At 40.7% G+C, this 72,089-nt stretch overlaps 2 protein-coding genes across 3 annotated transcripts; both read right to left on the bottom strand.

Annotated features, from left to right (window-relative positions):
* Window positions 1-1,844: 1,844 nt before the first annotated feature.
* On the bottom strand, window positions 1,845-4,930 carry LOC143862653 (putative WRKY transcription factor 29). Of its 2 annotated transcripts, XM_077373723.1 has the most exons (4): window positions 3,186-4,929; window positions 2,996-3,109; window positions 2,681-2,886; window positions 1,845-2,273 (listed from the first exon to the last, which is right to left on the bottom strand). In XM_077373723.1, exons 1-4 carry the CDS (start codon window positions 3,488-3,490, stop codon window positions 2,266-2,268), a joined length of 633 nt encoding a protein of 210 aa, XP_077229838.1. In that variant the 5' UTR covers window positions 3,491-4,929; the 3' UTR covers window positions 1,845-2,265. The 2 variants fall into 2 exon arrangements, with proteins under 2 accessions (XP_077229838.1, XP_077229837.1); XM_077373722.1 differs by lacking the exon at window positions 1,845-2,273 and having other exon boundaries at window positions 2,285-2,886; window positions 3,186-4,930.
* A 10,431-nt stretch (window positions 4,931-15,361) lies between these two features.
* LOC143860850 (Tic22-like family protein) lies at window positions 15,362-71,064 on the bottom strand. The gene is made up of 9 exons (XM_077371690.1): window positions 70,464-71,064; window positions 69,365-69,459; window positions 52,408-52,487; window positions 40,300-40,341; window positions 40,107-40,234; window positions 28,223-28,403; window positions 27,778-27,956; window positions 15,901-16,167; window positions 15,362-15,821 (listed from the first exon to the last, which is right to left on the bottom strand). The coding sequence occupies exons 1-9, from the start codon at window positions 70,889-70,891 to the stop codon at window positions 15,566-15,568; spliced, it is 1,656 nt and encodes a 551-aa protein (XP_077227805.1). The 5' UTR covers window positions 70,892-71,064; the 3' UTR covers window positions 15,362-15,565.
* Between the last annotated feature and the right edge of the window lie 1,025 nt (window positions 71,065-72,089).

Raw genomic sequence — 72,089 nt, 5'->3', positions numbered from 1 at the left:
TTAGAAGGCAGTCTTCTTAAACACATGACTGCGTTCAATGAGCTTGTGAATCAGCTCCGCATGGTTGAAGAAAAGATGAAGGAAGAACATAAAGCCCCATTACTTCTTACTTCACTTCTTGATTCGTATCGCAATCTGGTGACTACGTTATTATTCAGTGAGGATACAATGAAGATGGAATAAGTCACAACGATGCTCTTATCAAATGAGACTAAGAGGAGGCCTAATCAAGATGTTAGTCAAGAGCATGGATTGATTGTTCGTGGAAAGAATTAAAGAGGAATGTCATCTAAAAATAGATTAGGAAAAGGCAGGTCAAGATCCAGGTTCAGCTGAAAGAGCGCTCAATGTAACCGTTGCAAAGAATACAGACATATCAAGCTGGATTGTTTGAAGCAAGCTGACTATTCGAACAATGGTGCTACAAAATACGATGGTGGCCGTAATGGATGAATAAAGGGAAGAAATTGGAGACATTATCTCTGCCAAGGGTTGCAGGTATTCAGCTGCAAGAGGAGCCATGAAAATGACATATGGTTGTATGGTTCTGATGAAAGGAGAGAAGTGTGGTAGATTGTATCGTCTGGTTGGGAACACGGTGACTAGTGTTCCTAAGATTTCGATGGCTAGTTGGAAATAGGGTAGTGGCGTGCGCATGCATAGAGTCTCTTTCGCAGTTGGTACAGAAGGCATTTATGGATACTCTCTCCAAATTATTTTTGGCATGCGTTGACCCGTAAACATACCATTTCTGGACCTTTATATTTCTTTTGGGATTTGCTCGCGTCCATCACAAAAGACATTTCACGGATGGTCTGTTGCATGTGACAGCAGCCACCTCGTGAATGAAGACAAAATTTGCTACAAAGTGAGCCTGTGTGGCTGCTGTCACATGCACCAGACCACCCGGGAAATGTCTTTTGTGATGGACACTAGCAAATCTCGAGCCCTCGAGGACTTTCTTACATATAAAAAACCCCTTGAAAACTAAACTCTTACATTTGGCCCAAACATTTAGGGGCCGTTTGGATATGCGGATTTTAGAATCCAGGGTTTTAGTTTGAAAACAATGTAAAAAAAAGGGTTGATGATCAAGTTGCTGTATGTTGTTCTGACAGTGTTTCTTGGATTTTAAGTGAGAAATTCAGGTATTAAAACTCCTGCATCCTGAGATTTCTAAAACCTGGAAATATGGGAGGATCTGCTACTCTCTTGCTAACGAAAAGAAGGGCGAGAAGTAAAAAACAAGTTAAAAACAACGGCTGGTCCGCTTCTTCTCTTGTCTCTTAGCTACAATTTTGAAGAAATCCCGAATTCTACAATCCGGGTATCGAAACAGCCCATTAGTCTCCTGCATTAACATGGATCTAAAATGGAAAGTGATAGCACCAAATCGAAAAGGGGAGGAGACATCCTATCATGTGATTGAGTGAGACAAGGATTGTTTAGAAAGGAGGCACATACAAAGAGAAGTTGAGACTTGATACTCTCTCCAAATTATTATTATAATAGGGTGACGATAGTAAAATATTAAAAAAAAAGCCATTCAATCACTTGCAAGTAGTGACAAACAAAAAATGGGACAATTCAGATAACCACCTTTTTTTTTGTTATTTGTATTTTTAGTAGGGCTGCAACTCGGGTCGGGCGGGTCGGGTTTTGGAGAACCCAACCCTACGCGAGAAATTTCTCGGGTCGGGTCGGGTTTTTTTTCGGAAAACCCACGATTCCCAAACCCGGCCCTACCCATGATAAATCTCGGGTCGGGTTGGGTCGGGTCGGGTTTTTTCACGTTGACGCAATTTTTTAAGGAAAATTCTTGTTTGGCAAGGCAACTCAACTCATAGAAGTAAAAATTACACTCACATTACACTTGAATCAAACAATGCCGTAATCAAACAATGTTGTAATTACAATCAAACAATGCTGAATCAAACGCTTGAATCAACTCAACTCATAGAAGCAGAAATTACACTCACATACAATAACAGTGGGTGCGTGGGTTTTCACTTTTAACTTGTAACTAATAATAGAAAAAAATGTACATACTATAACTTATGTAACTCGGGTCGGGTCGGGTCGGGCCCCTTCAAACCCGGCTCGACCCGAAACCCATGAAACCTGAACCCGACCCAGGTTATTTTCGGGTCGGGTCGGGTCGATGTGGGTCGGGTAAAACCCGGCTCGAGTTGCAGCCCTAATTTTTAGGGAGCGAGGGGAGAGCTTGGATCTCCATATCTTCGTTGACCATCTTCGTCCCTTCGTCTAAACGCCTAACCAAATGCAAGGAATCAAATATCAACAAATGATAGCATAGAAGAAGCGGAATGATTTCAGCGCTACTATGTTTTTATAAAGATGCGCGATTTTTATTTAAAGGCTTGTAAGGGCTTTTTGAGAAGTGTAATATTCTTAAAGGGTAATGATAAATGCGGGGTGTCCCAAGTGATGAAAAGGGGTGCATTTATCATTTCCCTTCTTCTTTCTCTTGTGTTATTGGTTACGGACTTACCGCCGCCGCGGGGGGGGGAGGGGGGGCAAATGTAATAAGCCTAGTAGCTGTACGATTTTTACACAAGAAAAATTATTTCGGAGGAGAGATGCTCTGTCGCTCTCTCATAACAAGAGAAAAGCAGTGACGGGTATATTGAGGAATGGAACGGGAAAGTGCAAGTGATACCATCTGCTGCTTTTCCATCTTCCATCGCCTTCCCCACCAGCGTCGGTGGGCTTGGGGTGGTCGCGGCCAGGGAGTTCCGTTGTGTTGGGAGGGGATGGTTATGTTCGGAGCTGTACGTTATCATCAACATATTCGGATCTGACCGGTTCCGCTCCACTTGCTTCCTCGCCCCGCATCCTTTCCAGCTGCTGCATCTATAATACCCCCTGTTCCGTTCCGTGCACAACCAATAAACATTTTATTAATTTTTTTCATGGCGTAGTAAAAGAAAGAAGCACAATAAAAACCCAAATACCAATAGTCACTTCACCTTACCTTGGATAGGGCGAGCCCTTTATGGGTTTTTGACCGTATTTACGCCATGCCCACATGTCGGAAGAGAGGCCCTCAGCGGGCACCTCACACACAACCCTCTTCTGCTGTTTCTTCCTGTTGTAACATTAATTAATATTCTATAAGTCTATAGATTAATTCTACAACAGATAACAAGCAAGTAATATTATACCTTCTTTTGGATGGAGGGATTTGGGGAAGCTTCTGTTGCATTGAAAGGGAAGAAGAGGGTGGTGGCGAAACGGTTTTGTTGGAGAAGAAAGGCTTGCACATTTGAGAGAGTTCGTCCATAGGCGTTTGGGTTGAGATGGGATCAGAGAAGCGGGGAAGAAGAAGATGGTCATCATCCCCCTCCTCTTCCTGAAGAATAAAGCTAGAAAGGAAAGCAAAAGGATCATCTGTAGCTGCTGCTGCGGGGGACGGGCTGCCGGAGCACCTTCTCACCACCGCTTGCAGATGCCAGCTGTCGTCCTCCATAATCTAATCGGCAAGGGGGAGAGAGAGAGAGAAAGAGACAGGGGAAGAGCAAGAGTAAAAGAGGTAAGGCTCGGGTAAAAATGAAAAAAATAAAGAACGAAGGAAAAGCAGATTTTTCAGCAGAGGACTTTGGTGTTGGATGCCATATGCGACTGGGATCCAATCTTCAAAACCGCTTTTGCTTTTCGCTTTGACTTGTGGAAAAGTCAAAGGGAAAGAGATGCCTCCAAACTCTAGCAGTACTACTGACATACACACAGTCGTGTCGGTCACTAGAAAATAAATTAAAAAAGGAGCTACCACTAATCGCTAGCGTCGGGACCGGTGCTGACAGTGACAGGAGCGTCCGATGCAGAGAGGGGTCAAGACGCAAACGCAAGTCACGCAATCCTTTTTTTGTGGGTGCCGATATTTTCACCCCTCCGATATTTTCACCCCTCCTGTAGTACTTGCACACCCCCTTATAATTAGGGGTGTGCAAGTACTCCGCGGCCGGGGGTGTGAAAATATCATCTCCCTTTTGTTTGTTTGTTTTTTGTTTTTCTTCTGATTTTGCACGTGGGCTTTGTTTGACACGCGGCCCCACGCCATGGCTTAAAGTGCGTTGAGGACACACCTTGAGGTGGAATGGGTGACGATGCCCCTTGTGTCACCAACGATACACATAGCTTGAGTGAAACTAAGTGGAGGTCCGATCGACTGATGTTGAAGAACCAACGGATGAGTTGTGGTTAGGGGTGAAATGCCACGAACCCAGAGCTAGCTGGTTCTCCCTAAAATGCGTTGAGGCGCAGCACTTGACCGGACATCCAAGAGTAAAGCACGCACCCCTCCACAACCAATCCAACCACAAGCAAGGTTTTAAATTTTGGTTTTCGGAGTGATTTCGGTCCTCACTGAAACTGAAATTTTCGGCCGAAATCCACGAAATCAAACAAAATAATATTTTATTCTTGAGAAAATTTCGGATGGAATCCTTACAGTAATTTCGGCTGAAATTTCGGGAAAGTATTATTTAACGACATTTTTGGGTGAAACAGATCAAACTGATTATTATCGAAATGTTTCAACGACCCAACATGCATTTTTTCGCATTGGGCTATTTCATCAACTCATAGATAGATTAGCGAGTCCACCATATTTTTTCTTGACAGGAAGATAACAAGATGGCTACATGTGCTCTGGATTCATTATTTGTATTCTGATCCAGGAGCAATACCAAAGTGTTTCAAAGAAGGATTACTGTGGGAGCCAGTTTTTTCTCGTGTTTGGGCAGGACGACAGGGGATCACCACAATAAGATTTTATGTAGGAGGGGTGTTATTTGATCTGCGCTACTTGCGGACTCGGGACTGTAGTCCTTACTTCGCAAGTTTTATAGAAACTCAGAGTCGCCACCTAGGTTAGGGCCTAGGACCCGTGTCTATTCTTCCAAGGAAAAAAGTAATGACTTGAATTCCGTTGGAAGACTAGACACAGGTCCTAAGCTCTAACCTAGGTGGCGACTCTGAGTTTATCTAAAACTTGCGAAGTAAGGACTACGGTCTCGAGTCCTTAAGTAGTGTAGATCAAATAACACCCCCTACGTAAAACCCGATCGTGGTGATCCCTTGTCGTCTTGCGCAAACACGCGAAAAACCCGACTCCCACAGACTGGCGACTCTGCTGGGGATGATGCCTCATGGGGCTTTGCTGATTTTTTGAATGTCTGGTTTGGTCACAAACTCTGTTGTGGACGCAGGTACAAACTTCGCTGGGGACTTGGTTGCAAATTCCAATGGGGATTTGGTTGCAAAGTCCGCAGGGGATCTGAATAATTTAGGAGGGAAATGTCGACATCTTGTCGATGGATTGAAGTATTGATTTTAAAGGGGATGTAAACATCCGCTGAGAGATCGAAATTGATCTTGATTGACCCATGTTTGGATATGGCTTCCTATCAGGTGAACCATTAGGATTTTTGCATTCCCTGACTTCGCAAGGTGATTAATCGATCTGTTGGGCGAGAGACGTCCTGACGTAGAATTTTGACTCTACTAGTGAGGAGGATTGCTCTGTTAAGGGAGGCTTTGAGTGGCATAAGATTGCCTTTCGAAAGTTTCTAATAACGGGTAGACATCAGCATACTCAGCTCGGGAGAAATTGGGAAGTTCATGCGTCTCATATTGAAATTGGCGCGGCACGAGACTTGTTTACAAGGTGCTTAGGATTCCGCCGAGGATGATTTAGGATACTCTGGCTTGTCTCCAAGGGTTCCAGAGTCCCAAAGCAAAGGCTTGAGAGGTGGTTGATGCCTAGAGGAAGCCCTAAGTGTACTTTGCAAAGAAAGATGTGCGAATCCTTCATTTATTCGGGAGTACGTGAGACTTGATTTTGCCGAGAACACTCAACACACTTGAAAGGTCTGGGGACTGCCCAGAAAGCTGGTTTAATCTAAAGCTAAAAGATTAGCGGAATTCACGGATGAATTGTGAGTAAAATGGGCGAAAAGCGGTGAAAATGACCGAATTGGGGGGAATATTCCCCCAAATTCGTCTGGGACGAAAATGGGAGGGTTCTACGGGTTTAAATACCCGTACAACCTTCATTTTTCTCATTTTCTGACAAGTTGAGTTTGAGGTTTTTGAGTTCTCTCTGGGGTTTTTTAGTGTTCTTTGCGAGATTTCTGAGTTTTTTTTCAGTTTGCAGCAGATATGGTGCGCCGTCCTCATATTTGGGGGAGAGACGTAGGGCGGGAGTCCTCAGGGGACGAGGAGCGGGATCGCTCTCCATGGTACCAGGGTACGCTTTTGAGAGGTACGGTTGGACACGTCTCGCGGCGGAGAGGTACGCTCTTGAACTTAGCTTTTTATAATTCCTAGATTTAGGAATATATAGTGGGGACGGGTTTAGACAGATTAGTCTATACCGATTCTGAGGGGGTGGCTACTGGCTTCGTGTGTGCCCTTGCTGAGAGATGGTGGGAGACGACCCACACTATTCCCTTCCCGATTGGGAAAGTCATGATGACTCTTGCAGCCTTTTCTGCACTGACAGGACTCCGGATGGGAGGGATCCCCATTCAGCTGATTGATGTTATAGAGGTAGATGTCAGGGTGCTTCTAGGAGTGTCAGAGCACGATTCTATGGACCAGGATGATAAACCTTTACATGCTTATTTGCCGAGGCCTCAGATGAGCCGATTAGATCACTGGCCAGCCAGACCAGTAGTTCCAGGAGATGATTACTATCGCCAGTTGGCGAGGAGCTTCGTTATGGGCCTTCTGGGCCGCACCCTATTTAGCAACACAGGGAATCTTGTTCAGAGAGAGTTCTTGAGCATCATCTGCGACATTGACAGGCTCGCGGAGTACGACTGGGGAGGGGTGGCTTACGCTTATCTGATCCGTGAGATGGATGCTTTGTCACGAGACGGATCACAATCTCTGTGTGGTATCTGGTACATTTGGGTGGTGTGGTTTTATCCCTTCTCTCTTTAAGTTTGAAAATATTCTAGCTGTTTCTTTATGATTCGATTCATAGTTTCTGTTATGAACAGTTTAAGCAGCTGAAATATTTTCTGATGACTTTGAACAAGCATGGGCTTACGAGTGCTTCGGCCTTCTCGCTCCTGTACCGAGGGAGCCGGCAAGGGTTTTCTTTCCAGCGCAGAGCCGCTGGACAGTCGGCGAGACAGGGTCATGTCCTCTATACTCGACAGATTAGGTTCGTCGAGCGATAGATCGGATTCAGCTGGATATTGATCTCTCTTAGCAGAGCCTATTATCATAATTAAAAGGTTGTAGCTCTATATAACTAAATTGGCATTTTGTAAGAATTTGAAATCAACTAATTTGATTTTTTCTCCTTTCTTAGGGTTATCCTTAACCTGATATAGCTTTCAGGGGTATTTGCAAGCTGCGAACTTTTTCGCAAGTTGCGAACTCTCCGGACAAACGCAATCAAACAAGTGTTAGATTTACTTTCCAGTATATATATATATATATATATATATATATATATATATATATATATATATATATATACTTGCTGCGCCTTTTCTACCGGGATTGCTAAGAGCCAATGCTCAAAATTGCCGCAATATTATTTGAGCCAATGCTCGCAATTAAATTACACGAAAATGCCCCGAGAGTAGGGGTGTAAACGGATCGAATTCGGAGCGGATATGGCTATATCCGAATTCGATTACAGTATACACTATCCGAATTCGGATTCGGATTCGGATTCGGCGGATATTTAATATCTATTACCGAATTCGTATCCGTCGGATATTGTTCGAATTCGGATATTATCCGTATCTGTTTATCCGGTAAATTCGAACATTTTATTGCAGCACTTTATCTTTTTTCTCCTACTTACTCGAGTGAATTTTCCAAACCCTAAAACTAGACCTCTACATTCTCTTCACAAAATTAACTCTCAAACCCTAAAATATATGAGATCCTCTTCTTCCTTTTAAAACAAAGGCAGAGAGAGAGAGAGGGAGGCGATGGGGATGGATGATAGTGTTGGTAGTGGTCTTTGGGTTTTTCCTTTTTTTTGTATATGATGGAATGGGTTTGGGCTATTTTTGTTTTTATTTTTATTTTTCTAAAAAGAATATTCACTTTTCTTATAGAAACAAAAGATAGTGTGTCATTACTAACAATAAATATTAATGATATTATTAATAATAAATAAAAATGATTTACTTCTCGGATTTGGATGTTAAACGGATCGGATATACCATTTACCAGATTCGCATCCGCTAAGAGCCGGATATCTCATAAACGGATTCGGATAATATCTGCTTGAAACGGATTCGGATAATATTCGTTTTAAACGGATTCGGATGCGGACGGTAATCGAATTTCCGAATATCCATTTACACCCCTACCCGAGAGGCATCTAGGCTTCAATTTTCACACACACACCATGGGAGTTCATCGCCCACTTGCATACCTATTTACCATGCAGTAAGTAGCCCTTGAAATAGATTCGGCTGTATTTAGGATTTCATCACCCGAGTCTGTTGGTCACGCATCCATTTGAGGTGAAAGCACCACCTCTTTGCACGTTGCCCTTGTGGTGACGTTGAAACAATGTTGTACTAACCTTCCGTTGCGTTTGGGTACACTGAACAAGGAATTGCTTATGCACATTGGCAAGAGGGACTTTGAAGCCTTCATCCCTTGCATAGCCCAGCATAGTAGACACGCAGATATTACCATGTCTTGTCTAAGGACATGCTGAGCTTAGAGTTAAGCAAGCCTACCAGTTACTCTCGAGAGGGGTGAGCGTCATCTAAATAGGGATACACTAAACCCCCAGCCCACGGCGAGCATGTCGAGTGAGTCTAGAAAGGTGTCCCCGGGTTGCTCCAATTCTTGCTAGGGATGTCATTACCCTAGCCCGATGCGCACTCGATTGCAGTTTTCAATTGACCCAGAGGTTCTTCCTCACAGTCTGTGAGTGGGTACAAATTTTTCTGGGGACTTGGTTGCAAATTCCGAAGGGAATTTGGTTGCAAAGTCTGCAGGGGATCTGAATAATTTAGGAGGGAAAGGTCGACATCTTGTCGATGGATTGAAGTGTTGATTTGAAAGGGGATGTAAACATCCGCTGAGAGATCGAGATTGATCTTGATGGACCCATGTTTGGATATGGCTTCCTATCAGTTGAACCATTAGGATTTTGGCATTCTCTGACTTCACAAGGTGATTGATCAATCTGTTGGGAAAGAGATGTCCTAACGTAGAATTGTGACTCTACTGGTGAGAAGGATTGCTCTGTTAAGGCAGGCGTTGAGTGGCATAAGATTGCCTTTAGAAAGTTTCTAATAACGGGTAGACATCGGCATACTCAGCTGGGGAGAAATTGGGATGTTCATGCGTCTCAAATTTGAATTTGGCGCGGCACAAGACTTGTTTAAAAGGTGCTTAGGATTCCGCCAGGGATGATTTAGGATGCTCTGGCTTGTCTCCAAGAGTTCCAGAATCCCAAAGCAAAGGCTTAAGAGGTGGTTGATGCTTAGAGGAAGCCCTAAGTGGACTTTGCAAAGAAAGATGTGTGAATCCTTGATTTATTCGGGAGCACGAGAGACTTGATTCTGCCGAGAACACTCCGAATAAACACACTTGAAAGGTCTGGGGACTGCCCAGAGAGTTGGTTTAATCCAAAGCTGAAAGATTGGAAGAATTCGCGGACGAGTTGTGAGTAAAACGGGCAAAAAGCGGTGAAAATGACCGAATTGGAGGGAACATAAACAGAATACGCTAATCACTGCTCTGGCGGTGGTGGATCTCTCGGATCCTGCTCTGGACGATGCTGATGTAGATAGACAGGAGGTGTAGCAGCTGCTCCAGGCTATGAAACTGAAGAATCTCCTAGCTCTCTAAAACCCATATGAACATTGTCCAAGAGATGATGAAGTGAACTAGAAGTCATCGTCATCCCTATAACGAGTAACCCTCGAACCGAGTCAGGCTCACCTCGAGTAGCTGCGGTTGCTCTGTCACTAGGGCCAACGTCTGGCTCTGAAGGAGGAGGCGTATACATGCCCGCAGGACCTACTACAATCCTCACTCTCGTCGCCCGGGCAGTGCTCTGTCTCGCCAGCCTCTTAACCTGCCTGCGATCAGGCGAGGTAGTCTCAACAACCTCGGGGTCCTCTGGGACATAGTCCTCGTCAATCTCATCATCTCTATCGTCGGTACTGTCCCGACCCTCTACTACAGGCATCTCTTGCCTGTACACCTCCTCTGGCTCAGGGTCTCCCCGCCTCTGCCTCTTCCCCTGTACCCACAAGATGTATCAAAACATCAAGATATATCAAATCATAGGTACAAGAATTCAATTTCAGAAAAGAGCAAATACCTGTCTGGTCTGTGGACCCTCGCTCGCAGCCAATCTCTGTCTCAAAATCTCTATCTCATGCTGGAGCTCAGTAATGAGATGAGCGTCCTCTTGTCGAGCTGCCACCATCATCTCATTCTTTCCTATCTCTTCACTGGTAAGTGACAGTAGAAAGTTAGCTGATGCACCCTCGTCGGGTTGTGGTTGCTTAAGTCTCCATTGACAAAATTTTGCTGTCTCTTTACTTTGGCATTCAGGTGCCTTGCACCCTCTACCAAAGAGGGGCATCTGTAGACACCCAATTTTATCAAGAATGTATTAGTGATAGGTGACGCGAGGAAGAACCTTATGACGAGTTCCAGAGCACCAGTCGTGCTTCTCTCAATCTCTCTTTAGGGTACCTAACGATGTTTTCAACCACCAAAACCTTGTTTTAACACAGCACCCGTCCTTTTCGGCAAACCAAAAGCCTGTCTACATAGCACCCGTCTTTTACGGCATAAACCAGTAAGTCCGTTTGCACACGGCACTCCCAATCGGTAGGCTAACCTAGGGTTCGAAACTCTCTTTTTAGCACCCAAAGGACACCCTCTCTCTCAAAAGCGCCCGATGTCGGATTCATTGGAAAGTCTTCAACACAAGGAATCCAACGGACCTGACCGTGAGCGAATCGGAATCCAATCGGAAGAGATATGGACGACTGAATGCATTAGCAAGAGACGAAACCACCACCACCCAGAAGCCTGTTTAAACACAGCAAACATTTTTGTCGTCAAACCAGAAGCCTGTCCACTCAGCACCCGCCATTTACGACGTTCGTCGGTGAGCCCATCTGCACACGACATTCCCAATCGGTAGGTTAACTTTGGGTCTGAAACTCACTTTTAGCATCCAAAGGGCACCCGATTTCTGGTCTATTGGAAAGCACTGAACACAAGGAATCCAACGGACCTGACCGCGTGCAAATCGGAGTCCAATCAGAAGAGATATGGATGACCGAAAGTACCGATAAAAGACGAAAACATTACAAAACAAAACGGAGAAGAGACGAACTATCGCGGCAACTGGGGATGACATCACCCAGATATTTATGGGTGATGTCATCACCAAATTCGTCCCAGACGAATTTGGGTCGAGCCCAGATATTTTTTACCAGGTTTTTTTAACTGTTATCTCTCTCTCTCTCTCTCTCCCCTCAGGTGTATACACCTTCTTTCGGTGTATTTCTCCCTTTTTTCAAACCCCAAACCCCTGCAGAAAATCAGACAAAAGCCGTAGTTAGCTTGCTTTAAAAGAGAGAAAGTAGAGAAACACTAGATAGCTCATTTCGGACGTCGGCGCTCCGCCGAATTTCTGAAGGTTCAGAGCGTTTTTTTTTTTTTTACACCGTTGTTTTGCCGAATTTCGCAGAACTACGAGCTACTTTTCCATAGTAGCATCGTTGTTCTGCTGAAATCTCGGTAAATTCAGAGGCAAATCGGCTATATAGCGCTGTTGCGCCGCCGATTTCTCCATAGCCTCGGAGGCCCCTTTTTCAATATAAGCGCGGTAGCGCTGCCGAATTTCAGAGAACCCAACGCCCTATTCTTAATGGATGAAAATTCATAGCAAAAACTAGAACAACCATTTTTATGATCTTTAAATGGCTGAAAAAGGAAGAAAATGGCCTTGAAAACCATTAGAATCACCCCATTAAACCTTGCAAACCAGAAAAAGATTTCTAGAAACCCAATCACTAGAAAAAGATTAAAAACATTTAAAAAAACCGTAGCTTAGAACAAGATTTCAAGAAACCCTAGCTTAGAACAAGATTAAAAAGATAGAAACTCACAAGATTATGTTGAAATGTCTTTGAAACCCTTTGATTTGGAGATGTCTCTGAAACCCTCTGATTTGTGCTAGCCAAAGTAGGAAAAACCCAGAACTAGGTCTCACTGAGAGAGAGAGAGAGAGAGAGAGAGAGAGAGAGAGAGAGAGAGAGAGAGAGAGAGAGGTCTCTATTGAGTGAAAAAACCCAATGATTCTTTGTCGCACGAGAGAGAGATTCCGCGAGGTTGGGTTTTCTCAAAACCCTATTTTCGTTCGAGAGACAGCGAGGGAATAGGGGGTCGACATTTCTCTTTTCTTTACATCGTTGTGTTTTGTATTTGCAGGGCTTAGATTAAACCACTTTAGATCTAACGGTGTTTTAGAAGGGCAGTCTATAAAACCTTCTCTAGGGGGGCGACTAGGAAAACTTTTCTCATATATATATATATATATATATATATATATATATATATATATATATATATATATAGAGAGAGAGAGAGAGAGAGAGAAGGGTTGCTGCGCTCGAGCACAGAAACAGGGGGATGGGGCCATTGGGGGGGGATCCTAAGCATTCATTTGGAAAGCCCCATCATGGATGGGGGCCCTACCAAAAATCAGCTCCATTGGTCACCAATGGGTGCCCATTTGTGGAAAAAAAAATTGAACAGATATTGCTTGTCCACAAATCTGTCCATTTTTTGCCTCACAAATGGACACCCTACCCATGAAAGGGCCCATCAAATGAATGCTTTGGATCCTATTTCTGTGCTCGAGCTCAGCAAATGCTTGCTCATATATATATATATATATATATATATATATATAAAGAGAGAGAGAGAGAGAGAGAGAGAGAGAGAGAGAGAGAGAGAGAGAGAAAACGGTTCTTACACACATGTGTCGATAAGTTATCTACACAGTAGCTTAAAAAACAGTGGGGGCCCACATTGTTTGGGTGATCCAAACCATTCATTTTTAAGGCCCTCACATAGATAGGGTGTCCACAAAAAATCAGATCCATAGGATCATCCTAACCATTCGAACTGTGGAGGCAAAAGATGGACTAATTTGTGAAGGTTTAAAGACATCCATTTTACATCCACAAATCGTAGGGTTGGGATGATCCTATGGATATGATTTTTTGTAGACACCCTATCTATGTGAGAGCCTTTAAAATGGATGGCTTGGATCACCCAAACAATGTGGGCCCCCACCGTTTTTTAAGCTAGTGTGTAGGGAACTCTCTACACATATGTGTAGGAACCGTTTTCTCATATATATATATATATGAATTTCAATTACTTCAACTAGTATCGATTGATGGGGGAGAGACATATGTAGAGTGATCGGCGGTATCGTATCATATATATATATATATATATGAGAAAACGGTTCCTACACATATGTGTAGAGAGTTCTCTACACACTAGCTTAAAAAACGATGGGGGCCCACATTGTTTGGGTGATCCAAGCCATCCATTTTAAAGGCTCTCACATAGATAGGGTGTCTACAAAAAATCAGATTCATAGGATCATCCCAACCCTACGATTTGTTGAGGTAAAATGGATGTCTTTAAACCTTCACAAATTAGTCCATTTTTTGTCTCCACAGTTCGAATGATCCTATGGATCTGATTTTTTGTGGACACCCTATCTATGTGAGGGCCTTTAAAATGGATGGCTTGGATCACCCAAACAATGTGGGCCCCCACTGTTTTTTAAGCTAGTGTGTAGAGAACTTATCTACACATATGTGTAGGAACCATTTTCTCTCTCTCTCTCTCTCTCTCTCTCTCTCTCTCTATATATATATATATATATATATATATAACGGCTTAAAATACAGTGGGCCCACATTGTTTGGGTGATCCAAACCATTCATTTGATAGGCCCTCACATTGATAGGGTGTGCCCAAAAAATCAGCTCCATCGGATGATCCCAACCCTTCAAACTGTGGAGGCAAAAATGGACAGATTTGTGAAGGCTTTTACACGTCCATTTTTGCCTCCACAAATCATAGGGTTGGGATGATCCTATGGAGCTGATTTTTTTGGCACACCCTATCTATGTGAGGGTCCATCAAATGAATGGTTTGCATCACCGAAACAATGTGGGGCCCATTGTATTTTAAGGCGTCGGTGTAGCTAAGTTAGCTACACGTATGTGTAGCTACACTTTTCTCATATATATATAGGGGAAACATTTTTTGAGCGATACCCCAGATAAGTTATCTGAGCAAGAGCTCAAAAAATTATGTGGGCCCACATTGTTTAGATGATCCAAAGCATTCATTTGATAGGCCCTTACATAGAAAGGGTGTGCACAAAAAATCAGCTCCATAGGATCATCCTAACCCTTCGATTTTTGGAGGTTAAAAATTGTCAAATTTGTGGAGATTTATACCTATCCACTTTAACCTCCACAAATCGAAGGGTTAGGATAATCCTGTGGACCAGATTTTTTATGCACACTCTATCTATCTTTGGACTCTCCAAATGAATGCTTTGGATCATCCAAACAATGTGGGCCCATATTGTTTTTTGAGCTCTTGCTCAGATAACTTATCTGAGGTATCGTGCAGAAAACATTTCCCCATATATATATAGGGCGAGGTTTCTGAGCTCTAGCTCGCCTGAGCTAGAGCACTATAAATACACCATCTCCATGTTGTTTGACTCATCCAATCCATTCATTCTATAGGAGCTCACATAGATAGGTTGTTCCTAACATACCATCTCTATACCATAATCCTAATCATTCGATCTATAGAAGAACATCTTCTAGCGATCCATTTTAAACCTCCACAAATCATAAACTTGACTGTTACCTACAATCCTAACCATAACCAGAAACCATAATCCTAATCATAACCTATAGAATGAATGGGTTTGATGACTGAAACAACTATGTGAGATGGTGTCTGAGCTCTAGCTCAGAAACCTTATATTAGGAAAAGCTCTCTCTCTCTCTCTCATCGTCATCTTGACGAAGCAGGTCCCTTTTTTATTCTCAAAATCTAACCATCTCAAGCTAAAAGATATCGGCATATGTTTGAAAGGGAGTAGTAGAGGGAGGGTGATCACTCATCACCATTCGCTAGCCACTTTTCAGTAGCATGGAAAAGGTAGGTGGCCACACTAACACACTAGGCAGGAGGAGGAGAGGTTGGAGTAGTGGGAAGCCTTCCATTTACGTGTCAGACTCACTATACTTTTGTGCCCATAAGAAACAGCAGCAAGACGTGGTGGGTATAGTGATTGCAATCCTAGTAACATCACATCCTTTGTATTCACAGAAAAAAAGGAAACAAGGCTCGAATAGCCCACCAAAACTGAAAAAAATACAGCAGCTTAGTCTGCTTTCCTTTCCTTTCCTCTATAACAAATGGGGGTCGTGCCATACCATACCACCATTGTGAGAGGCAACTCCCATCATGCGGTGCTCGTCTTTGTTATACCGGAGTAATCACCCACATTTGCTACAAATAAAGGATCCTTGTCCTCATTTGGTTGACTACTTTCACTTGTCTGCTCCAACTCCCTAGTTAGATTCTCCATGGTTTTTTTCAAGCTGGCTCTGCTCATCTGCCCTCCTGCCTCAGTAGTCGAGATGCCAACCATTGTAATCTTTGGAAGAAGAGGATTCGATGCCACCCGGTTGATGCATTCTCCATTTGGACTTCGCATCCTGTCAAGTACCAAGGAATTAGACCGGAAGAAAATAAATCAAGGTCATGTGTCCAACAACAATATTAACGAGACTGCACCTCTTTAACTTAATCTGCTTATCTGGGTTTTGCTCTTCACTAGGCACTTGTGAACATGGACTCGAGAACCAGTCTCCAACAAAGGGCAAGCGGAAATCTCTATGCTTGTGTCTCTGGCCTATACCATTATTATTATACATGCTCTCATTAGACTTAACCTCCGAGGCACCAGGCTTCCATTCATGTCCACTGCCTGCATCGGGACTTTTTGAGTTTGCAACAACACCGGTCAAGTCCGAAGATGCCTTCAAAAGAGAAGCCGCAGTCCTGAAACAGCTGACTTCCATGAGCACAACATTGTAGCAATCTGAAGCAAACATGCATATAATGCGATAAAAAACAGCTGCACCAATAATATCATGTCTCTAATGTAGCATGGTTGTGAAGTGAGTTGCAGTGCGGATTGTTGAATGTGCTAGGGAAAAATGGGTAGGTGGCCTGGGGATTGGTCTTGTTTAAAATGTTATTATCATAACTTTAAATGGTGGAATCAGTGTCGGTGGTGCTATCATGAGAAAAAGAATATCGTATCCCCGACTGTCTCGACTCTCGTCTTATTGCAGACACAGAAGACATCAGCTAATGACGATGGTGAGGGCGGTAGGTGGCTTGACTCCGGGGTGACTTTGCCAAGTGTTGGGGAAGGGATCCCGGTCTTAAATGTCTCGGGGAAAGAAGTGGAAAAACAAATAGATATCTTAAAAGCATGCCTGATTGGTAGGATAAGGGCGAATAATGGGACCTTAGATGAACTCTGGCATTGGGCTAAAAGATTCTGGGACATCCCTTCCCTCACGAGACCTTGTGCCCTAGCAAAGGATGAAGTTCTCTTTATGTTCGAATCAGCGGACCTTGCTGCGAGGACCCTGGCCATGGAGGTTAAGGCTTGTGGGAACCGGCTCCTCTCTTTCTGCCTGGCATCAGGATTTTATACAGGGAGCGGAAGCAATCTGGGTTAAATTTCACGGAATTCCGCTTCACTCATGAGCCATTTCTACTGTTGAAGCTTTAGGAAGCATCTTTGGTCCTGTCTTAGAAGTGAAGATGGAATGAAGTTATGATCACTGTATGAGTTATACGTCGGCAAAAATTCTCACTACTAAATGGAAGTTATCCCGGTCATTCGTTCATCTCCGGATTATGGGTGACTGTTTCACCATCGGAATTGAAGCTCATAAATCCCAATCTATACAGGGTAATTTGTCCCAATCAAATTCGGATTCACATAGCACCGATGCCCACCGGATGGCAAGTCTAAACCCGATGAATCCGCCGATATCGGTTTTGCAGCTAGCTGGGTCTTCTTTGCGTCGAAATTTCAATTGTGCAAGATCGCCAACGGTTCCTGACGTGAGCCATGGTTCGATGACTAACCGAAAGAACCCTTGCAGGAAGACCGTTGAACCTTTGGGACCCCACCATTTGAATTCAAATTTCAACTCTCATCATCAATCAAAAAGGGCGTGTTTCCCAAGGACTCCTTGGTGATGACATCAAATGGAAATCCTTTAGTGACCATTGGAAATGATTTGGGAACTGTGGTCAGTTGGGTTGAAAAGAATGGTCTTCTATCTAATCGGTCTGGCCTACCATAAAAAGGAAATGATTTGGCTGCATTAAAAGGGGCTTTTGGGCTGGTGGGACCTGCCCCTGATCGAGGAGTTAGGCAAAATAGAATCACTAAATCTAAGGATCCTGCCGGAATGAAGCCTAAATCGAATGAGGTCTTGGGCATTCTTAAATATGGGATCCCTGGACCGCGCCCAACCGGAATGATCATTAAGGTATGGAATTCAAATCATTGTTCCCTGTGGAAGCGGAGAGTATATCGAGAACTAACTGGGGACCAATCCGGGGAAAGTGCCTCTGTAAAAACCAAGACTGCGAGAGCGAGATCTGGCTATAGTATAAAGTCACCCCCAGGAAGTCATACGAAGAAAAGAGTGGTTGAGTGGGTTTCAGAAAAAGCTGATATGTTCCAATCTTATTCCAAGGCGTGTGAAGCCCTCGGGCGAATGGAAGGGAAGGTCATTGGGGGTTCTCCAGCTTCTGCCCCTAATGAAGCTAGGTGGAGAGGAATTTTAGGGGATTGGGGGAGTACAGGTAAATCCTAGGGGTAAAGGTCATAGTGTATCAGTAAGACTCTGACCTAACATCAATAGTAGATTTCAAATGTGATGCAGGAGCATCCCCTTTGTCATTCTCTACATCAGCCCTTGTAGCTCATTAGTCTAGGCCTTTTCATTTGTCTTGGCTTAGTAGTGGTAGTTTGTATATTTTCATGTCATTTTCCATTAGTATGGGTGGTTTGGGGGCATTTGATTTTCATTAGGGGTATTTTAGATCTTTTATGTTGTATAAGGGGCTGCGTATATAAAGCCTCTTCTCTCTCATTTGGAGGGACCTCTTAATGATTTGAAGTTTGGGAGAGAAATTTGCTCTTGTTTGTCTTTCTTGGGAGATTCGAATTGTAAGCTATTAATTGTAGCCTTTTCAATTACTCCTATCATTTCATCCCTTGTTGCATGCAAGGGTCGTTGCCGACGATTCCGCGCTTGATCCGATCTTGTGTGTCCCCACGCTCGAAGTAAGATCAAGATCCCTATCTTCTCTATAAAAAAAAAGAAAAAAATTACATATCTAGATCGTTTCCGTCGATTGCGCTCTACATCAATTTGGTATCAGAGCCTAGATGGCTGGAGTTTCTTAATTTCAGTAGGTCTTGGAAGGGAAGAGCGACAAATCTGATCCCGATCCACGAGATTGCCGCAAATTGCAACTTATGATCTGAAATTGCCTTTCTGCTGCAAATGGACGAAGTTGTGACCGAATCAGGTGATGTCCTTCGCTAAAAATTCATTTTATGCAATTCAATTTCTATATCATCCTTGAGTAGCACCTCGTCTGTCTTTGAATTTGCAAGAAATTCTAGGAATTGAGATTGAAATTCTAGTTTCAATTTTCTCCATCTCCTCAATTATCAAGAGCTTGCTGTGCCTTTGGAAAATTTTGCGATCTGCATGTTCGTTTTGAAGGATTTTTCTGAAGTTGGACGAAATTTCCGGTAGTGAGTTGTTTTGGGAAAAGAGGGTTTCCATCTTGGTTTGCAAGCATTCCCTTATGTCTTCCTGTGCTTGATCCTTGTTGGAAAAAAAAGAGCAGATGAACATTTGGTAAAGAAAATATCAAGGGAAGAAGATCAAATAGCAGATCTCCATAAATTGCAAGGAACGGTTGGAATTCAAGGATTTTCAGAACGTGCTGTTAAGAATTCCTCACGAATTTACAATAGAATCTGTCCTTGCATGTTAGTTAATCGAATTCTGCTAAATCCTTTTCATCTTTATTTCTCTTCTCTGCTGCCAAAGGATATGCCTTCGGTCTTCATTGGTTTGGTGTTTTGGTGGCTGCAATTGGCATGCTAGATGTTTGTTTAAAGTTGTGAGAGAAAGCCTCTGAACTAAGGTGCTGGAATGGGTGACTTTGTTTATGGATGGGAATTGATTCATTTAAGTCTTGTGGCTGTCCAAAATTCTTCTTATAGAAGGAAGAAGTTTCTGTTGGTGAAATAGCATTTGTATTGTTTGGGGCTATTGAACCTATAAGACTGCATTTTCTTCAATTTGATGTTTCAAGATCTCCTACACCAAAAGAAAATGGCATATGGAAGTGGCAGGGTTTTGTTATTGTAGTAAAACTTCATTTTCCAACCTTTGCTCTTATCAAAATTGCTAAGGTTTCTTGGATTGTTCATGTCCAGATATGGTCTTAGTACGAGCTGTTAGAGCTAGTAAATTACTTTACTATGATCTGTTAGCACCTCTATTGGAAATTTTATGTTTTGACATCAACAGCAAGAGTCGAGTCCCGTACCGAATGTGAATAGATTTGTATTATTACAGGCCCAGAAATGTTGCGATTTCTTTTGAGTGGTTTCTGACTTTCTGTCACCCAGATTAGATAAGCATCAACTTTAGTCAACGTATTTTGCAAGTGTAGATATGAGCTATAGGTCTCATCACGAGTTCAGTTGTTGAAACTGGTTTAAATCCACTGAAGTGCCATAATTCTTCTTAGTCTTTTTGAGCAACTCCAGAATCTTTGTAGGCCAGAAAATAGTTGTTGAAAGCTATTTCAGAACAGAGACCTGTACATGATAGAATTTGCCCTCCTCATCATTCAATTCTTAAAGATAAGGGTTGTTGAGACAGTTTGTGATGAATGCAAGAATCAAGCGCGACAAGGAGTTTGATCAGTGAGTTTTCGCATTAGCTGAATTTATACTCCAAGCTTGGTTATCTTAACCTTGGACTTTGAATGTGAATGGCTCACCAACATCGTCATGGTGAAGAAATCAAATGGAAAATGGCGGATCTGCATTGACTTCACCGACCTCAACCGGTCTTGCCCAAGGGATTGCTACCCTCCCCAGAATTAACCATCTCATCGATACTACTACGGGATATGAAATGCTGAGCTTCATGGACGCCTTTTCCGGATATAACCAAATCCAGATGTACGGTCCCAACGTTCCGAAAACATCGTTCATCACCGACCAAGGGCTCTCTTCTGCTACGAAGTAATGCCCTTTAGCCTGAAAAATGCGGGAGCCACGTACTAGTATCTCGTCACCAAAATCTTCACCGATCAAATCGGTCGGAACATGAAAGTTTATGTCGACGACATGCTCGGCAAAAGCCTGAAGGCTAGAAATCACATAATCGATCTTAAAGAAGCCTTCGACGTACTACGCTGGTACCGAATGAAACTCAATCCCTCAAAGTGCGCCTTTGGGGTAACGTCAAGAAAGTTCCTCGGTTTCATGGTCAGTCAGTGAGGAATTGAGGCAAACCCAGAAAAAATAAAGGCTATATTGGATATGGCCCCTTCAGAAGGGATTCGAGAGGTCCAGAGACTAACCGGAAGGATAGCCGCCCTTAGCAGGTTCATCTCCGAACCAGCAGAGCGGTGCCAACCCTTCTTCAAAACACTGAGAAACATGAAAGACTTCAAACGGACGGATGAGTGCCAAACCGCCTTTGAACAGTTGAAAACTTATCTCCTGTCCCCTCCATTGCTCTCCAAACCATTACCAGATGAAGACTTGTACATATACCTCACAGTGAACCCGGCCGCGGTAAGTTCCGTACTTGTCAGGCAGCAAGGCAGAACCGAACAACCTGTATACTATGTTAGCCAAGTCCTACGAGGTACCAAGAAATAGAAAAGTTCACCTTCGCTGTGGTTGTCGCCGCCCGAAAACTTTGACCCTACTTCCAGGCCCACACAATAGTCGTCCTCACCGACCAGCCCTGCCCGAAAACTTTGACCCTACCTCCGGCTGATTGATTGATTGGGCCATAGAACTGGGCGAGTTTGATATCCGTGTGAAGCCCCACCCAGCCATCAAATCGCAAGTACTGGTAGATTTCCTAGTAGAATGCAAGGGACCGACAAAATACCCTGCTGGGCAGGAGACCATGTTTGAGAAAGAGCATGGCAGGGAGCAGCAGCATCGCCACTACCCTTGGATGTTATACGTAGATGGCTCAGCCAACGCATGAGGAAGTGGGGCCAGATTGGTCTTGATCGCTCTCGCCTCCGAGTTAAACACCAACCGACTACAAGCCCACAACGACTCGCAACTCATTGTCTGGCAAGTAACGGCTTCTACGAGGCTAAGGACCCAAGAATGCTGAAATGTTTGGAAAAGGTGCGGAGTGCGATCTCAACGCTCGCAGAGCATACAGATCCCCAGAACATTGAATGCTCGGGCCGACGCCATCTCCAAGATGGCTTCGTCAGGAACCATTGACTCGAGTAATGTTTACACCGAGATCCTCTCCAGACCAAGCATTGAAAAGGTGGACGTCAACCAGATCGAAGACGAGCCTAGCTGGATGGATCCGATCCTCCGCTGCTTGGAAAATGGTGAAATCAAAGAGGCCCACAAATTGACCGCCAAGGCCGCCCACTACACTCTGGACGGTTGGACACTATACAAACAACCCTTTTCTTGGCCCCTGCTGAATTGCCTTCGACCTTCAGCTGCTGACATAGCTATGAGAGAGGTCCACGAAGGGAGCTGTGGAGATCACTCGGGGGCAAGGTCCTAGCCCACAAGATACTCCGCTGAGGATATTTTTGGCCGACCTTGTTAAATGACGCCATGGAATTTGTCAAAAAGTGCGAGCAATTCCAAAAATTGGACTTGGAACAAAAGCTCCTTTTCTATTAATAAGTCGCCCAGGTTACAGAAGGATTACAACAAAAAATTACATGAACCAGACTCTTCCAAAACTTGATCATACGGTCGCACAAGGAGGTGGCGATTTGACGGTGCCGAACTTCAATCGGCCTTAGCCGAAGGACTCTTCCCGCTCAATTCAGCAATAATGGGCTCTGCCCCCAGCAAAAATTATATGGATCATTTTCTTCCATTCTAGGTACATGTCTGCCACTGTAAACATGATGCTGACTACTTTTGTTACTCAAAAGCACACTCAGATGTTTGAGAACAATGTAACTAGTGGATAGCATCACACACAACTGCTAATTAAATACAGGAGATATTCAGTGGCGAAAATAAAAGAGTAGCAAATATCACGTACAGAAAATAGTAATCCAGAATACAAATCCACTGCATCTATCGCATATGAATAGTGGGTATTATAATGTTTTTGTCCCCAATCCTCACGGTAGCACCTCCAAATTAGTTCAAAGGATGTTGGAACTTAGCCACCCACTTGTAATACATGAAGCAGAAAGACTTGAGTACTAGTTAGCAGAAATAATAATTCATACATAATTAATCTACAATACTTTTTTGAGAGGAGATTAATCCACAATATTTTTTTTTCAAATGCGTAATTTACTATATTTTGGAATCCAAAGGTTTTAGACTGAGTAGGACTAAGACAGAATATATGGAATGCAACTTTAGTAATGTAAGGAGATGGAACGAGGATGTAGTAAATATGACTGGACATGAGGTACCTAACAGGGATATCTTTTGCTATCTTGGTTCAATTCTACATAATGAGGGATTGAAGAGAATGTTAACCATAGAATAGGAGCAGGTTGGTTGAAGTGGAAGCTTGCCTCAAGAGTTTTGTGCAACCGTAAAATCCTATGATGCAGCACCGTGAAGAGAAATTGAGGAAAGGGGAGAGAAATAGAAGAATAGGGGAAGAAGAGACGAAAATAACGTGAAGAAGAGACGAATTTAGGGAGAAGTAGAAGAAGAAGAGAAGAATAGACGAATTTAGGGAGAGGAGAAGAAATCAGAAGAGGGAAGAAGAAAACCAGAATTAGAGGGAGAAGAATCTTTATTCAATATCAATCAAAGTTAACAATAAAGCTCTAAAGAGGCCTATATATAGGCAATAAGCAACCTAAGAAATAGAAACCTTCCAAAATAAGAATTCCCTAAATGACTAAACTTCCTAATTCTAAATAACATGGAAAATAACATCCTAGAAACTAATAACATGGAAATAAAAATACTAGAAACTAAATAATACAAAAACAAATCATAATATCTGCACCATTCTCTCCTGCTTGAAAAAGAACTCGCCCTCGAGTTCTAGTCCACCTGGGTCAAAGATGTATACAATCCGCTGAAGTAATAGAACACGTAAGCCGGCGGGAGCAATCATCATGTCTAACGCTCGAGACAATCAAGAGAAGCATCTGCAAGGTCGGCGGAAGAAGAGGAAAGAAAGGGCCCATGTAGACTCGTGCGAACAGAATCTGCGCTGGAGAAGTAAACTAGCTGGGAAGATCGCAACGTACTCCTCCTGGATCAGTGGGATCGGCATAACAGCAATGGGCAGTACCAATCCATAACTAGCCTCAACAAGGTCATCATCTACTGGTATCACATCGGGCGCAATGGAATCAACAACAAAATCATCTGCTCGAATCGTATCCGGTATAGTGATATCAAACGGGTAATCCTCCTGATCAATCTGCATAACAAGTACCTCTGTGTCAGCACAAATCTCGACAATCTGCTCAACTGGCTCAACAATAGTGCAATCCTCCGTAATATATTCTCGATCATCTGGCTCAAGTAATGACTCGTCAAGCAAGGCACTCGCCTCTGACTCATGGTGGTGCTCGGTCGACTCTGCCAATGGATCAACCTCATGTGGCTCTGCCAAAATATCTGTCTCGACTGTAGAAGTGGCAAAATCTCTCTCTAGATGCTCGACAATCGATGCGACAGAAATCTCATAAGCATCATGTGCAACGACGTCGATATCAGCAATCAACTGAGTCTCTAACTCTGGATCGTCCATCTCAAAGCCTGAATCTGAATCTGATGGAATCAAAGGCTCAACGTCGATGATCTCATCAATACTAGCATCGTGCTCTGTAAGAATAGCAGCAACGTTAGGTGGGATGGATGAAGTAGTGAAGTGGCTTTGCAAATATGACTCGCGCATGCGACGCTTGAAATATCGGTTTGCAGCTGCAATTTCAGCATCTCGTGCATGACGTGTTTCGGCTTGTTGTTCACGGCGAGCTGCTTCTTCTCGTCGAGCGGCTTTTTCACGTATCAATCTTTGGTCATAAGCTGCTCGCTCACGTTTCAATCTCTGTTGATTTTGATAGTGGTATGTAAACGCATAACGAACATCCTCCCATCGACGAAATGGAGGCTTACAAAACTCACGACGCTCGTTAACGAAGAAATTCCATTTCGACTTGGCTTCGCGGCACACAGTATCCGTGACTTTGCGAATTGTTATTTGATGATCATAACCACAGTACCTATGGTATGCATTAAGTGCATGGATCCAATCTAGACACACATTCTCAACATCTCCATAGGCATAGGTGCAGTCATCATAACCATAGAAATATGGAACCTGTGGTGCAAAAGAATATAGAGGATCATATCTATCAAAATATGGAGCAGCTGGAGGAGCCATAGGGATCGGCGTCAAAAACTGAAATCAACCGTCTGATTTGTCTGGCATGTTGAAAGGAACACAATGCCTGTCTCGGATCTGAAATCGGATGAGTGAAAGCTGATGATCGGAAGAAGGGGTGCGCGATCAACGGCTGAGATGGCTCCTGAAACTCACTGTCTGCTACTGAAAATAGGCTGGATGCATTCTAAAAGTTGTCACGAACAACATTCGTGTTGAGGGCGAGGGCAGTTTTGAGTGGAAATAGCTGGGTGAGGAGAGATAAAATGTGATGGAGAGAGGAGAGAGGAGAGAGAAAAAGAAACTCTATTTTTTTTTTTTTTAATTTGGGGGTACCTAAAGGTAAGCGATGGGCGTGAAATTGGGGAGTAGATAAGATAAATACTATTTTATAAGGGGGTTGTCCTAAGGAAAAATAGTAGGGTGTATGAATGATAGTTTACTTTTATGTTTTGGGTCTCTGGGATTTAGTCGTGAAGCACTAAAATGAAAAAGCAAGAGGATGGGTGTGGCCAAGGGAAGAAAAGGGGGTGGAAAGATAATAGATAACTTACCTCTCACACGTATCTTTTCGTGGCCCACCATCAATCAGAGAAATGAATGAATCCAATACGTGACTCGCAAGTCAAGTAACCTCTCCTTCTGCCTTATTTATAAAATGATGCCTTATTTGTAAAGTGATGCAGGACCAACCTTTAATGTGACCCACTGAGTCACGTTCCTTTTGGTAGAGACTTGTGGTGTAAGTTACTGCTCAGGAATCAGGATACCCACTTTCCACTTGTAGGTTGTGAAGTAAATAAGAAAAGAAAGTAAATCACGTGCCTTTCTTGCATTTATATTGTGGAAACTTGCTGAGCAAGCTACCCTCTTTAGAGATGCAAATAAGGTTGGTTGCCTTTTAGATAATATCAAGGAAAAGGAAACACCAGAGTCCTTCTCCTTCACAAAATGTGCTCCCTGGTTCCTCACTGCGGCAGCAAGGGTTCAAGAAAGGTGAAACAAGGGCAGGCCAATGTGGAGATGGGTTTTAATGTGAAACTAAGAGAGGTTTTTTTTTTTTTGAAGCTTCTGTTGATTTGAGGCAAGTTGGGTGATGCCCACCAACTGTTTGACCAAATGCTTGATGCACAAACCCTCCTGTTTTGGGGGAGATTTGGGCGTGGAAACAGGAAAAGGTAGGAGTATGTTAGGAATTGTGGTGCAAAAATAAAAATAAAAATAAAAATCTGGGTTGTATGTTTTCTTGGGCCAAAACAGGGGCTGGTTTGTGGACTGGTTTTGGGCCTAAATAAACTATGGAAGGTGGGGCTGAAGGGCTGCTATTGAGTGCCTAAAACTAAGGAACCAAGGTCTGTAGGATGAAGTTTTGGGCTGAAAGGAAAGAGCATCTAATGAGTCTTGGTTTGTTAAAACAAACCTGCACTAAGTTGCAACTCTCGTAAGTTGTTTGTTGGGCGACAAACAATCCAGAAAACAAGGGGCTGTGGCTGAGACTATCGGCAAAACAGGGAAGACAAAAAAAAACTCAGATTTTCACAGAAAAACTCGACTTTCTCTGGAAGATATAGCTGAAAACTCTTGGATCTTTGGCTCTGATACCAAATTGATGCAGCACCGTGAAGAGAAATTGAGGAAAGGGGAGAGAAATAGAAGAATAGGGGAAGAAGAGACGAAAATAACCTGAAGAAGAGACGAATTTAGGGAGAAGTAGAAGAATAAGAGAAGAATAGACGAATTTAGGGAGAGGAGAAGAAATCAGAAGAGAGAAGAAGAAAACCAGAATTAGAGGGAGAAGAATCTTTATTCAATATCAATCAAAGTTAACAATAAAGCTCTAAAGAGGCCTATATATAGGCAAATAAGCAACCTAAGAAATAGAAACCTTCTAAAATAAGAATTCCCTAAAAGACTAAACTTCCTAATTATAAATAACATGGAAAATAACATCCTAGAAACTAATAACATGGAAATAAAAATACTAGAAACTAAATAATACAAAAACAAATCCTAATATCTGCATCACCCTACCAAGTTGAGGGGAAAGTTTTATAAGACAGTTCTGAGGCCAGCCATGCTGTACGGCTCAAAATGTTGGGCCACCAAGAAGCAGCCTGTGCATAAGATGAGTGTAGCGGAGATGCGAATGCTTAGATGGATGTGCGGCCACACAAGGTTAGATAGAATTAAAAATGAAGACATTGGTAAAAAGGTGGGGGTGGCACCAATTGAGGAGAAGATGAGAGAGCACCGCTTAAGGTGGTTTGGACATATCCAACGTAGGCCTTTGGATACTCCGGTGAGAAGAGGCGACTCGTGCCAAATTGATAGAGTAAAAAGAGGTAGGGGCAGACAGAAAACAACTTGGGTAGAAACAGTGAGGAAAGACTTGATAGCTAATTGCTAGGAACATAACAGAGAACATGACCTTGGATAGGATAGAATGGAAGAAAATGATCCACGTAGAAGAACCCAACTAGAGCCAGGATTAAAACCGGGTAGATTCTTTCTTCATGAAATTTTCCTAAAGGATTCATTTAGCCGACCCCAACTAGTTTGGGACAAAGGCTTTGTTGAGTTGAGTTGAGATTAATTTACTATGTTTTAAACTGTGAAATCTTAGATTCAATTTGATATCCCTTTTAACACTTCTGTTTTCATTAAAAGATTAATTGATTTGAGTACCTGTAGTTGTGGGTAGATACTGGTTAAATCAAGAGGGATCTTGATGTGTCACACTGCCTATTTCATTCCTTAACAGAAATCACAAACAGGATACAGATGAACAACAAAACAGAGTACCCTGACATTGCAACTATCTCCTCATGTCAACTTCTCCAATATAAACACAGGAGGAGTTTATGTTTTTGCACCAAGACAACAGCACAGGAGTTGCAACACTATTATATCATAATACCGTCAAGTATATGGCATGTACCTTTCTTCAAAGGAGTCAACCAGATAAGGAAACTTTGGTTGAATTCCAGTGGCTTTCCGTAACAACCTGTTCCCTAAGAGTACTTTGTCAACAACATCAAGGAGCTGAACTTCAGCAGCCTTTGATACGACACCCCATGGTATTCCTGGATGACCCATTTCATCCAGCACTTGTTGAACCTGTCAGTTATAGTTATGCACCAGTAACACAACATCAACACTATAACATATATTCACCTGAATTAAAAAAAAGTCTTGCAGGAGACTTGCATGCCAATAAACAATAACTAAAGGAAAGTGTGCTAAAAGAAATTACATAGTTCATTTCAAAAAAAAAAAAGAGGAAATTATATAGCTCTTACAACTATTGATTATCTGTGAATACAGCTGCTAACTAAGATTAAAAAAATGATCCCAAGACATGCATATTTGTTTCCAAAGAATACCTCTGGAGGCTCAAACAGGTTTTCCCCATTGTCTTCAACCACTTCTGCTGCCAGATTATCATCAATCACATTGCGACGCCGTTGCGTATGTCGATTTTGAATTAGTGTGTGGAAGTGCTGATCAATAGAAACTTCAAGGATATTGTCTAGCAAGCCTTTGTCAAAGAAATAAGGAGTATACCTGGCAAAAAAGAGGCACCAGAATAACATTTCAGGATATTTTTTACTATGCATTACAGAAAGAGGAATATTAAGCCTATTGTCGCCATAATGCTTGAATTTTCTAGCTGTGGACCCACCGTACAAGTGAGATATGGGTTTGGTGATCAGGAGCAATGATCTTGTAGACCATGGTGGGCCTTGAAAATATCCAAACTGATGCTAAACAGAAGATTGTAAGCCACGATCAAAAGGAGGCCTTTTAGGCATTTCCCAACCAATTTCACTGTTGATATTATGTCATACGGAATAGTTAAATCTCAAACCCTCCCTCGCTGGTCAATTATACATTTGTGTTCACAGTTATATCCGTGCTATTTCAACGATGAATATAGAAGCTATATCAAACTTGCAAAACTGCAAGCCAAAAGGAGAGGCTGCACCGCTGCAGCCTGCTGCCTATCCACAATACCACTTTCTCAAATATTAAATGGGAAATTAAAACAGTTTTATCAATAAGAGTGCCAGAAATTCCATATCCTGTTTGTCCCAGTTATGCAGTTGTCTCATTTTGAGATAGCTCAAGGTGGACAGAAAGGCATACTGTACAAAAGAATATTTATATGGTTGCAGCAATGTAAGTTAACACAGAAAGTCGTATACATCCTCTCAATTTTCAAAAAAGAAATACTAGCAGTGCCATGCAAGCAAATGCCGTATCTATTCTAACATGTGAATGAATGCTCAACTGTTCCATCAGGTCCATAGGTTCAATTCTAGTTCATAAGATAAAGTATCCTCAACAAATCACTAAGAGACCTAGACTGCATTTGTATTAGTATGTACTTTCTGCTTGTTAATTTCTTAAATAAACTGGAGATCTGTTCAAAAGGCTTCAAGATGAATGATTTCTTGTTTCTCAACAACAGTATGAACATGAATAATTTATGCAAAAATCAGTTCAAATGAAATAATTTAGAAACATCATGGGGCTCAGCAACAACAAGAAAAAATATAACTTCAGTAGTGTTTCTAAAAGTGGGAGTGATTCGAAAAAATAGTAGGATGGTTGATTTGCTTGCATAAGAACCAATCATTAGAGTTTTCTGAATAGGCCAGGTTACTTTCAGAAAGGAAAGACCAAGAAGTAAAATTTTGGGGAAAAAGGAGGCATTGTTATTTCTTCTTTTTAAACAATGCCTTCTTTTTTTCATCTTTTTTTTCTTCTGAATATTGAAAATCTGCTATTTTTTTAGTCATCTTCTTTAGGAAGAAAGAAGGCTTTGTGCCCCTCTACTTTTGTTGCTGGATTCAACTAAAAGAAGCAACAAAAGACGATAATGTAATGATAAATTTAAAATGACTTAGAAGCTAGTGGAGGTAGTCCATAATGCTCTTGGCAGCTATATGAGAGATCTCATCAACAATTAGTTCTACCACCGCCGATCCTTGTCCACTACCACACTTTTCATATCTTCTTTTGAATCTCTTTTTCATATTCCGTCCTTTTGTTTCTTTTTCTCCTCTCCCCTCTCCCTACCTTTTTGTTGCTGTTGTCAAGACCGCACTTTTTATGTGCTGCAACGGACATTGAAGAATGTGAATACATTGTTGACTGTGAGAATCATGTAAGATTTAGGGGTTTTAGAGCAACAGAGTTAGGGGTTTTCAGGATAACTAATATCGGTTGCTTGCCTGCTTTTCTTTCTTTCCTTTATTCTAGAAACAAGAAAGACAACAAAAGGGGAATTCGGATATCAGCAATTGGGGTCCCCACTAACGAGGTAGTCAATACAAATGCACAATAGGGAGGGGAGAAGTGAATGACCATGATACACTGTGGGCTGTAGAAGGGGAAAAAGAGAGAAAAGAAGACGAGAAGAAGAATAGAGGCAAGAGAAGGAAAGAAAGGGGAAGAGAAAAAAGAGAAGAAATGAAGGGGAAAGAAGATGGAGAAGAAGGGAGAGGTCTGGGTGTGCAGTCGCGGACTGCGACTAGTCAACTGAATGGTGAAGAGGTGAAAGCTGGGGATTATAGTTCGACTTAACGATGCCAATGGACCTAGATACGTGCGAAATTATAGAAGATCTCCTTTAAGATCAAACAATTCCATCGAATTGAGTATGATTGTATGTGTGATAGCATCTATTATATTAGGAATATCAATGAACCCAATTATTGCAATTGTTCAGAATACCCTTTGGTCGTGCATGGCAGCTGGTATAGATTTAGAAAGGCGGGCCGCTTGAACGGCACCTATTCTCTTAATAGGCGCCAAAGCTGAATAGGAAAGGGGGCCAAGCTTACTTATGAGTGCCTTTTTAGGAAATTCCTTGTGGCTGCTAGGGTTGCATGGAAATCCAAACTTTCGATCCTCCCCCCCCCCCCCCCCCCCCCCTTTGGTTTCTTTTGTAAGGGACGTAAGTAAGGATGTGTGGGCCTCTATTTAATGGCCAAAAATCCAAACTTCTGATCTCATCCCCCCTTTTGGTTTTTATAGGGTACTTAAGGATGTGTGGGCCCCTATTTAATGGCCAATGAGATACAATCACTTAAGTCACTAGTTAAGTACTTAAATGCCCCTACCTAATGGCCAAAGAAATAAACTCACTTAAGGCTAATATAGACATGATCTAGGTATGAGAATAAGACAATGGGAACGTGGTGCGGGCCCTAGTTGATGTGGACCCCCCCCCCCTCCCCCACCACCACCTAGGCTCTCAAAATAGAAACGATCTAAAAAAAGAATCTGCTTTAAAAATAGAAACTAGCCTAAATGTACAACATAGAAACTAACAAAATAGGAAGGCTCCTAAAGTAATAGGTGATCAAAATTGGATCACATCAATATCCTATCCAATTCATGACAATGGTGGAGAAAATTATCGTCCGACTCTGGAAAATAAATTGAATCGGTAAATGGAGAAAAAACAGGGATCGAAGAGGAAATCAAAGTCATTTTCAGATTCAATTGAAGAACATCCAGTTATTTTGTAGAGCATTTTTTGAAATTCGATAATAAAGAATCAAGTTTCCATGTGCATGAAAGCTTGAGCATTGTAGAAGCTTGCAAAGAATCCTTACCGCCATTTAGCGAATTGCTGATAAAATTTACAAAACTGCCACTCATCCACAACCTCAATCTCTCCAGCAACGAACTCTCCAGGAAGGATCAATGGTAGGATTTGCTAAAATTTAACAAATAATCAAGTTTAAATTTATAATAAAGGGTGTTTTGGTCTTTTAGTAAATTGAGGCCAATTGTGTTTTTGTCTGTCTTTGTCCAAGACAAAGGCCGTTAGGGTTTCTTTTACATCCTTGGTGGCAAGTGGTCTCTTGACATAGTTCACAAGCACAAGTGGTCGTTTGATAATTCAAAAGCTAAGGGTAGTTTTGTAAGAATAAGGTTTACTACAAGTGGTATTTTGTAAAACCTTACAACAATTCCAAACTAGTGGAGGCAAAGAAGGATAACTGAATATTATTAACGAATATAATAATAAGCAACGAGCTTGAAATCTCTCACCAAGAACACAAACCTGGTTTAGAGATTCAAGGTTCTAACATTAGCAACATATTAGACTCCCTTCGAAAAATAAACTCTTTTACATACAAAGGACCCATGTACAAAACTAAGGGTGTCAATTTTGGCTCGGGCTCGGAAGCTCGCTCGAGCTCGGCTCGAAAAAAGCTCGGCTCGAGCTCGGCTCGAATCCTTAACGAGCCGAGCCGACCCGGCTTGCCAGGCTCGTTAAGCTTAACGAGCCGAGCCCGATTTAGGCCAGGCTCGGCTCGGCTCGGCTCGGCTCGTTAAGGCTCGTTAAGAAAACCCGTATAAAAGAATAGTCCTAAATATAATATAAATATAATACAGTAGGAAACAGCTGTAGGCATAATTATCATGAGTCATAACTTTTTTCCATAATTGTCATAACTTCCTACCTTTTGTTGGTATTTTTTTGGTAATTGTCATAACTTTCTAACTTTTGTTGGTAATTTTTCATTTAAAACTTTACACCTTCAGCTATTTTACTTTTTTCGTAATGATTACTTTTTTTTTATTATTTTTGCTTTTCTAGCCACCTTTGGCATGTGCGAATCTCTGCACCAAGGATGGTCACATGCCCGAGAAGTGGCAATCGAGAAGTTTGCTAGCAAATTCTTATAAAAAAAAGAAAAAAGGAAATGTTATCAACTACTGTTTTCTTTTTAAAATAACCCAAGCAGCCAAGCTCGATAAGGCTCGCGAGCCTAGCCGAGTCTGACCGAGCCGAGCTGAGCCGAGCCTGGTTCGAGCCCGAGCCTAACCTTTGAGCTTAACGAGCTGAGCCGAGCCTGGCCAAGCTCGGCTCGGCTCGGCTCGTCTCGTTTACACCCCTATACAAAACATATATGCTTTAAGTGGAACTTAATTTTAACATTTTAGAACAATTGCATAATGATGGGTACCATTGTAGGGCCATATTTTAATTTTTAAGTGTGTTTTAGGTGTCTTTTAAGTCTTTTAAGTTAAAATAGGGATATTAGAGTCTTTTTACATTAAAATAGCTTAAGTTCTTTGAGTTATGTATATTTTAAAGAGGCCCCCTGCATGTTTATTACGGGATTCTTGAATAGGAAGCAAGGTAATAGGGTATTTTGGTCCAAAAGTATTAGGTTTTCTGTAGGGTTTTAGAACTTTCAAGTTCTCTTCTTTCTTCTTATATACTGTAAGCCTTAGGGCACTTTTAAAAAAATGCTATATTAAGTCATGAATGGAAAGATTTGAAATTTTTTCTCTTTTGTGGATATGATGTCTACTCTTGCAAAGGTGCGATGCCTAGGAACCCCTTTGTGTGATGCCTTGGGTTTTTGGTTGGTGAGATTCCGACTTTGCTATTTATCTCTATCATGTTTCATTTTTTCTGGTTTTTCCCATAAATAAATCATTGTCGCGAAAACCAGAAAACCTCTCTTGCATTATTTTTCGCTCATATTCTAAACAAAACCCTCTAAACTATCTATTAAAAAAACAAATTATCGTAGAAACATCATGATCCAAATAGAAGAACCCAACTAGAGCTAGGATAAGAGCCGTGTAGGTTCCTTTCACCTTCTTCATGAAATTTTTCAAAAGGATTCAGTTAGCCGACCCCAAGCAGTTTGGGACAAAGACTTTGTTGAGTTGAGTTGAGTTAGAAACATCATTCAAATCCATCCATATCCCACGTCTCTCTCGTTTTGTCCCAAAACTCATTCCTCCTGGCATATGTTCGAAGCACTCCAAACCTTCCCTAAACCTAGTAAAAATATTTTTCCAATCTCACAACATATTTTAGGAACCAAAATCTAATTTTTACCCATCCTTTTCACCCCCAACATCCCCTTCAAAGAACCATCTTACGTCATATTTGGTATCAAAGCAAAATATTAGTTCAACATTTGATTGTCCTGCATTAATTTGGCATCAGAGCCTAGGTCAAAATCATGTTGTCTAGATGCATTGAAGATCGAATAGTTGAGATATTTTAAAAATTAAACGCCAAACTTGATGGGTTTCTATTTCACTTGGAATGTACTCACCGAGATTTTTATGCACCTCTTCTAGCCAAGATTCCACATGTTGTGCTGAAAAAAGCATTGTTGATACCTTCTATGGAGAGTCTAGAGCCGCTATCATGATACAAAGTTGGTTTCGACGATACTTAGCTCATAAGTATTACACAAGGATTCAGAAAGCGGTGAACATTATATGAGAATAAAGAGAGCACCAACCTTCATACAACAAGCATGGAAGAGGAAAGTCACTCGACGTAGTTGGCAGGAGCTTCAGATTACACCAAGAAAGTCATTGATCGTAATGTTTGGACCCTTGCCAAACTTTTACTACTTGCTCGAGGATATACAAGTAGCAGCCTACAGACTCAAGTAAGTAGAAGAACTAAGTTTCTCTTTGCCTAAGTTGACACGTCATCGGGAATACATCAAAATCACAATGGTGATCACACTACTTCAAACCAACGACATGACTACCTAAAGCCACTTTTGTGTTGGAAGTACCTAATTCATTGGAAAGGACAACCGTAAGAACTCTTATTAATCATGCCAATCATTTTATTCGACGGGGTTGAATCTTTTCAAGTGGGGGAGAATGATAGGGACCATTGTAGTGCCATATTTTAATTTTTAAGTGTGTTTTATGTCTTTTAAGTCTTTTAAGTTAAAATAGGGGTATTATAGACTTTTTACATCAAAACAACTTAAATTATTTGAGTTATGTATATTTTAAAGAGGCCCCACATGTGTATTACGGGATTCTTGAGTAAGAAGCAAGTAATGGGGTATTTTGGTCCAAAAGTATTAGGTTTTCTTTAAGGTTTTAGAACTTTCTAGTTCTCTTCTTTCTTCTTATATATTGTAAGTTGTAGGGTACTTTTAAAAGAATGCTATGTTATGTTATGAATGAATGAAAAGATTTGAAGTTTTTTCCTCTTTTGTGGATGTGATGTCTACTCTTACAAAGGTGTGATGCCTTAATCTTCCCTAAGGTGCGATGCCTTGGAACCCCTCAGTGTGATGCCTTGGTGTTTTGGTTGGTGTGTTTCCGCCCTTGCTAATTATGTCTTTCAAGTTTCTTTTTTTATAGTTTTTCCCATAAATCACCGTCGCGGGAACCAGAAAACCTCTTTCACATTATTTTTTGCTCATCTTCTACACAAAACCCCTAAAATATCTATTAAAAATAATTTCAACCATAGAAACATCATTCAAATCCATCCTTTTCACCCCTAATATCCCCTTCAAAGAACCGTCTTACGACAGATTTGGTACCAAAGCAAAATATCAGTTCAACATTTGATTGTCCTACATCAAATTGGTATAAGAGCTAAATATAAGTTCAACATTTGATTGTCCTGCATCACATAAGATTGTGGATAAATTTGGGATAGATAATACTTAACTCAACTCAACTAAGCCTTTGTCCCAAACTAGTTGGGGTCGGCTAACGGATCCTTTAGAAAATTTTCATGAAGAAGGTGAAAGAATCTACCCGGCTCAAATTGACTAAGTTTAATCCTAACACTAGTTGGTTCGTCTACATGGATCATTTTCTTCCATTCTCTCCTATCCAAGGTCATGTTCTCTGTTATGTTCGTAGCCATCAAGTCTTTCCTCAATGTTTCTACCCAAGTTGTTTTTGGTCTGCCCCTACCTCCTTCCAGCTCGAATTCACCTCCCGGGTACGGTATTGAGGGGAGTTTTTTACTGTTGTTTCAACGGAAGGGAACCTGACATGAAAAGACATCAAAAGGAGAATTCAAGACAAGGAGTGCGTTCGTCCGGAGCAGTGAAGTGAGGGCCCTCAGGAGAGAGGGACCGAACTGAACGACGGAGATCATTAAGGAATCAAACCTCTCCTTGCTCGGTTCCGGAGCAGTGAAGTGAGGTTCCTCGGGCGAGGGACCGAACGCAACGACTCAACCGGTATGGTTGGTCACGCCCGTTCGGATAAGGAAACCTCTCCTTTCGCGCTCGCGTGCTTGGGGGCCGCGTCCGAGATAGTCTTACTCCATCAACTTGGCACGAGTCACTTCTTCTCACTATAGCATCCAAAGGCCTACGTCGGATATGCCCAAACCATCTTAAGCGGTGCTCTCTCAGCTTCTCCTCAATTGGTGCCACCCCCACCTTTTTACGGATGTCTTCATTTTTAATTCTCTCTAACCTCGTGTGACCGCACATCCATCTAAGCATTCTCATCTCCGCTACACTCATATTATGCACATCCTACATCTTGGTGGCCCAACATTCTGAGCCGAATAGCATGGCTGGCCTTACAGTTGTCTTATTAAACTTTCCTTCAACTTGGTAGGTATTTTACGGTCGCACATAACTCCTAAAGCATGCTTCCACTTCAACCAACCTGCTCTAATTCTGTGGTTAAAATCCTCTTCAATCTCTGCTTCCTTATGTATGATTGAACCAAGATAGCGAAAGATATCCCTCTTAGGTACCTCCTGTCCAGTCATTTTTTTTTTTTTGAAAGTTGACAAAGTATATTTATACCATGGAAATTACATTGGGGAGCAGGGGTCCCGACTTGCATTAACATCGCATTATGGTCAAGAGCATTCTCCTGAACCATGAAGAGAAACAAGAATAAACTATTCATAATTACATCGAGATAAAAGATAACTCATCCATCCTGCCAAATCCCATCAAAACATTAAAAACTACAGACCTCACAGCTACCCCCACCGAAAACAATTTCCCAGCCACCTTCCTAATCAACAAAAAAACAATTCTTCTTCTCTCCAAAACGTCTGACGACAAGTACAGGTACAAAAGAAGGATATCACCCAAAGTGAAAGACTAGAGTCTCTCAAGCTAAAGGGAATCAACTTCAATGCAGCTGCTCCACTGCTTCCAAGATCAAATTATTGCATAAGATAACCAGGCCTAAGAAATTGAAGCTTTAGTGAAGATCTTCATCGTTTCATCCACTCACGTACTTCCTCAGGAATAATTAAAGCGACAAACTTAATCAGAACAGAACAAATCCTCAAAAGGGGAACCACAAAAAATGCCTCAGAAATCGAAAAACAAACTCTCTCAAGCTTATCAAGGACCTTCCACACTTAAATTCTTCCCACAGTCTCTTATGAGCGTTTCAAAAAGACTCCTTTAAACTACCAACCAGTCAACACAAAAACCATCCTCTTTTCAATCCTGAATCCACGCCAGAAGATTGTGAAGGGACTGAATTGGAAGAACTTATTGCTTAACCCCCCTCCCCAACCTTCTTTTCAGCCTCTTTTGCTCTTACCTCTTTCTCTTATCTCTTGCCGCCATAGCTAGAAACATGTCTTTAGTCGCCCCCAAATCTTCATCATATCCAATCCACAAAACATCCCCCATTGTTAACAAGTCATCAAATTCTTCTGAGAACGATCCACGACTCCCTGATTCTTATGAACTATCATCAGCCGGTTTAGCCTTACCTTTAGAATCCCCATTAGACCCTGGGATCTCCCCGAACCGCTGATCTACTTCCAATCCTAGCATGTCCAAGGGGGTAACGGTCTCAACCATCGGTCTGTCCCGACGATTCTCTAGGGTCCCTAATTACGATCCTTTTTTCCTCTCAGAGATGCCTACAAGTGCGCCTTTCCTTTTTTTAAATTTTACTGAACGTTGGGGAATTCGAGGAGAGGCATATGCAATTCCATATCACTTGTCATCTCAGAGGAATTATGGCCGTTACCGGTATTGCTGGTAGAATCTTTCCTTAGTTGTGCCCATCGCTTCTTTAACGGGCTGAGTGAAACCTCACATGGGGCGGGTGATTTCTTCCTTGCCAGCTTTTCATTATAGCGAAGATCTTTCAGGAGTTCAAGATCTCCAGCCATATTTACTACATCCTCACTCTGCCTCCTTACATCTACATATTTCAGGAGTTCAAGATCTTCAGCCACATTTACTACATCTTATCCAGTCATATTTACTGCATCCTCGCTCCGCCTCCTTAGATTACTAAAGTTGCACTCCATATACTTTGTCTAAAACCTTTGGATTCCAAAGTAGTTCTCCATAACTCTAACTTAGCATTAACTCATGCTTTGGTTTTGTCAACTAATACTATGTCATCTGTAAGTAACATACACCACGGCACCTCAGTCTGGATACCCTCCGTAAGTTCATCCATAACTAGCGTAAAAAGATAAAGACTTAGAGCTAATCCTTAGTCCAGTCCTATTGTAATTGAAAACTCACTAGACGTGCCATCTGTAGTTCTGACACTAGTTACTGCTCCATTGTACATATCCTTAATCACATCAACATATTTAGTAGGCATTTTTTTCCTTTCAATGATCCACCACATAACACTCATGGAAACCCTATCATACGCTTCTCCAAATCAATGAAAACCATATGAAAGTCCTTTTTATTTTCTGTAAATATCTCCATTAACCGCCTAATCAAGAAGATAGCTTCCATAGTCGATTGTCCGGGCATGAAGCCAAACTGATTTTCTGACACCTTAGTCTCTTTGTTTAGTCTATGCTCAATTACCCTCTCCCAACTCATTAGCTTAGTTCCCCAGTAATTGGTGCAACTCTGAATATCCCCTTTATTCTTATAAACAAGCACTAATGTACTCTTCCTCCACTCATCATGCATCTTCTTAGTCTTCAAAATATTGTTAAATAATCTAGTTAACCAAATCAAACCCACATCACCCAAGCATCTCCAACTCTTAATAGCAATACCGTCAGGCCCTATAGCCTTACCTAGTTTCAAATTTTTCATAGCTACTCCTACTTCTGATGTTCAAATTCTACAAACAAACCTCTGATTTGTATCATTAGAAGCGTTATCAAGTTCTCCCAAATTTTCTACGAGTTCTCCATTAAACAACTTATCGAAGTAACTTCTCCACCTCTCAACCTCGTTTTCTTTCACTAACAATATTTGATTCTCGTCTTTGATTCAAGTTCCTGCTCTTCCTTTCTCTCATCTTAGCAAGCTTGTAAACAGCTTTTTCACCCTTTTTCGTCCCTAACCTGTGGTACAAATCCTCATAGGCCTTGCCTCTACCTTCCCTTACCATTTAGCTTCTTTTTTAGCCAATTTATACTTCCTAATGTTCTCATTTCTACATTTATACAAACATTTATAAAACTCCCTTTTAGACTTAATCACCTGTTGGGATAAATAATATATATATATATATATATATATATATATAAGTATATACATTTTTTTAGTGGTAAGATGAATTTATTAATGAAAATCGAGATGAAGAAAGTCCCAAAATTACATCATCAATGAATACAAAGGAGAAGAAAACAAAACTACATAAAAAGACGATTATGGGGGAAAGAAGTCAAAAAGCTCCAGACTCTCTTTGGATACCCCAACTCGTGCGAGCCTATCTGCCTCCCCATTTGCTGACTTCCTAACATGAATGAAGATCACAGCTGACGCAACTCTATCCTAGATCTCGTCGAAAAAAACAGCAAATCTCCAAGGTACCGCTTGTGGATCTCTAAGCCATCTAATAACATTGAGCGAGTCCCCTAACACCATTACCTTGTTTAGATCCTCATTTTGAAGCAGTTTTATACCCTGGTGAACATCACATACTTCCGCCTCATTTGCATCTGCCACCCCGATTGGACCTCGAGATGCCCATAAAACCACCCTTCTTCATTCCTCAACAGACCTCCAATACCAGATGGCCCCGGATTGCCCATGTTGGATCCATCGAAATTCAATTTTAGAGTCCTTGTGTAGGCGGCAACCATACTAGGTTTACTTTTGGATCATGGGTAACCACGCGACATATTTCTTTCCATCCATACCACAACTCGTATGCCGATACGAAACTAAAGCAAGGTAAGGTTTTCACCCAAGAAATAGTTAATGTAATCACTTTATTGAAAATGAACTTAGCTCCCTTAGAATATCCTTTAAAAATCCTAGCATTTCTTTCCTTCCATAAAACCCAAATAGTAGCAAGGAAGGAGACTTGCCACAATCTTTCCTTTTGTGGCAAGTATATACATTAACAAATGTATATACTATACCAAATATCATTCAAAAAAAAGTATATACATTAACAAATTACCATTCAAAATAAAGTATATACACTAACAAATAAATATACAGTCAACTGTTTCAATTGTTGAGTCAGCTAAAAATATATACATGCAAATATCACAAAATCAGCAAGACAGCATACCACTTAATTCCTTTAGTTGTAGCTATCGCAATGTTCAAGTTTTGAGCAGTAAACACGGGCACACCCACAATCCTTTTCTTCCCACTAGCACGCAAGATTGTCTTAAGAATCTTATTAGCTGCTTTGACCTGTATGAGTAGCAAATCATTGCATAGAAATGATATTATATCACGAGAGATTATCCATTTCTTACCTGTTTTCCATTTGGAACAAATTGGAACGTATGAGGCTTTTCCTGCATACCAAATGATAAACAATGTTGAATCTAGACAAAACAAAGGGCTAATGGTGATAGCCTATCATATACAAATAAGTATCAACACATGATATGGATACCCATTTAGATTCTAAAGTAAATGATTACAATAGGTGATAGATCTCCCAAACAAGAAACACTGAAGATTTAATGGATGACCATAACACAGATTGAAACAAAATACTGATGAAACAACAGTTCCTGAAAGACATAAAGCTCTACAGGTTTGCCTAGATTGTATTCACTATATAAAAAACAGAAACAAATGGACAGAGCCCAGGTAAGGCTGAAGCCTACTATATTAATAAAATAAGATAATGATGTTTAGAATCAAGCATATCTTCTCTCCATCCTATGCTCAAGTATCTCAACTCAACAAAGCCTTTGTCCCAAACTAGTTGGGGTTGGCTAAATGAATCCTTTAGAAAAATTTCATGAAGAAGGTGGAAGGAATCTATCCGGCTCTAATCCTGGCTCTAGTTGGGTTCTTCTACATGGATCATTTTCTTTCATTCTATCCTATCCAAGGTCATGTTCTCTGTTATGTTCCTAGCTATCAAGTCTTTCCTCACTGTTTCTACCCAAGTTGTTTTCAGTCTGCCCCTACCTCTTTTTACTCCATCAATTTGGCACGAGTCGCCTCTTCTCACCGGAGCATCCAAAAGCCTACGTTGGATATGTCCCAACCATCTTAAGCGGTGCTTTCTCATCTTCTCCTCAATTGGTGCCACCCCCACCTTTTTACGAATGTCTTCATTTTTAATTCTATCTAACCTTGTGTGGCCGCACATCCATCTAAGCATTCAGATCTCTGCTACACTCATCTTATGCACATGCTGCTTCTTGGTGGCCCAACATTCTAAGCCGTACAGCATGGCTGGCCTCACAGCTGTCTTATAAAACTTTCCCTTCAACTTGGTAGGGATTTTACGGTCACACAGAACTCCTGAGGCAAGCTTCCACTTCAACCAACCTGCTCTTATTCTATGGTTAACATCCTCTTCAATCTCTCATTCCTTATGTAGAATTGAACCAAGATACCGAAAGATATCCCTCTTAGGTACCTCCTGTCCAGTCATATTTACTACATCCTCATCCCGCCTCCTTACATTACTAAAGTTGCATTCCATATATTCTGACCATTGACCAAGGCAAGCTGAAACCATGTCAAATGGCCTTAAGCTCAACCAGCTAATGGGGTTGATGTGGTTTTGTTATACCATGCCATAATCAGATCTCCCTCATGATAAAAAATTTGACCCCCATATCCTGGAACTTCAAGAGAACAGTCAATAGACTCAACCCACTTAGCCTTGTTCCAACAACAAAAAAATTCATTCACTTTTCAATCCAAAAATATAGTTGCGTAACAGTAGATTATATATAAGCTACTGTAAGTTTGTTTGGAAGATTATGAATGAAACCCCATACCCCATGGAGTTATTCTCTTCACTTTTGATAATATTTGGTTTGAGATAGCTGTAATAGAACCGACTTGGGTGATGGCCAGATAGTATACATCACCCAGGATAGTACGAGATGAACCTAAACAAGGAATGAGAGAGGACATGTGATGCAGATTGTAGGCCCAATAAGAGGCATCTTTGCCCATTAGGATTTTAGAGATTTATTTTCCATGTTATTTAGTTTCTAGGATTTCATTTTCATGTTTTAGTTTTAGGGCTTTTATTTTCCATGGAATTTTATTTCCATTGCCTATATATAGGCCTCATGTATGGAACTTTAATTAGTTTTGGATGATTAAAGATCGATTGATTTCTCTCCTCTGCAGATTTCTTCTTCTTCTATTCTCCTCTATTCTCCCTATTATCTTCTTCCCTTATTCTTCTTCTATTCTCCTCCTCACTTCCTCTTTCTTCTATTTCTCTTCCCCGGTCCTACATCAACATGTCACCTGATAATCAGAGATATGCTTAGTGGCACCCACAGAGTTTAGACATTAAGGAGATGGAGAGATTACCCATGTGGTATGTAAGCATAGTTTTAAATTTCAACCGAAATCCAAAATTTCAGATTTCGGTGGAGACCAACACCGACACCGACACCGACACCGAAATAGTATTTTATTTTGTCCGAAATTTTGGAATTTCGGTCGAAATTTCGTTTTTCCCTGAAATTTGACCCCAAAACCTGTTTTTTTAATTAAATTAATATTTTACCGAAATTTTATACTGAATTTAGTGTTGTTTTGGTTTCGCCAGATTTCGGCAGAAATTTTGAAATTTCGGTCGAAATTTTGATTCCGGGGGGGGGGGAGGGGGTCCGAAACCGAAATTTAAAACCATGTGTGTAAGAATCGTAGAAGAGACATGTTGGCTGTTGCTACTACTCACTAAAAGGGCGGTAACAATCGGCAGCAATATGATACCAAGGGCCCACATATCAGGCAGCTGTGTTGACCTATGAAGGGCTCTCGCCAGGGTATTGACGCAGTGGCATTAACAAATGAATGTTTAGGGATAGATGGAAGCATTAGAAATCATTTTGCAAATAGTTTCCAAGAGATGCCCGAAACGTCATGCTAACATTCATAGTGGACCATATAGACCTCCATTTTTCATGAAAATTGGTCAAGAAAGTTATAATAATTGATGCAGATTTTTAATAATTGTTATTTATTTATTTGATAAATTTCAGTAAATTTTGGTGGTCACCATAGAAAGAAACATGAATAGCAGTTTTAGTAAACATTCAACACACTTTCTATTTTTATTTTGGGCTGCTCCAAAATGAAGATTAGGCTTTATTTAGGTGGAGTTAAAGGTTGAAATCAATACTATACCAATAGTCAGAATTAAAGCCGTTAGAAATCATTTTGCAAATAGTTTCCAAGAGATGCCCGAAACGTCATGCTAACATTCATAGTGGGCCATACAGACCTCCATTTTTCATAAAAATTGGTCAAGAAAGTTATAATAATTGATGCAGATTTTTAATAATTGTTATTTATTTTTTTGATAAATTTCAGTAAATTTTGAAGTTTTGATATACTTTCGTAATGAATAGTTACAAGTTTTGCCTCTTGTGTTTTGGGTTTTGCACTATGTTGATAATGTTTTGATCAAATATAATGTTTTGAACTGCAAAATAGGAGCCTCAAATTGCGGGCAAGAGGAATCGTGTAAAGCCTTACACAGGTCCTTGGAGCATGTACGATCAAGCACTTGGGCAATGACCTCGATAATCAGCATGGAATTTATCCAAGCAAGGAAAACTTGATCCTTGGTGTGCCAAGAATCATACTGTAGATTTCAATCCCAATAGGGAGCCTTATCTTTTGCATATAATTCATGACCCATAACTTCTTCACAAACCCACTTGGAGGAATGACTAAACAATTGAGGTGATTAAATATGCCCTTTCTAGAGGGGAAGCCATCATTTGATTGATTTATTGGTTACTAAGTACGATAGTAGAGGAAAGGAGTTGAGATGGAAGAAGAGATTAGGGAATACAAGATGCCATTAAATACAAAAATAAAGACAAACAAGCAACAAGAGAAATATTGGAAGGAAATAGAGGTAGGCCTTAGCATATGAAAAAGGAAGTAGATGGATTTATAAGATTTGAGTAGGAAGATGAAAAAGTAAGATATTGGAATAATATGGAGTTATAGGATTGGAATCCACCCCTCTTTCCGTTTTTCTCCACAGATTCTCTCCAAACTCGTTCTCTCTCAAAAACCCTAGAGATTCACCTCCAAGGTTTTAAATTTCAGTTTCGGAATGCGTTTCGGTCCTCACCGAAACCGAAATTTCGGCGAAATCTGACGAAATCATTACACGGCTATTTTATAGGACACGGAATTTCGATCGAAATTTCCTAAATTCCTTCCGAAATTTGGTAATTTCGGCTGAAATTTCAGGATAATATTAAACAATCATCAAGAATCGAGATTTTTGAGTGAAATCCCGTAAATTCCGGATGAAATTTGGGGATAAGCGAAATTTCGATCGAAATAAAGGACCGTTTCGATTATAGTGGATTTCGATTTTGTTCTCAACCGAAACCCGAAATTTCGGACCGAAATTTAGGATTTAGGTCGAAATTTAAAACCTTGTTCACCTCATAAATCCCATTATCTCCATCAAAATCACATTTTCCCTCTTGATCTACCCATTTTCTAAGCCTAAACCAGCTCTTTTAGGAAAACCCTAGGTCATCAATACAAAAACCCCTAAAATGCCTAGAACTAATGTTAACTTACCAACTTCTCCAAAAGCTTAAGCTGTTGGAGAAAGGCGTTATTTATCTTTTATACTTCGACACTCCCCCGCACGTGTGGCCCACTTGGCAAACACGTGGCACATGTGGTCCCACTTTGGGCCGACCATCGCATGTGGATTTTTGCTATCCGGGAGGTTTGAACTCGAGACCTTTGGCTCTGATACCATGTTAACTTACCAACTTCTCCAAAAGCTTAAGCTGTTGGAGAAAGGCATTATTTATCTTTTATACTTTAACAACTAAGAATATTGCAGAGGCTAAGAAGAAGGGAAAGAGAGTTGCAGAAGATCCTCCAGTTGAAGAAAGCGATGAGGACTTGGAGCGTGCAAATCTCAAGGATGAAAAAGCCGCCCACAACTACAACCGGATCAAATCAAGGATCGTCATATCTGACAAGGAAGTTATTTTAGAACATTTTGAAAAATATAACCTTATGGCAATGACCAATAGGCAAGCTTGGGGTTCTTTTGTCAAGACAAAATGTGAAATCTACCCTAGCTTGATCAAGTACTTCAATGCCAATCTTAAGGTCACTGAGGGGGTCATATTGAAATCCTACTCCAGACGGAAAGATATTGAAATCAATTTGGCTCAATTTTGTGATATGTTTTGAATTCCCAATGAAGGAAGAAGAGTGTTTTTCTGGTCCGGAGACCAAATTACTGAAAAAGGGTTCAATAGAACCAAAATGTATCAAAACATAGGCAAAGTGGTGCCTCCTGCGACCCAAGTGTCTGTATCGGCCAACACCCTCCACAAGCAAGCTCGGCTACTAAATAAAAATGTAGCAAATAACTTTACCCCACGGGCGGGCAACTTTGACAAAGTTAGACCCTTAGAAGCCCTCATCATATATTGTCTCATGAAAGGGGTTAAGCTTAACTTGGGTTAATATTATTCTGGGTTACATAGATGAGGCCGCTAGACGTGGCAGTGGGGGACTTCCATTCTGCATGAATATTACTCGTATACTTAGGCACTTCAAAATTGAGCTTGCCGACATGGATTCAGCACAACCAGATCCTCCAATCAATTCGTTAACCATCACGCAGATGAGGCTTGAAGCGGAAGCAGCTGCAACAAGAGCTGGAGGAAGTGGTGTGGGTGGAAATGATGACGAAGAAGAAGGAGAAAATGTAGGAGATCCGGATGATGCAGACTTTGGAGCTACAATTGATTTCCAGGATGGAGGCTCAGATGGGTCAGCTGTACTCCAGGATGGATGAGATTGAGACTCGGAGAAAATCTGATCATGCAGAGATTATGAGGGCCCTTGCAGGACTCCAGGGCGAAGCAGCTGCAATGAGAGCTGGAGGAAGTGGTGTGGGTGGAAATATGGATGAAGAAGAATAAGAAAATGTAGGAGATCCAGATGATGCAGACTTTGGAGCTAGGATTTCCAGGATGGAGGCTCAGATGTGTCAGCTGTACTCCAGGATGGATGAGATTGAGACTCGGAGAGCATCTGATCATGCAAAGATTACGTGGGCCCGTGCAGCTGAACATGCAGAGATCATGAGAGCCCTTGCAGGACTCCAGGGCACATCCTCGCCATTCCCGATTACTCTAGTTGCTTCAGATCTCTGGATATCCTCTATTTTCTGTTCCTAGCCACAGTTTATTTCAGCTTTTCATTTGGGCATGTATGTCTAAGACTATGTGGTTGGTTTATCTTTTGCTACCTCAGGTTTTGTGGTTATGGTGATGAGAGATTTAGACTCTCTAGTTTATTTATCTTTTTGAAGTTGATTTTCATGTACCTGGAGCTTCATGTGCTTATATGTATTTGTGGCTTTGTGTGTAATGTGGTTGTGGATTTTTCTTAGACCTTGCGCTTCATATGCCATTTTTATGTCTAAATTCTCCTAACATGTGCTTGACTGGTATATACTCTACTATATATAACTATCACCCCTATTTGGTAATGACTGCATGGTTTAGGATGTCAAACCTAAGCATCAAAAGCTACTCAATGAGTGCCCATAGCTCACTTTAGACCAAGGCGGAGATGACACTGTCACATTATAATTAAAATACCTAACTTGTTTGGCCGTATGCCAGCATCCAAAAACTTGAACATGTCTATGAGCATTACTTTGCTATATATATGATATGTATTCTATTCAGGGGAGCATGAGCTTACCTGTCAATCTTTATTCTTAATGCATTTGTCATGATGTGCTTACCAATCTTGACTATCATATGCCTCATGACAAAACAAATTATATGCTTATTACATGTGCTATATTTGCTATATGTCTTGGAAAGTGAATTTTGAAAAATTCTCTTCAAAACCTTCAGTGCAGCCCAAGGTTCAAAACCCCAATTGTAATCTTAAAACCTTTTGGCAATTTGAGTTTACAAAACCTTTTGTTAGTATAGAAATCATATTTTGAACCATTCATTAACTACGGGGGAGCTCAATTGAAAATCTTTTAGCTTATCATATGAGAATATTCACTTGTTCATCAATTATCTCATGATTAGAAGTTGGGGGGAGCTTAACCTGATCATCATTCTTCATTCATATCTTATAGGATTCATTATCATTGCACATCATGCAATCCTATATATCACAATACTTAACATGCATATCTACCCTTTTTTTATGATTCACAAACTCAAAATTGATTAATATTTATGGACTGATGAGTTGCCTCGAAGTGTATGTGTATATTAGACAAGTTTTCAGTGGCTATCTTATCCTGCACTGCACATGAGACAAAGCTTGAGGATCAAGGAGCTGGACAAGTCAAGGAGCTAGACCAAACTGGAAGCCATCTATTCTTGGAAGATGTCAAAGCAAAAAGCTCAAATTGAAGATCCCACAAGCTAGGCAAAAGTCAAGTTGAAGACAATATCAAGAGAAGTGAAGATTCGAACTTAGAATGTTTCCCAACTCTCTTGAGTTTACCAAGGTCAAGGTACTCTTTAACAAGAACCAAAATGATTTCAAAGTATTTAAACCCATATCCCAAATGCTTACAAAACAAAGAAATTGTTTTAAAACAAAAAACAGGGTAACTCTGTTCCACAGTCGACCAAGACTCCACGGTTGACCGCGCTCGATAGAATAGGTTTTTTATAAAGCCTAACGGCTAGTTGGGAGGTCGACCCGACGGTCAACCGTTGGGAGCCGTAAACAATTAGTTTTGGGTTGAACTATTTATACATGTTATCTTGCATTTATTTGAACTCCAATGGTTTTCCAGCCCACTTGAGCCTTGAATAAACACTTGCGAACCTATTTTTGGCTTTGAACAACTCTCTCCATCTCTTGTGCCTTGATTTTGACTAAACCCTTGAGAGATTGGATTATGCTTACTTGTAATCTATTTTGAGAGGAATCTTTGATGTTCTACATTGTGCAATCAAGCCTACAAAGAGGCTAAAGCTTCTTCTTCCTCTATCTTCATTCTACAACATTGTAAAGGTGGTAAGGGCAAAAACATTAAATCCTTTGGAGCGTAAAGGCTCAAGGTAAAGGCTCCATCACGGCCATCAAGTAGAGATTGTACAAGGGCTCAGATCCATCCCCAACGAGGACGTCATTAGTGGATTGCCTAAAGGAGCAAAACTTGAGAAGAGTGGAGCAGGTCTTGGTTTAAGACCGAACCACTATAAATCTTGTGCGCAATCATCTCATTTTCCTTGGTGTACTTCTCTATCCCCTCTTTATTTTACCTGTGCTTTTATGTATGATGGGATTATCTCTACATTGATTGTTTAGCACATAGTTACCAGGGTGGGAAACGAAACGTGAAACGCTTGAAAAAAATATTAGGGGAAACAAGAAACGAGAAAATAGAAAAAGTCATCTTGCCAAAGGTTCATTCGTTAGCTCAAAGGTTCATTCTTGGAACTAATTTATAGGGGGTTCATAAACACCCGCAGTGGAGGGAGATTTCCTCAATATTATTTGTTAGCTCAAAGGTTCTCTTGTCCCTCCTTGGAGATTTGCTCAATTCTTCGGCGAGATTAGAGTGGAGGTATCTTCGTTCATATTCAAAGTTCAAACACATCAAGTGATCCGCCAATAGTGTGGTGGGTAGATTAGCACGAGATAGTGTAGTCAAACCAGGCTTGGAGATGTTCGATCCCATCTCTCCCCCCCCCCCCCCCCCCCCTCCCGATGAGTCTTTATTTTTGCATCTTTCTTTCTTTTTTTCTTTTCTTGAATGGTGGCAAATTTCATTAAATAAGGAAGATCGAGATGGTCCAACCAAAAGACATACAAAAGCAAAGATATATAAAAATAAAAGACAGAGATAAAAACTCAAGGGAGAAGATAGTCAAACATCTCGAAGCCATCCTTGTTCACCCAGGTCTCGCTAATTTGTCCACCACAGAATAAGCAAACCTTTTAAGATAGATAAAAGCTATACAGGTGCCTCCCACTATGTCTTGAATCTCATATAAATATTGTGCGAACCTCCGAGGAGAAGCAAGAGAATAGTTGGGTTGGGGTGGGGTGGGGGGAGAGATCCCAATCAAGCACCACCTCTGGACGTCGCTCAATACTAAAACAAATCTCCCTCCATCCGTTCCAAAGATCGAAGGCTGATACAAACTTGAAGCAGGGAAGAGATTTCACCCAAGATATAGTTAAAGTATTGACTTTTATAAACAGAAAGGAAGAGGATTTAGATAGTCCATCAAAGACTCTTTCATTTCTTTCTTTCCAAAGCACCCATCATGTGGCTAGGAAAGAAACATTCCAAAGAATCTTGCCTTTCTTCTTCCACGGCACCAATGACCAACCTTCCAAGAGATCAAAGAAAGAGAGAGGGGGGAGGGGGGGGGCACACCCTATCCCAAACCTGTGAAAGATGCTACTCCAAACCTCCCAGGCTAAAGCACAATGTAAGAAGATATGGTTGATCGATTCTCCCGCCGCAATGCATACGACGCAATGATCTACTATTAGCATCTCTTGTTTACAAAGGAAGTCAACCATCTGAATCCGACCAAGGCGAGCTCAACCAAAGGTACATACTCTCGGAGACACCTGGGTTGTCCACAGCCTAACTACTTTGGGGATCACATGGCAAGCCATAAGATGATTATAGAAGAATTTGACAAAAAAAAACTCCAGAAGAATCCAAGATCCACACCCTTTTATCCAAACATGTCAACTTGACATAACATCCATCCAATAACTCAAGAAGCCAAGCCCTAGAATCTAATTCACGATCAAAGAAATTCCTCCTAAAAATCATTTTCCAAAGAATCCTGCTACCATTCCTCTCAAAGTAATCCTTCACTATAGCATCCTGATTCACTGCTACCAAATACAAGTCAGGAAACAGATATTTCAAAGGAATCACGGAGCACCACTTTGCTTTTCAAAAATTGATATGGTCTCCTGAATAAACCCTGAATCTAGTTCCTTCTGAGAACTTATAATAGATACGCATAATGTCACCCCTTGTTTTCTAAACCTGTCAAAAGCAATCCAATGGCTTTGGGCGGTGCCATACTTGCTAACTATCACTTTAGCCCAAAGCTGAGACTCCTCATCAAATCTCCACAACCATTTTCCCAAGAGAGCTGAATTTACTTCTTTAATCTTTCTTATCCCCAACCCTCCAGGTCTGCAATCTTCTTTCCAACTTACCAAGGGTAGGCCAAGCTTTTCCTCTGATCCCGCGACCCCCCCCCCCCCAAAACCCCCAATAGAAATCTTTGTTGGATCTGTTCTACCCTCTTAACAATACTCAGGAGGCACTGGAATAAGGAGAGTTGGTAAATGGGAATGTTCGTAATACCGCCTTTATGAGAGTAACCCTGACGCCCCTTGACGCTAGATTTCGCTTAGACGTATCCAATCTCCTTTCTATTCTCTTCACAATAGGATCTCAACTAGCTTTTTTCACCGACGGTTTCCATCAACGATCTTGAGATGGAAGCTATAGCTTTTGGCCTGTCTACGGCTAAAGCTCTGAATTTCCAGCATATCTGGGTTGAGACTGATTCTTCTAATGCTGAAAAGATCATCAAAGGGGAATCTGATTGCCCCCAGGAAAATGATCCAAGTGATGGAAGGGATTTCCTTATCCCTCTCCTCCTTCTCTTCTTGCATATTTCCCATGTTTGGAGGGAGGCAAATAGGGCGGCAGATTTTTCTATCCAAAGTTGACTGCCCGTGCAAAGGCCCCCACATTCCCTTCAATGACATCCCCCCTATTTTATCTTCTATTATTCTCTGCTGGGATGGTGCATGATCGCATGTAATTTTGTGCTTACTTGCTCGGATCATTGTCAGGTGTCCCCCCCATTGGGCCATCATTGTTGCTTATATGGTTCTATTTCATGTTTGGGCTCCTTGTAAGCCTTCTAGAGGCATCTGTCAATGCCCCTCCCTGATTTTCATTTTAGCTTTGTGCCTTTGTTGCCCCTGTGGGCCTCCTTTGTAATCTCTCTATTTCATCTATATATCTGGTCGGCGTCTGCCTAACCCCAGCTTGCCCATAAGAAAAAAAAAACAAAAACTAGCTTTTTTCAGTCGTCCCGGTCTGGCCTTTTGTTTTGTTTTGTTTTTTGAATGGTATTGGCCTTTCTTTCTTTAATGAAATTTTGCCTCCATTCAAAAAAAAAAAGGTAGCTTCACTGGAAATCCCAATTCATGTAACAATGCTTCAAATAAATCAAGTCACATGAAGAGTGACACATAGCTCGATAATCAATTTAATACTATGCCAGCAACAACACTTTCTTTCATAATTTTCTATGTCAACAAATTATCACCAAGAAAAGTGCAATAGCTTCTGTTTTTTTAAATGGAAGAAAAGTGCAATAGCTAGTAGTGGACCTTCGATCAAAAGGTGATCTAGCCTACTCACCATTAGTAAACTTGGTAACATAAAGTGCCTATTAGACTTATAAAGAAGACCACGTCCAGGGGCTATCTTAAGATACCACAACATACAAATCACAATCTCCCATTGAGGAACTCTAGGAGACTCCATAAACTGATTGATCGCACTTAACGCGAATGAGATGTCTGGTCCGATGATTGTCAAATAATTCAATTTACCAACTAAACACATCTCCCTGAACAACTACAAGCTTAGTAGTTGGATCCATTTGAGTCACAAGTCGTGACCCCAATAATCTTCTCATGTCCAAATACATCACTAGAAAAATTCTCTTAATCTCTAATCATGATAGAACACAGAATCATCAGACTGGAACTTTTTCATTCTAAACTCCAATATGGTGTCTCTGAATTTCCTAACTAGGCATGTGGAGACTGCTTGAGACCATAAATTGCCTTCTACAACCTGCTCATACTCCCAGACTCCCTTGAGCAACAAACTTACGAGGTTGCTCCATATAAACCTCTTCTTGCAAATCACCATGCAAGAAGGAATTTTTTACATCTAGTTGATACAAGGGCCAATGAAGATTAACAAGAATAGACAAAACTACACGCATCAATGCAATATTAACCAAGAACAAACATATTTTTAGCATAATCAATGCCATATGTCAACAGCTACCCCTTTGCAACTATGTAGCTTCCATGACTCAACAAAACGATCATGATGATATTTGATAATGTATACCCATCGATAACCAAAAGTCGAATTCGTAAAAAAGAAAGAAAAAAAACCCAACATGAGACTCACAAAGGCAAAAGCAAGAAGTTAAAAGGGGGAGTGACTTACCATTAAATGGGCACTAATCATCAACATGTTAAAATATGTAAAAGGTGAGATGGGCACTTCAAGGGCCCATGAGAAGGTACATGAAACAAACATCACAATTATTCATCCACATCCAGCAGAGGCATACCTTGAAATGATCATATGCAACATCAAGGCGACAAGAACCCACCATACCAGTTGGAATGTTCAGCCGTTTAACGTATGCAACTAGAAGAGTGTAACTGGTTAGAATGCATTCTCCATGTCATGCCATAAACTTTTTTTTTAATATAATAGCTTACAAAACAAACAACTGGAATTTTAGCATAAACAAAGGATTAATAAAGAGTGCCAATGCCTTTCTGAACATTATTGTGCACTGATAGCACCAAATCTCTTGAAAAATAGGGCATAACATGATAACCATCTGTTAAGAGCAAGGTTCTACCAATTAGACAAATATTTTAGGAAATGGGGTGGCATTAACAGCCAGTTGTATCCTAACCCTACATAAAATCCATGTCAAAATTATCAATTCTCATGTAGAATTGTATAATGTCATGGACAACTAATCTCCACTAGTAATTATTTTCTGAAACCTGTAGTATATTAAACTAGGAAAAGCAACAGATATGCAACTACGTGTAACTGGTTAGAATGAAGTCTCCATGCCATGTCAAAAACTTTGTTTAAGATAATAGCTTACAAAACCAACAGCTGGAATTTTAGCATAAACAGAGGCTTAATAAAGAGTGTCGATGCCTTTCTAAGCATTATTGTGCACTGTTTTTTTTTTTTTTTTTTTTTTTTTTGATGAGTAAGTTGGGGTTAGGCGGGACCCCTACCAGCAATATATTAGAAGAAATAGGCAAAGCCTGGAGTGAAGTACATCGGGCTCAATAGAGCAAACAGAGGCGAGAGATAAACCCGCAAAGGAAGAAAAGAGAATAAAAAAAAAATATTGTGCACTGTTAGCATCACATCTCTTGAAAAATAGGGCATAACATGAAAAGATAGCTTTCTTCACCTCATCCACGAAAAATGGTTACTGGCCAAAAGAGTGAAGATAACAATCTTCCATGACTTGCATGACGTCATCTTTGATTACTTGCCAAATATTTCTTCACCTCATACACACAAAATGGTTCTTTGAACCACTCTTCCATTGCAGCAGGAATGGTATAAAAATGTATTCCATTGGGACGCGGTTTCCATCTCTCCTGTTTCCTATATGGTTTCTTGAAGAAATCTAAATTATGGTTTTATATTTGTTATTTGTCTTCAATGAGGTGATATTTTGTCATAAGGCACTGAATTTCATTCTTCTTCTAAAACTAGCCATTTTTTGGGGGGGAAAAAAACAATGTTTTTGTCGCCCTCTTTTTTAAGCCAAAATGCCTTAGATCCTTGACTCCATTTTGTCTCCTCCATCCGTAAAAACCTCTCGTATTCACTCTTGGACTTGATTCTTTCAATTTTCTGTGCATCGATTAAAACGCCTATTTCCTTCTCCTCTCTATCCATAGATCTGATCGAGTTATGATACGCATTGTCAGATCAAGGTGACATTCATAAATTGTAGGCGGGTTATGGCACCTACTCTCACAATAGCCACAAAGTTAATTATGCCTTTTGACCCGCACATGCAAGAATTTTGCTTAGAGCCTCACCAACAATCGGAATGATGAACAGTGACAATGGATCACTTAGATGAAGGCACATTGACCCGCTGAAAAAAATATTTCAGGAACCCATTTATGAGGATGGAGAAGGTTGGGGATGTGATGCACTCCTTGATCCATCGTTACCATTTCTCTCCAAATTTCATCCTCTGAAGTAGATAATCAACAAAGGCCCAAATGACATGGTCGTGGGTCTTCTCCATGTCAACCTTGCAAACACCATCTAGAATTTGTCTTTCCTCTACAAAAGCTCCTTGTTATGGGGCTATGATGTAACACATGACTTTTCTAAGCCTTTGAGCAAGAGTTTTGGCGATTAGTTTGGAAAGGCTTTCCTTTTTTTTGAGCAATATGGGAATCAGGAAAGCCCTTTTTACTAATGCTAGAACAAAGGAAAACCATATTGCTCTAAAAAAGCCATATTGTTCCAAAAAAGTAAAGTCTTTACAAACTAATGCTAGAACAAAGAAAAGCCATTAATTAACTGAATTCCCTTGCCAAACAATCTTTTTTCCTGGTAACTTATTACATAGGTTTAAATTTCCACCGAAACTGACATGAAAAGCAAAATGTTTCAGTTTCCATCCCCTAAGAAAACCGAAACTAAACCGACCGAAATGAAGAAACCAAAATCGCAATATACTATATCAGTATATATTAAATAATTATATTTATATGAGTTACACGTGAAATGTGGTGCATGTATTATGTATAAATATTTATATAAATTACATGTGAAATTTGATATGGAGTAAATTATCAGGCATGGGCGACAGTGAATGTCACTAGGTGTTCTACATTTTTATACTGTTATGGATAATTGTCTTGCTTATGTGATGGTTTCTAATTTTATTTTTATTTTTTTTGAAAGATAACAGTTTTATTGATATGTTATAACCATATTACATCATGGGGACCAGGCGTGCCACAGGTGCAGTATCGAGAGTTTTATTGTGTGACCTCCCTGCCCCAAAAAATTGTGTGCATGTGGCTGAGAGCCCATGGAAACATTAGATCTATGGGCAGGATTTTCAAAATTTGAATGATGAATTTCTTTCAAGTGGGTCCCACTATTTTGAGTCCTCACTCCTTGAGACCAATTGGATTGGTACACTTCACATCTTGCTGCCACGTTGGCACCGTCTTCCCTAAGCCTTCCTTTGGTTCCATTGAGTGTCATTCTCCCCCATTTCATGGTATTTTTCAATCCTATCTTCATCCTTCTAACTTCATGTCATGCCTCCCTAGATGCTAATCTTTTCCTCCTCCATTGTTATCTTCACCAGATATATGGTTTCTCCAATCTCTATGCTCAAATACTTTGGAATCTTAAGCTCAGCTTGTTGCTCCATTTTTAATCTTGCGTACTCCACATAAGATGCTCTTGCAATGAGACCATTAACTACTCGAACTTGCCCTAGGCTTGCAACGAGAGCCATTATTGCCTCCTTTGCCCAAGAGTGGAAGGGTATGTCGTAGAAGCAAAACTAGTTGATTGTCTTCAGACAGCGCGCCTCAGGGTTCCGTTTAAAAATCTTCTTCAAGGGTCTAGCGTAGCTACTAGTATCCATTAACTTTCCCCATCTCTTGATCTTATGCAAAGACAAGTGTCATTTTATTCTCTACTCCTGTGGCCGACGATTCGCCTGGAGATATTCCATTTGGTTTTGACAGATGACTGTGTCTCTTCCTGGGACCATCCAAGAGGGGTTCTCATTATCAAGCATTGCTGTAGGGTGATTTCCTTTCCCTTTACTCCCCACACACCCATGTTAAAAATTTCTCCACCATTGGTTTTGATTAGGGATGCACCCACTCCAGGTTTAGAACTCCATGATGGTTTGATGGGAAGAGAGATCATGCTTGTATGGTAGGAATGAATTCATTGTCGGTGATTTATGTTGGTCTAGTAGGAGGGATCTAGGTTGATACCCGTTCCTAATCTATGTTCCTCTTATTTCCCCTTCTTTTCCCCCCAAATATGGTCTGCAGGGCCAGTAAAACTCCCTAAATTTGAATTCGTTGTAACCACAACGACTACATTGTTAGTCTGCTTCCCTTTGAGACAACCCATTCTCTCTCTCTCTCTCTCTCTCTCTCTCTCTCTCTCTCTCTCTCTCTCTCTCTCTCTCTCTCTCTCCATTTAGGGACAGGCAAAAGTGTCGTTACCTGAAGTCGATGAAGCCACAAGTCAATCCCTCGATCAAGTAACATCATACTGATTAGAGTTTGTTATCTTCATCCTTGTCTCAAGGAAAGTCTATTACTAACCAACTCTTCTAACTTTATGCCATACCACTTGGTTGATCACAGAATGGTGAGGATTAAAGATTGCTTTCAAAAGCACTTCATACACATATTCCAAGTGTTTTTCTTACTTTTTTTCATTGTGTTTTCTGACATTTTGGATGTGTTGTATACGAGCATTAGGCTTTGTTCACTTGTTTTCTAGCTGCAGGAAACGAAAAGAAAGGAAAAAAAACTGACGTGGAAAACTGGAAAAGAAAGGACAAGAAACTGTGAGAAAATTCCTTTTTGTGAGAAAATTTTGTTGTTCACTTCCCGAGAAAGGAAAAGAAAGTATGCACGCAAAGTGGTTTTCTCAGGAATGTGATTTTCTCATCCTTTTGGTGAGAAAATTTAGAGGGAAAGTGCAAGAAAGTCGGTTTTCCACGTCATTATTTATATTTTCCACCTGTGTAATTCCGCTTTCCCGAGAAAACAAGTGAACGGAGGAAAATGTCAAATCATGTCCAATCACGGGAAAATTTGGCTTACTTTCTTCTCCTTTCCTTTCTCAAGAAGGCAAGTGAACAGAGCCTTAAAGTGTTTTGCCATACAATTTAGATGTGTTTCTCAATGTTCACCTAGAGTTTCATACAAGTTTCTCTAGACACTTCCGCATTGCTTCTGAAATATTCCTTATATGCTTCGAACGGCATTTATTAATGCATTTCTCATTCGATTTTCCATTGTTTCCTCGGTTCTTGTTGCTCCTAATCTTTTTCCAACAAATATCCCGCTTATGTCTCCCATTGAACTTTCCAAATTCGTTTCCCATTCTCTCTCTCTCTCTCTCTCTCTCTCTCTCTCTCTCTCTCTCTCTCTCTCCATTTAGGGACATGCAAAAGTGTCGTTACCTAAAGTCGACGAAGCCACAAGTAAATCCCCGATCAAGTAACATCATACGGGTCAAAGTTTGTTATCTTCATCCTCGTCTCAAGGAAAGTCTACTACTAACCAACTCTTCTAACTTTATGCCATACCACTTCGTTGATCACAGAATGCCGAGGATTAAAGATTGCTTTCAAAAGCACTTCATACACATATTCCGAGTGTTTTTCTTACTTTTTTTCATTGTGTTTTCTGACATTTTGGATGTGTTGTATACGAGCATTAAATTGTTTTGCCATACAACTTAGATGTGTTTCTCAATGTTCGCCTAGAGTTTCATACAAGTTTATCTAGACACTTCCGCATTGCTTCTGAAATATTCCTTATATGCTTCGAACGGCATTTATTAATGCATTTCTCATGCGATTTTCCATTGTTTCCTCAGTTCTTGTTGCTCCTAATCTTTTTCCAACAAATATCCCGCTTATGTCTCCCATTGAACTTCCCAAATTCCTCTCTCTCTCTCTCTCTCTCTCTCTCTCTCTCTCTCTCTCTCTCTCTCTCTCTCTCTCTCTCTCTCTCTCTCTCTCGGGACAGGCAAAAGTGTCGTTACTTGAAGTCGACGAAGCCATGAGTCAATCCCCCGATGAAGTAACATCATACTGGTCAGAGTTAGTTATCTTCATCCTCGTCTCAAGGAAAGTCTACTACTAACCAACTCTTTTAACTTTATGGCATACCACTTGGTTGATCACATAATGGTGAGGATTAAAGATTGCTTTCAAAAGCACTTCATACACATATTCCGAGTGTTTTTCCTACTTTTTTTCATTGTGTTTTCTGACATTTTGGATGTGTTGTATACAAGCATTAAACTGTTTTGCCATACAATTTGGATGTGTTTCTCAATGTTCACCTAGAGTTTCATACAAGTTTCTCTAGACACTTCCACATTGCTTCTGAAATATTCCTTATATGCTTCGAACGGCATTTATTAATGCATTTCTCATGCAATTTTCCATTGTTTCCTCGGTTCTTGTTGCTCCTAATCTTTTTCCAACAAATATCCCGCTTATGTCTCCCATTGAACTTCCCAAATTTGTTTCCCATCCTGCAAGTTATGTTAGGCATATATGCAAGACAGATTTGGACAAAGAAACATGCAAACTATTTTTAAGGCATTTAATTTTTAAATTGCATACATCAATTTTTCCATTTATGAATTACTTGTTCCATGTTCAGACTTAGAATGATAAAATTGCACACATCCATTTTTGCATTTATTAGTTTCCTTTTTCCTTTTACATTTCATAATTGACATGTTTTGGTGCATAAACGGTACCATGATGCCATTAAAAAAAAAAGTTACCATGATTTTGGACTGTGTTTGATCCTAGGATTGAAAAAATATATTCTCTTCATAAAAAATAGGAGTAGAAGGAATAAAGATTTTTCCCATTCATTCCTGGACTTGAATCCCGCATTCAAGAAATTATTTTGATCCATGATTATAAATTATGATTTTGGATTCCATTTTCTTTTTCCTCTTTTTATAAAAAACACCTACACATTCGCAATCATGGTTTTAAATTTCCACCAAACCTAACATGAAACTGTTAAACATGTTAACACAAGCACTTAAGGGCATTTTGGTCAATGCACACAACACAGATAATATAAAATAATTTTCGTCTGGAGAGAACCCTAACTCTCACGCACGCTTCTCTCTAACTCTCTCTTCATTGTCTCTCTTTCTTCTTCTCTTCGATCCTTGATCTCTTTAAACCATGTAATCATCTAACATGGTATCGGAGCAAAAGGTTGAAGTGTTCATCCCTCATTTAAAAGGTACTACAAATCTTTTCTCTGTCTTCTTCATCTTCTTTTTATTCTCTTTTCTTTCTTTCAACTCTAATCCCCAGACCCATTCCCCAAACTCAATTCCCAAACCCAAATCCTTTCCATCCCATAACCACCACCACTAGAAGTGACCTCCATCAATTTCCATCCCTAATCCCCAAACTCAATTCCCAAACCCTACCCGCACAAATCTAGGCCATTTTTTTTTTCAACCCTGAAAAAAAAAAAAAAATTCGCCCCCTCTTTTTCGACCCATTTTGTCCTATTCTAACCCTAAATCCTAACCTTATTTTCTTTTCAAATCAGCAACCTATTTGCATCTAATCATGAACTAGATTCTCCTCTTCTGGTTTACTTCTTGTTGTTGGTGGTTCCAAGTGTTTGGTTCTTATTGCCAATGTTGTCGGATAGTCGTTGTGGTGATTATTAGTTGTTGGTGATTTTTTTATTGGTGATTCTAAGTATTGTTGGGATTGTTGATGTGGATTGAATTGTATTTGGAGTGGTTTTGTGGTTGTTGGTGATTTATTGGTTGTTGTTGTTGGTAATGGTTGTCGGTGGAGCAACTTGGGGTGATTGTGGATTATTGTGAGTAGTGGTTGTTGGATACTTGATAGTGGGTGATTGTTGATGGACAGGTTGATTATTAATGGTGACTGTGGGTTGTTCACTGATTGTGGTGTTGATTCTATTTATGTGACCTTGGTGGTAGTGGTATTGATTTTCTTGGGTTGGTGATTGACCCAATATGTTATTTGTGGTTATTGGATGTGTTATGACATTCTAGTTGTTAGTTGATTGCTCTTTGGGTTCGTCGTGGTGGTTTTTCTGTGTATTGGAGATTGCTTGTTCTTTGTTGGTGCTATGGATCCAGTTGATTTATCTTCACAACAACTCGGATCCATGAAAGTTGATGAGGTCCCTGCTTCATCTACGGTTCCCTCCACTCACTATTCTCATGTGGAGGTCCCCGTAGAGGCTCCTCTCCAAATGACGTCTATTAGACTTAATGGAAATAATTACCCGGCATGGAAGAGGGTTGTTCGTATATATCTTCTGGGTTGGGGAAAGGTTTGTTTTCTTGAGCAGTCTCCTCCAGCCAAGACAGATTCTGCTTATGCGAGATGGGAACAACAGGATGCAGTTATCAGATCCTTTTTATGGAGTTGTATGGACTCACAGATTGCCGATAATATGATGTATCTTGACTCTTCTAAGGAAGTTTGGGACCAGGCTGCGATTTTGTATTCTGGAGCAGATAATATCACTCGGATGTGTGGTTTATTCTCAGACTGGTTTAAATTTCAGTATGGCGACATGTACACACTCGATCATTACAGCTCATACATTGCATTGTGCCATCGGCTAAATATGCCTGTGCATTTCACTGTCGATCCTACTGTTCTTGCAGAGCGTCAAGAAAAATTATGTGTGGTTCGCTATCTTGATTCTTTGGGGCCTGAGTATCTTCAGATGCGACAACAGATTTATAGTTCTGGGTCTCTTCCGTCTCTTTCTGAGGCATTTTCTCGAGTACAGCGTATGAGCCCTTGCCACATCTACTGGTGGAGATCGTGGCCGTATTTTTACTAGACCTTGCCGTGGTCGTGATTCAGGGGGAGGCCGTGGTCATGGGTTTCGATATTGTACCCACTGTCGTATGGAGGGTCACACCATCAATTATTGTTATGACTTACAACTGGAGCTTCGCCCATTTCGGTCTTCCATCGCTTCTGTTGCGGCATCTAAAAGCCACCCCCTCACTCTGTTACTGGATATGTTGCTGCTACTCTCCCACATGCTTATGCTCCTACTCATTTGGTCTAGCGAGACTCTCTGATGGTTGACCGAGCAGAGAATGAGGAACTTGTACGCCAACGTGATCGAGGCAAGCAGCCCATTGCCACATTTGCCCAGCCAGGTAGCTCGTCTTGTTTCCTCTCTAGCGATGCTTCTAGATCGTGGCTGATTGATTCAGGAGCATCCCATCACATGACTGGTAATTTCAAACCACTTCTTTCAAGTCAGCATCATCTAGTACACCTCACACTGTTACTTTAGCAGATGGTGCCACATCAACCGTTTCAGGGGTTGGTGCAATTTCCATCTCTAAAGACCTTTGCTTATCTTTTGTCCCTTATGTTCCTTCATTTCCTGTTAGCTTATTGTCCGTGCGTCAATTGACGAAAACTCTGAACTATTTGGTTTCTTTCTTACCTTCTTATTTTGTTTTTTAGGATCTAAAGACTGGGACGAGGATTGGTTTAGGTCGTGAGATGGGTGGCTTGTACTATCTCGATTCTACTCCTGCTGGTGCTGTGCTTCACACCTCCGTTGATGCTTATCAGTGGCACTATCGTTTGGGCCATCCTCCTGCTGATAGTCTTATGAAATCTCCTTTTATTACTAAACCTGTTGAGTCTTTTCTTGTGAGTCTTGTGAGTTGGGAAAGCACCATCGTGTGTCTTTTCCTTCGCATGGGGTCCTTCATGACCTTTTGAGCTTATTCACTCTGATGTATGGGGTCCTTCACGTACCGTCCCATTATTTGGATTTAGATACTTTGTTATATTTGTGGATGATTTTTCACGAGTTACATGGTTAGTCCTCTTGAAGGATCGTTCTGAAGTCTTTAATACATTTCACAGCTTTTACTTTGAAATTGTTAATCAATTTAAATGTTCTATTTCTTGCTTACGTACAGATAATGCTAGAGAATATTTTTCTAACAATAATGGTTTTCATCAATTTATTGATTCACATGGCATCATCCATCAGTCATCTTGTGCATATACTTCGTAGCAAAATGGTGTTGCATAGAGGAAGATTCGATATTTATTGGATATTGCTCGCACTAACATGTTTCAGATGCACGTACCAAAGATCTATTGGGAAGATGCAGTTCTGATGTGATCCTTACTGTTGGATCATTTGGACCACCATTTTATTATTATTTTTTGTGGTTTTTGCACTTATTTTCGCTATTTGTATTTCCTAGATGTGAAGGGATGTTCACATCACCTAGGGCCCACCCTTTTCATGCACTTTAGCCTTTTATTTTATTAGTTTCATTAGGATTGACCCTTTTACCCTTAGTGCATATTTTCTTATGTGTTGTAGAAGGGGTAGATTAGTATTTTTGCATGACTTAAGTCACTTAAGTTATGATTTATTATTATTGGTTGAGATTGGGCCCACACAACATGATATATAAGAGAGTGGTGGAGGAGAGCAACCCTAAGTTTTGAAGAATTGTGAAAACCCAAGCAAAAAGAGCAGTCAGACCCTCCTCTCCCTCCACGCCCTAGGGCGTCTCCACTTTCCCCTCTCCAACTCACAGCAAGGTGAGTTCTTCCCCTCTTATCTCTCTTCTTCTCCTCTCACCCCCTATTGTTCTCTCTCTCTTTCATTCCATTCTCTCACAATCGATCTTATCTTTCTCTCTCTCTCTCTCTCACGGCCTCTCTCTCTCTCTCATTCCATCTTTTACAATCCATCTTAATAACCAACTATCTTTATTTCTTCTTCCCCATCATCTTCTCTCTTCTTCTATCCTCTAACCTTTTCACTTCTCTTCTTGCCCTTTCTTGGTCTATTAATTGGTTGTAACTGCTGCCCTACTTGAAGAATACGCCGACGGACTTCTCCACCGCTCTCTTTTGGCCTCTTTCAAGCTTTTGGGTCTCAGTATTGCTGCGTTTGTCGGGTAAGATCATGTTAGCACCCTTAAAACTCTCTTTCTTGACTAGTTAGACCCTTATTTCATGGTAGGTTTATGTCTATACCCCTTAGTAGCGATCTAGGTTATTTTCCATCCTAAATAAGACCCTTGGGCCCTAAGTTTAATGATTTATGTTTCTGGACAGCAAGCATAGTAAATCTGATTCTCCAGTTTTGTGGATCCTTACATGCCTTGTTAATACTATGGAACTTTTATATTCGATTACTATTTGATTTAGCATCTTTTCGCATTGATTTTTATCTCACCAGCTAACGCTACATGGGTTTTCTAAGCTGAAATTAGTTGCTTCTGTTTACTTAACTATTTGGGCATAACATGGCTATTGAAACTTGAAATATTATTCCCCATGAGCTCCATTTAGGTCTTGGTGGTTGTCGCGAGCCCTTACGGGCTTGCACCAAGTTCTTACGGCTTGCTGTTTAGGGGATTGACTCCCTTCTACAGTATTATCTGCCAGACACCTTTCTCTAAATTATGCTCGTTAGGTGATCCCCTTCCATTACTTCCGCGGGTCTTTGGATGTACATGTTTCGTTCATAGATTAGGACCTGGTCTTGATAAGCTAGATCCTCGGGCGGAAAAATGCATTTTTTGGGTTACTCTCGTACCCAAAAGGGACACAGATGTTATAAACCTCGACTTCGGAAAACTTATGTTTCTGCAGATGTCACCTTCTTTTCCTTTCCTATATATGATTTGCCTATTGCCTCTCGCACTCGGGCACATACTACTGCACATCCCATTTCGCAGTTTGTTTCATATGAGCATCTATCACCTTCCTTTCGTTCATTTGTTTCTAGTGTATCCTCTGTTTCTTTGCCTAAGTCTGTTTCAGATGCTCTTGCTCATCCTGGTTGGCGGACGGCTATAGATGCCGAAATGGCTGCTTTGCACTCCAATAATAATTGGCGACTAGTTTCTCTGCCTTATGGAGTTGATTATCAGGAGGTTGATTATCAGGAGACATTCTCACCTGTGGCCAAGACACCGTCTGTTCGAGTTTTGATTTCTATTGCCGTTAACCATGGCTGGCCGCTATATCAACTAGATGTTAAAAATGCATTTCTTCATGGTGATCTCAATGAGGAAGTATATATGGAGCAACCTCCTGGAATGTTGCTCAGGGGGAGATGTGTTCATCAGTTTGACGTCTTCAAAAAGCAATCTATGGTCTCAAGCAATCTCTGAGAGCATGGTTTGGGAGGTTCAGAGCATGGTTTGGGAGGTTCAGTGTTGCAGTTATCAAATTTGGTATAAAACAATGTGCTATTGATCATTCCGCCTTCAGCTATCAGTCAACTGCTGGCTACATCTTCTTGATAGTATATGTAGATGATATTGTAATCACAGGAGATGACAAAGTTGGCGTACGAAGATTGAAAACTTTTCTTCAAGAAGAGTTTTCCACTAAAGATCTGGGATTCCTCAGATATTTCCTTGGCATTGAAGTGGCTCGTTCTAAGTATGGATTGTCCTTATCACAAAGAAAGTACACCTTGGATATCTTAGAGGAGACTGGTTCTAAGGGAATAAAGCCAGCATCCACACCTATTGGATCCAAATGTTAAACTCATTCCAGAAGAAGGGGACTTATTAGATGATCCAGGACGATATAGGAGGTTAGTTAGAAAATTGATTTATTTGACAATTACTCATCCTGATATTTCTTTTGTTGTAGGGGTAGTCAGTCAATTTATGAATTCTCCTCGAACTTCCCATTGGGCAGCAGTAATACAGATCATCAAGTACTTGAAGCGAACCCCAGGAAGAGGATTGTGTTTCAAAAAGAATGGTCACAAAAGGGTAGAGGGATTCACTGATGTCGATTGGGCAGGATCTCCAACTGACAGGAGATCCACGACTGGTTATTTCACCTTTGTTGGAGGTAATATGGTCTCGTGGAGGAGTAAGAAGCAAGACATTGTGTCCAAATCAAGTGCAGAAGCAGAGTATAAGGCTATGTCTTATACTAGTGGCGAACTGATTTGGCTACGTTCCTTTCTATCAGAGATTGGTCTCTCATCTTCAGACCCAGCTCGATTGTATTGTGATAACAAGTCTGCAATTCATATTGCCACTAATCTCGTCTTTCATGAAAGGACCAAGCACATTGAAGTTGAATGCCATTTCATCCGCCAGAGGATTAAGAGAGGCGAAATAAGTACCATATTCACTCGATCCGCAGATCAACTTGCATATGTATTTGCTAAATCCTTAGGACCTTAAAAGATGCTTGTAACAAGTTCGGACTGTATGATATATACACTCCGGCTTGAGGGGGAGTGTTAAACATGTGAACACAAGCACTTAAGGGTATTTTGGTCAATGGACAACACATAATATAAAATAATTTTCGTGCGGAGAGAACCCTACCTCTCACGCACGCTTCTCTCTAACTCTCTCTTCACTGTCTCTCTTTCTTCTTCTCTTCAATCCTTGATCTCTTTAAACCATGTAATCATCTAACACGATTGAAATATTTCCATTTCTATCCCCACCGAAACGAAATCTCGATGGATTCGTTCTACATCTTTATTTCCGTCGAAATTTCGACAGAAATTCCCAAAATTTAACCGAAAGGGACCAAACGGCAAAAAAATGGAAAGATGTTATGATTTACAGCGTATAAACCTCTTATTTTAATCTGCTGTAAATTGAAAAAATACTGCAAATCAAAGAAACACATTTTTTCCTGCTTTTCTATGGATTTTTTTCTTGAAAAACCTATAGAAAAAACATTTAGGATTTTTTAATCTTTGTCAATATGGTTTGTGGGCCCAGAATTTCACTTTTCAAAACTTAAGCATCATACAAATGATGAGTTCCTATTCATCTCTAGCATCATACTTTTGAGGGATCCTCTAAAAATGATGCCTTCACTATAAGGCGGTCGCTCTAATCATCTCTTGGGTGAGGGTTCTCCCATGCTTTAGGTTTGTTTCAGCTTTCAATCTTTGGAATGTGTGGCGTGGGATTTGTGTTAGCAAAGATCGGCACTATAAGGTTTTGTTGTCTTGGGAACCCCCCTCGATGGGCTTCCTTAAATTTAATTTTGATGGGTTTGTTTGGACGCAGATAGTTACCTTGTAGAATAGTGGTATAAGTAGTCAATAAGGAGACAAACATTTGTAATGTTTGATCTACCTAGGATTTACCTGGTAGTATAGTGATTACTGTTTGGTTGCCAATCTCGTAAGAGTAATAGGAAGGGGTGTCGTTACCAATATATAGAAAGAGAAGGAGAGAAAGAGAGAAAGCACAATTCTACTTGAGAAATTCTTCCTTTTTGAGGAGGATGGCACGGGAGGTATAAGTAGGGAACATGGGTGTCACGTCACCAGACAATCAATAATTAGCTTTGAATCTTGTCTAGTAGTCTCTAGGGATTGTGATGCTAAATTGGCTACCAAACACCATAAAAGTTATCAGAAAAGCATTTTTCTACTTGGGAAATCCTTGAGGATGCCAGGCATGTGGCAACCAAACACACTCTGTTTGGATTGTAGGAAAAACATTTCTAATAAAAAAAATTCTCAAGATTTTTTTTGCGCAATTTAGGGGGAAACAATATGATTATGATTAATTTAGATCTATATCATCGTAAATTAAAGTTCCATAAAATGACAAAAGCACACAAAGGAAAACTACATTAGGTAGAAAATATGGGCTGATGTAGTAAATCTAGGGGATGCTCCTGCGTCACCCTTCCACGCCATTGCAGGTGCCTTCGGTCCCTCCTCCAGCTCCTACGAAAGTATATCGCAACGCCCGAAGCCAACTGTCCATCACCCTCTGCCCGAGGCATCATCTTCTCAGCCGAAGTTACCGACGCCGCCCTCTCAGGTACATATTCTTCCCTCTCCTGATGTTTCTGTATGACTGCACATCCCATTTTGTCTTTCGTTTCTTATGATCATCTCACCCCTCTGTTTCATAGCTTTGTATCTTCCTTGTCTTCTGTTTCTTTGCCGCAGTCTGTGCCCGAGGCCCTTGCTCATCCAAGTTGGGATTTGGTCCCTATACCTCATGGTGCTCAGCCAGTGGGCTATTGTTGGGTCTTTGCCATCTCCCCAGTCGCCAAAATTCCCTCGCTTAAAAGAATGCCTTTCTACATGGAGACCAAACTAAGGAAGTTTATATGGAGCAACCTCCTGGGTATGTTGCTCACGGGAGACGTCCGCAATTTGCCAATTGCGGAAATCTCTTTAGGGCTTGAAGCAATCTCCTAGAGCATGGTTTGGGAGATTCAGTACTGCTGTTATGCGCTTTGGCATGAAACAATGTGCGGTTAATCACTCTGTCTTTAGCCATCAGTCTGATATCGGATATGTTCTTCTCATAGTGAATGTGGATGATATTATCATTACCGGGAGTGATTCAGTGGGCATACAAAAGTTGAAGATTTTTCTCCAGAAAGAGTTTTCCACTAAGGATCTTGGTCGCCTAAGATACTTTCTTAAGATTGAGGTAGCATATTCTCGCAGTGATCTTTCCCTTTCTCAAAAGAAGTATGTAATGGACTTATTACATGAGACAGGTTCTCTTGGAGTGAAATCTGTTGCCATGCCTATGGACTCGAATGTAAAACTTCTTCTAAATGAGGGAGAATTGTTAGATGATCCCCGCAGTTACATGAGGTTGGTTGGCAAACTTATATATCTCACAGTCACTCGTCCAGATATCTCATTTGATGTAAGGGGTAGTCAGCTAGTTTATGAGCTCACCACATACCTCTCACCAGGCACCAGTACTTCAGATTATCAGATATTCAAAAGGTGCTCCAAAGAGAGGCTTGCTATCCAAGAGACATGGGCATGGGAAGGTGGAAGGATTTTGTGATGCAGATTTGGCTGAGGAGACCCACCACTGGATATTGTACCTTTGTTAGGGGTAACCTAGTGTCATGGCGAAGTAAGAAACATGACAGAGTATCCAAATCAAGTGCAGAAGCAGAATATCGAGCCATGTCACATACAAGTGGAGAGCTTATCTAGTTGCGCTCTCTCCTATATGAGATTGGTTTCTCTTCCTCATCCCCAGCTCAGCTATATTGCGTCAATAAGGCTTCTATTCACATTGCTACCAATTCTGTTTTACACGAGAGAACCAAGCACACTACCTTTACTCAATGAGTGGATCAGCTAGCTGATGTGTTTACCAAGTCAATGAGTAAAGCTAAGCTAAATGATATTTGTAACAAACTAGGAATGTATGATATATACACATTACAGCTTGAGGAGGAGTGTTAGAAGTACATATGTGCCTAAGAGCACTTTGGTCTTTTTTGAAAGATGACAATTTCATTAATAATCAAGGAGGGGACAAGATGTCCCACGCCAAGTACAATCACAGATGTGGAGTTAACACAATTGAAAATTATAATTAATTATAAGAAGCAGTGACAACATGGTCTCCCTAAGTACTCCTTTTCCTAAGATGTCTGCTGCCTCATTAGTCGATCTTCTTCTATGTTCAATCTTGGGTTCCAAGATTCTTATAAGGAAGATTTCAGTTATTGGCCCTTGAATCCGCTAGGGACCCCTTGAAACATTCAAAGCCCAACTAATTGCATTAGCTGAATTCCCTTCCACAATTATATGTCTCAAATCATGTTGAAAAGCCCATCGTAGACCAAAAAGAAGAGCTCTTACTTCTGCCTCATTAGCATCACACTCAACTACCGGTCCCGAGTAGGACATGATGGTAAATTCCCTTTCATCCCTTATCAGACCCCCAAATCCCAGCTTTACCTGGGTTACTTATGGAGCTCCCGTCAAAATTCAATTTGACCCATCCTGAGGGAGGTGGCTTCCATTTTGGCATTGCTTTCGTCCTAATAGTTCTGTCCCATATGGTCGCCCACTAAAAATGAACATGAAAAACCCTATTAGCTTATACATCTACACATTTTTGCTATAATACTGAAAGATTAATCACCATACGAATGATAAGATATACCAAGTGTTCCCTGAACTCCTGATAATTGCAAAACAATAAAGCTAAACTAATTTGTATTCAAGCAATGCATGGCAAAATAGGAAAATGATAGACTAAAAGGTATAATCCACATAGCTATGTGAAAGTCTAGCATAGCATATTTTTAATAAATGGAGGGTCCTTGTCTCAAAAACTCAATCAATTCATGTCTAAAACTTTTCAACCCATATGCCATGGCAGCTTCTTGTCTAAAAAATTCAATATATTCATGTATAAAACTTTTCAACCCATATACCATGGCAGCTTCAATCGAAATATGGAACCAACTTAGTGAATAAGAGTTCTATATTAAGCACATTAACCAATTAACCCACACTGGATGACCTAGTACCGATGTCCGATTCATAATGCGTACTTGTACTGATATTCTCACTTGCGGAGACTCTGAGACTACCTACCCATTCTAATTTTGCTTTTAGAACCATACCGTATTAAACACCCATGCCCATACACTAGGTTGGTTAAACCCTATATATATATAGGGATTTGCTAGCCAATTTCGCAGAAAGCTATTTCGCGGATGGCTTTTTCATGTGAGAGAGGCCACACAGGTTGACGTTTTGGCAGATTTTGTCTTATTCATTTAATTCATCTGAGGTGGCTGTTCTCACATGCAAAAGCTAGCTGAGAAATGGCTTTCCGCAAAATTGAAAAGTTACTTTTCCTAAGGAAATTTCACTAGAAAAATTGTTTAAAAAAAATGAACTTACCCGCATCATTTAAATCCATGAAAAAGCGGAAAACAGGGCCATTCTTTTGATTCTTGGTAACCATCGCAAGCATCTTTTGGATCCACTTGGGTGTTCTAAATACAAAAAACGAACCAGGTAATCAGAAAAATACATTAGATAATAGGAAACCTACCACATGCTCTTGGATCCAGGTAGAAATAATACAGCTTGGTGACACAGAATATTGTCCAAATAAACATTATTTCAGTTGTTATCCTTGAGTGACTTTATTTGCAAAAGAATCCAAATCTAAGTTCAAAAATATAACTCTCATTAAGGCACAGTCCAAATTAACATTCAAATTCAGTGAGCCTCTTAATGCTTCTCACAATAAAAAAGTACCTCGAGATGATGCTAAAGAAAAGCAAAAGAAGAAAAGTCCTCTTTACTCGCAATACTTTGACCCATAGTTGCCAGAACAGAAAGTGGATGTGAGAAGAGGAAGCAAGAAGCAAGGGACCATAAAAAGAGAAAATAGTCGGTCAGCGCTCTTGAAAAAAAGAGATAGAAAGTGGGAAGAATTGAGTTTGAATGGAGCTTCAAAATTTATAAAGTTTAGAAGTGAGAAGAATTGAGCTTCAAAACTGAGCTTTCGAAAACGATGCATTGACCTCCATTCTAAACAAATACGACATTTGAAGTATGAAGTAATGCCCAAAACAAATGACTCAATTGCCATAAAGCATAACCAGATCCATGTGAGCAAATATGGTACAAAATGAATAATTGATGGATCAGTAAAAAAATAGGAAAAAAAAACTAGCGCTCCAGTAATGTTGATTGGTGGTATGGGTGACTGTACATAACCATTTACACAGGCTGTTGGGTTCTATGAGCATTTCTTTGGTTAATTTGGTCTACTTTAATAAAATACAGCTATTACACTTGCATGTTCCCTACAAATATGCTTATTGTGCAGTTAATGGATCAAATCCACCACTCCATCTTTTATCACGAAAGTATAACAAAGTGAAAATGCATATGAAAATGAAGAAAATAGATAAGAGTGATTTCCGAGGGAGAAAAGCAATTGTGAGGTTTACAAGGGAAAGTAAAAGAAATTCCAAGGAAATCTGACCTTTTGGACAGGAAGGGGATTTGGAAGTGGGTAGTGACGGCCATAAGACCGGTGCCAGAAGGATCGCACATGCTGAAAACCTGGCCCACAAAGGCAGGCCCTCCCCCTCCCTTTGAGCTCATGCCATCAATCTGCACGCTCGAAGGGAACATCGGTGCCGCGGATGTTATGGAGTTGTGCTGCTGCTGCTGCTGCTGGGAATAATAGGGACGAAGAGGTAATATGGGGGCATCACCGAACGGGACGGGAAAGGTTACGATGGCGCTGGAAGAAGAATACGATGCTAACTTGGAGACGTCGGTGGTGGCCTGGTGAATGAAATTACCAAACACTGACAATAAATTGGAGGAGGCCGATTGCATGATCCGCGAGTGCCATGCTTCTCCGCCCATGGATCCCGCTGCCTTCTCTCTTCTTACATCCTCCATATCCTTTGCCTGCCGTGAGTGAGTGGGTAAAAACTAAGTAGGGGTGGATAGAGAGACCCGTCACTGTCCGGGAGGGATTCTTTGGGAAAAATGAATTTCCTTCATTTCTATCTCTGAGACTTTGGACACTTTCTTAGAATGCAGTCTCCACGAAAAACATTGCATTTTAGTTTCCTGAGCCCATATTACACAAAACCCTAGAATTTGACATCCGCAAAATAGGGGTGTTGGCAAAACCGGATTTTCATTTGGGAGAAATAGATGATATCCCTTGTTGTGACACATGCACAAAAGACAAGCAAGTGAGCTGGTATCCCCACGAAAATGCCAAAAAACAAACAAAAAAAAATCAAAATCTGCCAGATAACTTATTAGGTTCGTGGACCCACATTGTTTTGGGTGATGCAAACCATTCATTTGATGGGCCCTCACATAGATATTGTGTTGCCAAAAAATCAGCTCCACAGGATCAATCTAACCCTTCGATTTGTGCTGGTTTATACCTGTCCATTTTTAACCTCCACAAATTGAAGGGTTATGTGCAGCTAATTTTCTGGGCACATCCTATCTATGTGAGGGCGCATCAAAGGAATGGTCTGGATCAACCAAAGAATATGGGCCCACCGTGATTTTGGCCGACGGACTAGAAAATTATAGCCCAATAAATGTATAGGGATTTGCTAGGGACCATCGCATGAGGCATTTCGTGGAACATCCATGTCACGCCTTGAGACCCTCAGGAGATGTGGCAGGCGCCTGTAGACACCCCATTTGACCTGGCCCTATCCCCCTTTGTTTGAGTACAAACCCCATCAAATCATTGAATTGGAACCTCAAATTCCACCCTAGGGCAGCTTAGGGTCCCATCTAGGTCCTTGCAAAATTTCGTCGAAATCCGAGCAGGTTTGCCTAGCAAACGAGTCGAGTAAGAAGCGAGGTGCAAAAACAAAAGGGGGGTGAATTATCTCACTCTAATTTTTTACCTAATTTCTTCCCGAGCCACCACTTTTCAGCAAAATCAAATATAAAACACATAGGAGGGGTGTCTTAGGGTAATAGAAGGGGATAAAATTATGTTAATTTTTTACTTAAATTTGTTTCTTTAGACCATCATTTTGCAACCAAAATCAAAGAAAATTTTTGAAAATAGGTTGTCCTGTAGACTAATGGGGGACAAAAATTAAAGAAAAACTCTATA

Source organism: Tasmannia lanceolata, unplaced genomic scaffold (genome assembly GCF_043159265.1).
Source record: "Tasmannia lanceolata isolate RefF3 unplaced genomic scaffold, GAP_Taslan_0.1 ptg000037l, whole genome shotgun sequence".
Classification (NCBI taxonomy): Eukaryota; Viridiplantae; Streptophyta; class Magnoliopsida; order Canellales; family Winteraceae; genus Tasmannia; species Tasmannia lanceolata.
The sequence above is the reverse complement of the archived record's forward strand: the minus strand, read 5'-3'. Positions and strand labels throughout refer to the sequence as shown.

What these genes read in the sequence shown, in the direction of transcription:
- LOC143862653 (XM_077373722.1), bottom strand. Translation starts at nt 3,490, where the DNA reads ATGGAGGACGACAGCTGGCATCTGCAAGCGGTGGTGAGAAGGTGCTCC. An exon ending in ATCCCTCCATCCAAAAGAAG is followed by an intron (nt 3,110 to 3,185) that starts GTATAATATTAC and finishes ATGTTACAACAG; the next exon opens with GAAGAAACAGCAGAAGAGGG. An exon ending in AAGGGCTCGCCCTATCCAAG is followed by an intron (nt 2,887 to 2,995) that starts GTAAGGTGAAGT and finishes GGAACGGAACAG; the next exon opens with GGGGTATTATAGATGCAGCA.
- LOC143860850 (XM_077371690.1), bottom strand. Translation starts at nt 70,891, where the DNA reads ATGGAGGATGTAAGAAGAGAGAAGGCAGCGGGATCCATGGGCGGAGAA. An exon ending in CATGGATTTAAATGATGCGG is followed by an intron (nt 52,488 to 69,364) that starts GTAAGTTCATTT and finishes ACACTCTTCTAG; the next exon opens with TTGCATACGTTAAACGGCTG. An exon ending in GTTGACTCCTTTGAAGAAAG is followed by an intron (nt 16,168 to 27,777) that starts GTACATGCCATA and finishes CAGCTGTTTCAG; the next exon opens with GACTGCGGCTTCTCTTTTGA.